Source organism: Teleopsis dalmanni, chromosome 2 (assembly GCF_002237135.1).
Source record: "Teleopsis dalmanni isolate 2A chromosome 2, ASM223713v2, whole genome shotgun sequence".
Taxonomy (NCBI): Eukaryota; Metazoa; Arthropoda; class Insecta; order Diptera; family Diopsidae; genus Teleopsis; species Teleopsis dalmanni.
Genome location: NC_051847.1, coordinates 20,625,414 through 20,697,502, shown reverse-complemented (window position 1 = coordinate 20,697,502; position 72,089 = coordinate 20,625,414). Strand labels below are relative to the sequence as shown.

The window sequence follows — 72,089 nt, the reverse complement described above, 5'->3', positions numbered from 1 at the left end:
TTTCCCTAGAGACCGTTAAGAGGCCACTTATCTATATCTTCTGCGACCAACTAATAACAAATAGAAGTTACTCACAACATGTAAAACATAACGGTCTTCCGCACAATAAGACCAAGTCTGAGGAACTCATTAACAGAAAGCGTTTTCTTAATTGTATTCTAATTGATGTTCTTTCAGTTCACTGATGTGGACAATACCATACAGAAAAACGAGCTTACGAGATTTTGGACGAAGAAGAGACTATCGTACACTTTCTCTTGGACTACCTAGCTTCGGCGAATAAAGAGATCCAACCAATTTTTAGGGAACTACTTTCTTAACAGTCTGTGAGATTGATTATGACTAAACACCAAATATCTGGTAAACTACATAAACTCAAATGGATGGATCTGGTTTATCTACAAGAGTTACTTGTGAGAAATTTGATATTGAAACGGTGATTAAGTACAAATTATATGAGTGAAAAGATTATCTGTTGATTAATCATTGCAAGTAAGCAACCAACCAAATGACAAAACACAAAGAAAGCATTTAAAGAAAATATATATTTAATAACAAAAAATGAATATATAAATATAGTTTATCAAGTAAATAGTCCGGAACTGCATATTTTAATACAAAGTTTTTAGTTAAAACTCGCTTCAGTTTTCAAAAGGCATTTTGGATATTTATTACATATATTTTAAGGATATTGCAAAAAAGTTCAAAATATATTTACTAAATTCTGAAATAAAATATGTCTTATAAGATAAATAATTTAGAATAGACTACCACAACTCAAGTATTATTCTAATACCAGTTGATTTGGTCGATCATTTAACTTTAAATAAATGTGGACCACAAAGTCATTATTTTTTTAATTCATATGTTTAAAAACCAACGTTACATACAATAGAGATAATGTTTTCAGACATCAACACTAATTTAACAAAAGCGGCAAATACTAGACTCTGTAAGGTCCATTTTGTTGAGATGGTACTTAACCCAGTAGTGGGTTATCAAAAACGCTATAAAAATTTAAATATTCTTTATACTCAATGTAAGGAATATTTCTTTGAAATTGCTTTTAAATGGATTGAGGTCATAATCTATCTACGGGCTAAAGCCTATTTCTGGCATTTCTTCCAGTATCTGAGTTCTTCTAGGATGTGCCTTCTGACTAGTGTATAGATTGATTACAGTCCAATTAATTACCGCTAAGCTTCTCGTTTAAGGAATCTTACTTAATTTGTCTTACAATTTAAAGGTAGTACTAAATTAAAAACTACTGCTTATGATTTGTAAACAAGCAAGTTATAATTGCCTTCGTGCTATTCAAGTAGGATGTTCTTGTAATTAAATACTCGTACATATTCCATTCTACAACTTACATCAATTTTTTTTTAATTTCAAATAATTTCCATTGCTGACGGCGAATTATAACTTCGATATGTAAATTCAATTGCCTTAACAAGAAAAATCTGCTGATATTATCTCACTAATATTATCACAGATGATTTAACAAATCCTGTTTAATGTTCAATGTTTAAAGTCAATTTATAAACGTAAAAAAAACATTCTACACAATTTATCACAGCTCGAGTCAATTATACTCAACTGAAATGTGCAATTCTCAATATACATTTCCATTTGTTAAATCATCGATCATAGAGAACCAATGAAGACAAGTACCACCTTTCTATGAAGAAGAACAAATTTTCCTTTCTGGTAAAATTGTGGCTTTTTAATAAAACCACAAACAATAAGCAAAGCATAACTATTCCATAAAAAAGGGAAAAATCGTAAAAATAAATTACCAATAGGCGCGCCAATAAAAATCTCAGATATTAAAAAATAAAATAAACGTTTTGGGGACACACAGCACAAGGATATACATACGATCTTTCAAGTTTTTTTAACACTTGCATCCATTTACCTTCATGCATTCCTTACTGCTATCATACTTGTGTGGCGGATGTATAAAGTATCTATCTATAAGCAATACATGCCAAGTGCTAAAAGTGTTGATATAACCACTTAACCTTCCACTTGTACCGACTAATAAGTTCAAACTGAACTAAGGCTGTTTCCATTCAAATCAGCATAAAAGAAAAAATGAATTAAATACTCGTACAAACCATATGAACACATATATCTTTTAGTTATAGTCTATTCGATTTGTACACGTACATAAATATTATTTTATTTCAGTGCAATCTTTTCGCTTCTTTTCACTTAATTCTTCTCGGCTTTTATATGCAATATTTTATCGAAGAAATCGAATTAAGCTTTAGTGCGTGCGCGTTCAAGCAGTGCAGAAAACTCTATTTCAGACCACTTCACCAGCAATTCAAGCATATGCCATATCTACCGTAGCAACAACTTTAATAACATTTCATGTAAGAACTTTCAGAACTTGTCCACGTATCTTTACAAGAAAAAGCAAATAAACGTACATATACTTATATCCGTAAGTATAAATTTAACAAGATTCTTTTAAGCATGCATATGCTATATAACATATAAATTTATGTGTAACAAACAAATATTAAAATAATTAAAAAGTCATTAAATACCCCAGAGTAGATACTTGTATATTTGATAAGGTACCTAAAGTACAGAATTTGAAATCCCAAAGAAAAATTAGTCTAATTCGTTATATCAATTATTTAGCAATAAGAAATGTGCCTTCAAAATACATAATATATTAAAATCAATGTAAAAGATTTAAAATATGATAAAAAAGTGCTGTATTATAGCACGTTTAACCCATTCATTATCGCAACAAAAACCGTAAAAGGGTCTTATAATTGATACGGGAACATGATTTATTTAATAAATTAATAAATATTAGAAGTGCTTATGTATGTAATAATATTGAAAATTTTTACTACAAAATACAAAAAGTCACATTCAAAATAATTGGAATTATGATTTCAGATTGAGATCCGAAATTATGCACCTCTACTTCCAAAATTAATTAATTTTCAGCATAGGTATTGACTGCCTCTTCGGAGCGCATTAAAACCAATATTAAAGCATTCGACTAACTGCTGTGATAGTAAAACATTATTAATATATTGTTTTATATCATTTACTATTAAAACAGATATATATCTCAAACACCTCTTAAATTCATGTTCTGTAACTCTAATCGTCATCCTTCTCATATCAAAAAGGCTTTACTAACGTTTATATCCCGTAAAAGATATCAAACACTAAATCAAATGTTTTCTGCAAATATGATTATAGAGGAAGGCTTAACTATCTTAAGCTGTTATGTAGCGCAATTTTCTAAATTGTGATGTTGTTTACAAATGATTATTGAGTAAATATCTTTGAAATATATGAGTAGGTATAAACATATACTTTATAGTAGCACAATGAAAGTTACTTATAATTTTCAAGGATGTCTGTAATATACTTGTACTTATCGGCATTATAATTATTATATTCTGCACAAAGTAAAGAATATAATTTAAAATAAAATAAAACTATATGCTATTTATTAATTATATATCACAAATTTTATTTTTAAATATAAAAATTATTTTGAAATAAATACTTAAAAAAGTCTGTTCTGTTGGTGAATTTAATTTACCTTATGTAAAACCTTATCTTATAAATAATTTTTCTACGTACTCATCATCAACATCACCAACCTGCAATTATTGCAACTTGTTTCTGATATCTTGATATGGTGGTCGGTTCAATACCAGTTTTTATTATATTTTCATTCATTAAGATTCAGACTTTTTTTCCTCATATACCTTTATTCACTTAAAAATTTTATATAATATTTTTGCAATTTCTTGTTTTATAATGCTATTAACATATATACTATACGAATTATTTTTCGTACACCTTAAAAGATAATTATTAAACATTTTGCTATGTACTCGTATATAAACTACAATAATACAATAATAGTATGAAATAATAAAATTAATTTATGTAAGTCACAAATTTTTGCTTTAAACTTTAATTTAAGAAATTTTATTTTATATAAAAATATGTGAATTTGCGAATTACATAAAATTTTATATCAAAATCTTTGTATTTTTTCTAATGAACTTTTATTAGAGATAAATCGATGTAGAGTTAGTTATTAAAAATCATTAAAGTTCAGATTTTGTTAATTATATACTTATGGTATATATATACAAAACGATAAAAAAAATTAAAGAAAATGAAAACAGAAATGAATATTTATTTCGTATTCCTAAAGGTACAACTTCCATACTTGCAAATTTGACAAAATTTGGTCTTCCAATAGTTAGAAATTTGTATTTAACTGAAATTACAATCAATTTGGTAAACTAAATTATAAAACGTACTCACGTTTTAAGAATTTAAATTTCATTATAATCGAATTCTGCTAAAATGTGTCAAACTAAACGCTTGATTTCTTTAGAAAGTGGAGCTTGAAATTTTAACTACCTTCAAAGCTATAATCTATACCTATATGGTTACTTAGCCCATCGGAAATAATTAAAAAATGCATAAAAAAATAATAACTATAATGAAAAAATCAACAAAATTATTGTAAACAATTTATTTTTTTTTTTTGTGGATATTAATACTTTTAAGAAAATATTTTTTAATTAAACACACTTAATATTAATTTTTGTAAAAGTAAAAATAAATAAAAACGTTGATCACTTTTTTTTCTTTATATAATATAACTAACACAAATAATCAATTTATATAATGAAAATATTTATCTGATTATTATTGTATTGCATAATTTTTTAATAGTTAATATTTAATTTATTTTTTTATTGCTTATATTTATTAATATATTTTTCATTAAAATTACACAAAATATTTTACTTGTAATTATATCATTTTTATAGAGCATTTTTTGTGAAGAAAAATATACATATTATTTTTAGTTCGTTTTTTTATATTTTAAATTAAAAACATTGTCGTTATAATTAGTGAAAAGCCATTTTAGTTAAAAAACTGTTTCATATATTTGATTATAAAAAATATAATATTTATAATATTTTAATATTAAATATAATAATATGTAATGAGTGGGTTACATATAATAATGTAATATACTATAAAAACTCATAAAAATTGATTCCTCTTTATTTAATATCATTCATATATTATATAAATTTATTTGATACCAAGAAGTAAATAGTTAAATAGTTAATAAATCAATAGTACTAATAAGAACACCATAAATAACAATAAAATAAAATATTTTCAATGGCATTGAACTAACCATTATGTTATGTGGAGTGTGACCTATAAATAAGATATTAATTTATCTTAGCTACTTTTTAAAATTAGACAGAACAAGTAAAAGGGCTAGCTTTAACTTTGTTGAAATGTAAACATCTTTCAAATAGAAATATTAGTATATATTTACGAGCAAAAGTTTCAGTTTTATTAATGAATTTATTATTATTATTTATTTATTATTATTTAATAATGATATAATGAATTAGTTCCTGAAAATGACCACCAAAAATAGTCGAAATATTCAACATATTTTTTAAATTTAAATAAATTTTTGATTATATAGAACAAACATGTTTTATTTTAGAATAAAAATATAATTGACCTATTATCCCACAAATACCTTTAAAATTACATTAGAAATATAAAATATCACATCGAATAGTCCAAGTCTTTAGCTTAGTTAGTCTTTTGCAAGATTTTTGCACACAGTCTCACAGTAACAGTTTTTCGGTATCACATACAAATTTGTATTTACAAACAAAATTCAAAAATAATATATATCATTTCAATACAGAAATCATACTAAAGTTTAAACATTGTAGACTCCAAGTTGAATTAAAAATTTCAAATTATTTTTAAACTCAGGTGTATAATAAAACCAATGCAAATTTATTCATCTAAAAAAAAGTGCTATAGTATAGCAAAAATCCCTTAATCTACTCATTATCACATGAAAGACTATAAAAGGATTTCATCGTTTGTATATTAATATAACTTATTCAAGAAATATAGTTTTAATATAAAATTTTCTTAATTGAAAACAATACTTTTCTAACTGTTAATCTGTATTTTCTACTAAGCAGACACAGATTTACAAAAAGTATTTTTTTGTGTACCAGCGATTCTTACTCTACTTGTGTCGTATTTCCTATATATTTAATAACCTATTAAATAAGAAACATTCTACTTAAGAGCTAATACTCAATATATATAGTATATTTTTCTAGTTTAAAATAAATACACATAATAAGAGCAATTAAATCACGCACTACAAAAAATAGTAACTTTGGTTCTACCAAAACTTCTTGTCTTTTTCTGTCCATTCTTTATGCAGCTACTCGTATTTATTTTTTTTTTCTATTAAGACAGTATTAATAGTTTAAAAGAAAAAAAATATTATTAAAAAAATATTATATATTCGTATGCAAATATTAACCGGGTTTTATTTTTAGCACATATATATTATATATGCGCTTAATTTTTGTAACACAGATATTTCAAATTGTCGTAAGAAATTATTAAAAATATATCCAGATATTATGTGGACGATATCACAAAAAGGCAATCATATACATTATTATAATAATGATATGAAAATATTGTTACGATTTTCTATTAAATAAATATTGCACTAGGCTACCGAGGTCTTAACTCTAAAAACAACTTTTAACTTTTACAGTAACTATATATATTACAGGAATACTCGACATTATGAGTACCACTATTTACAATTCCATACAATTAATTCGTTTCTCGATTACTACTGTGCACATCTACTGTGTCAAAGGGTTACCGAGGTCTTTGTGAATACCACTATAGATTTACACAATTACCATATTATTTAGTTAATCGGTCAGTGCGTTCATATGAGCATTATATGCTCATATTATATACATTGAAGTAAGAATACTTAAATACAACTTTTTAAAGTTATACATGATATGCTTAATAGTTTATTTCACAGCTATACCTAGTTATGTTAGTAGCCCACCAATCTAACCCACTACTAAATATTTAAATTTTTGGAGTTTAGTTATAGCAAATAATTTTTAGTGTCATTTCCGGAAAAGTAAATAAGAAACTATAAGAGTTGTGTGGACATTGGAATAAAAAGATATACGAACATCATTAAATGAATTCATTTCGTCGAGTTGACAAAAATTAACTATACTTAATAGGATCCTTGCTTTTTTTATTAGGAAACTTAAGATAAATTTTTTGAACGACGTGTAGGTACCGTAATAAGGTATAGAAATAATGTAGAATTCAGTTGTTTTGATTTCTATCTTCTATTATGACTAAAAGATTTAGAATTAAGGAATTAGATAGAATTAGAAGATACAACACAGCTAGTTCACTATCATGGTTCACTATCATGTTTAAATTTGTGTGGATTGTATGGGTTTTTATTGATATATATAAAATTTATATATAATATCTGAGCATTTATTAAGTTCAGATAACACAAATTTTAGTTTTAATAATGAACATTAATGACAAATAAACTATAACTATATTTGTTGTGAATATAGGTGCGTGTGGTTATATCATTGCTCTAAAGGCTATTTTATTTTTTTAAAAACTATTGTGTTTAATACGACTGCATATATATGTATACCATAAATGTGTATACATTTATATGTCTCCAAATACCAATTTACTTATTTCTTTTTTGTCTGGTTTTACTTCTGCAAATGCAGTGTCTAGACGGTTTTTAGATATTTTTAACATTAAGATATCGAAATTTAAAACTATTTAGCTGTCGTCGTTCATGAGAATAGTTCAAACTTTTAAAATTCTATCTAAAATATTTTTTAAAAGAAATGGTCTTATATTAACAAATTAACAAATGTTAACAAATTAAATATTAATGAAAAAAATTGACAAAATCTATGTATTTTAACCCAATAATGAATGTGTTATGTATTATTTATGGATTATATTGACAAGAATTTGACGAAATTATGCGATTTGTTATAAAAAAAAATATGCTTTTTAGTTTCAAATAAAGTATTTTTTAAGTAAACTATTTTACGCCTGCAGCAAAAGCAACCGTAAAAATACTGAGACGTTTAAAGTCCAACAATAAATTTGGCTTCCTACCCAATAAAATTGAACATTACCTGCTACCTGCTACCTGCTGCAATTGATCCTGTAAGCTTTATGTAAGCACAAAACTTCAAAACCAATGCAAAAGATAAGCAAGTCTGAAGGAAATCATATATTTTCCTTATTTAGCGTGCATGCGGTATGCGTTTTTCAGCAAAAAGATGAAATAAAAACAACAGATGCAGCATCCAACCAATGCAGTAAATACACTGCAGTTAGTAAAATGCGCTACAAATATCATAGCTACGACTCTTAGTCAAAGTCTTGCTGCTACTGCTGCATTTAGCTGTATTTATATCTGGCTCCATTGATGGTGGTTTTGGTATTCTGACTACTTAAGCTCATATGCACTAATGCCATGAAATGTGCAGCTACTCGCAGCGCCCATATATCTAACAATCGACATAATGTAAAAACCTCTGCGCTGCGGCACAAATGATTGAAAGTTTTTTATTTTATATATTTTATTTTATTTAATTTTATGGCAGTTTCGCTGTTGCTGTTGCTGTCTGTGAATATTGCTCACCAGCTTATGCAGATTGCTGTATCTACAAGTATGCGAGTATGAATGTATAGAGATGGATTTTTATGTCTCCGTCTGTGCTGTAATTAAAAACTCGAATTTCTTGTGGTGTGGCAACTGTAAATAATTTTTTTTCAGTTAATTTTTTTGTTCCATCATATGTGGAAAGCTAAGTGGTGCACAAAAGCACTGAGGAAGCCAGTCAGAGTCGGTGTACAACATTGACTGACTAGTGCAAGTGTTGCTTGTAATGCCTCGATGTTGTGCGGGAGTTTGGGTCTTTGAATATTTCGCTTTACACCATTGTTAAGTAAGAGAGCAATGGATTAGTAATAACACAGTTTGTCGAAAAACACATGTTAAAACTGAATGTGAATGAAATCCATAAAGTAAAGTTTCTTCTTAATCATTTCAATTTTTTTTTTCCGTACAACTCATGACAACCTCGTTTTAATTTAAAAATTTTTTATATTAGACAAGTATAACAAGAAAGCAAAAGTTGTACCATTTTCTAAATAAAATAAAATTAATATTAGTTTATTTTATGAGTATTCGTTTTCAACCAATTCAAGTATAAATATATATTACTTACTTCAAAAAACCAGTTATTACGTTTAAAATAATTCTTTAATCATGTCATAAATTTAAATACTGTTCATACAATCAAACCTTGTCTTCAACAATTAATATGAATAATACTTAAAGATATTTGGCTTAGTGGCTTAGTATAATGAAATCATACCCAAAAATTAAACGAAACATAAAAATTTAAATAGTTCAACCAGTCGAGTTGGTAAGAAAAAAAATTTAATCTACTTAAGTGCATATATCAAGGTTAAAATGGATATTTTTTAAATAAATTTTAACACAAAAAAGATTGTAGCATCTACTAATCATTTAGATAAATGTAGCTAATTCTATGAACTACAAAAAAATGTTAATTAATGGGACTATGCAGAAAGTAAGCTTTAGAAATATTTCTTATATTATTATATGTATAAAATCAGGAATAAAACCAAAAAAATAAACATTTCTGATTTTAAAGGTGTTGAATTGATCGAAAATTAAACACAATTTGAATTTGTTTCTAAGAATTCGAAGGCAGAAAGGTTAGAACAGAAACAGAAAGGTTATTTCCTGGTCTGCTATACGAAGAGTAAAGATGCTACACCTTAAATATAATTTATATATGTGGTACATTAAAGTTTAAGCCAGACTATTATTATTTTAACAGATTAAAGTCAGTTATAAACCTCTAATAACAATTTCTTTTATATTGAGAAACTTTTTAAAACTTGTTTAATAAATACTAAAATTATATAGTGATGTGAATCCTAACTACATGGTATAATGAAACAAACTACAGACTCCACTTGCTTGACTTTCAGATCTCTAAGATGTTTATCTAGTGCAATTATATTAACACTATTTATAAGCATATTCAAAATATTAAAATTATATTATTATTAAACTATTAGCGTAACCGGATATTGGTATAAATAGCGTGCTATAAATTTAATATCGCTCATTATTGCAATAAAACTTAAAACAGAAATTTCAATAAATGAATCTTATATATTTTGTTATAATTAGTAAAAAAAAACAGTAGTAAATAAAAATTAACTTAACTAGTAGACAATAGTAGACAATTTCAATAAATGAATCTCATATAATTTATTATAATTAGTAAAAAAAACAGTATTAAATAAAAAATCAACTTAACTAGTAGACAACAAAGTCAAAACATCACCTATCAATCTCATATTGACATCTCATTGAACTATTAAGTAATCAAAGTTGTTTAACTATATCCTATATATGACTTGTAAACTGAACAGTTATATGATTTTTTTTACTCAATTGTATCAGCGATCTCTATTGCAAATTAACTATTATTCCTATGCTAGAGTAACCAAACAGTAACAAATTGAAGAAAAAATCAATAGTACATCCATCTCTCAGATAGATAATGCTGAAGATCCAACAACTGTCAAAACATTAAAGAAACTTTCAATTAAAGGTCTGAAGCCCCCAATCAATCTAGGGACTACTCATTATTAATGAATTATTACTATTTAATACTATTAACTATTTAAGGTAAAGATGAATAATGGTTGAAGATACACCAAATGTGAAAACCTTTTAATTAAGTGTCTGAAGCTATCGAAATACTATATTTATTCATATCAATATTCATTATTAATTAATTATAACTGTTTAATAATAAGGAAACTCTTTTTTTTTAATTTTTAGAAATTATCTGAAAGCCTCTATCGAACTAAATTTATATTAGCTTATGTTATCATGGTCAAATCCATTAAATATTCTTTAATTTATTTTCTCACATGTTTTATAATAGGTTTATATTGAAAACATATGGAAAACGTGCAAATAAGACGATAAAAATAAAACTAGCTCGGTCACACATTAAGAAAACCCTATGAAGAGGTCTGTCATGCTACACTACAATGGAATCCTCAAGGCAATAGAAGACCCGACAGGCCTCGTACCACCTGGAGAAGAACATTAAATTTAATTTATTTAACAGAAATACCTGGCTATTTTACGTAAATAGTCTATATTCCTATTGGAATACGGCTTTATAATAATTATATAGCTCAGAGTTCATTTTTTTCAAAATAATTTTAAATTTTTCCACAAAACTTTAATTATACAGAAACATAAATAAGTTTATTAAGTTTCACGTATATCAACATCTTAGTAATTTTGCATCTATTGAATGGATTTTTCTGTCATCTTATCCTGTAGTGTGTTACATACTGATTTCTCTGATAACAAATAATAAATTTTATGTTGTCTAAATGTCAATAAATAATTTTATACATTTATATAGAAATATATATAATATTTAATATATGTAATGTATATTGAAAACATATTGTGAACAATTTTTATAGCTCATTTTAAGAAGGCATATCATAAAAGTAAACAGTACGTAGTACTAAAGATAAATACATCGAATTTATATTTGAATTAGAAATATTTCTAAAAATTTGATTTAACTTTCTAACTATAAATTCATTCACATGACCTTTCAAGTATTTATTTTAAAATTTCAAGTGACTTCTTAAAACGTATTTTATATATAAAAACTGTACAGTAACATTTTTATATTTTTATTCAATATATTTTTTTGGAATTTTATTGTGTTTTTACTTCGCATTTAAATATTTTGTATTTAATTAATTAAATTTTTACTTTCACTTATATGATATCGCATTGCTAATTAAAATGTTTCGATACAAACTTTATTCATTTTATTGTGTTTAATAAAATTGTACAAAATTGGGCAACATTTTATTTTATCATATAATGATTCCCTTGGGCAGAAAGGTAATACGATAGCAGGCAACTTTGTATTTTAGAAATTTAATAAATGAATTAATAGTAAAATGCGATGAACAAAGCAAAAAACATTCTTTCACTAAAATAATTTTAGTTATTATATATTATTATGTAAATTTTGTTTTATAACATAAGCAAGTTAATAGCATTTAAAAATCATTTATTTAATATGTATGTATATCTATCTATATATAGGATGTATGGATGGCATGCATAGGTGTTCGACTATCTAAAATGTATACGAGTATAAAAAATTAACATAAATTTTGCACTCACCTCTTAGTATTTATAATTCAAAAAGTATCTGTTGATATTAAATCCGTGTTGTGTTATGTTGTGTTGTGTTGTGTTGATTCTTAAGTTCTTAGAAATTTGCAAATTTGCTAGGTATAGTAAATGTTTGCAATAAATAACAAACCATTAATACAATTACAAAACTTGATGGCAGAAAGTGCAATAATGCCAGTTTTCTTAAATGCAACAATTTAACTAAAACGTTTAGTATGCAAAAGGCATTTTAAAATCAATTGATTTAAGTATTTTGTTGTTTATAGTTTAAACTTTAGTACGTCGTTGCAAATTCAAATCTACACGAATTGAGCCCAACACTTTGGCTGCGACTAAAATTGTTGCTGCAATGGCCAATGTTGCTGCTACTGTTTTGATAGTTTTGCTGTTGCTGCTGTTATTTATGTTGTATATGTTGTATATGTCGTTAACACTCTTTCACATATTTTTTAAAAAAAAATTTTTTTTTATTTTTTATTTATTTATTACAAGTATTTTTATTCTCAATGCACATTTATTTGTTGGAAAATGCAAATTCTATTTTGTTATTCATCATTTATTTAACTTTGTTTCTTTATATTATTTTTTCCAATTAATATGAATTTTATTTTTAATGTACGTAGTTGACAATATATCTGAAATAAAATGAACAATATTTATGCATAAGACGTAATGTTTTAACCGAGCTGACTCTTATGGGTTTTTGTATCTTTCTATGAAAATTATTTTCAAATCCGTCGTACGTACGTAAGCCGAGTTTATATGCCGCAATATTAAATAAAAGTTAAAATTCCAACGCGAACGTGGTATGAAGGCAAAACTAGATTTTTACTATATTATAGATTTTACTATATACATATATAAGTACTATTGTTATCAACTATTGATGTTGGCCGTGTTGCTGCTGCTAATGCGGCTATTGTCAATATTAATGATAAATTTTAAAATTTGCTATGACAATACCGCAAAGATACACATTAAAACTAATACATATTTGTTTATAAAAAATTTCTGCTTATTATAATAAATAAATAAATAAAGCAATAATATAAAAACTCTGTGATTGTAAATACCATATTTACTATAAAATAAAAAAAACTAAAAGTTTTCAATATAAAATTCTTCAATATGTATAAGAAATTTATATCATGTTTTTGTTATGTTAATTAGATAAATATTTTCAAAGTTACTAAGCAAAGTGGAATAATACCGAATTAATTATATGCAACTTCAAAAAGAGAAAAATCGTTAACCGATCAAAGTTAGCGAAATATCCTATAAACGAGAGTTCACCCAAAATACGGCGCTTCTTAAAGTTAAAAACACTAAAATTTAAATACAGTTCTGTGAATGTTCTATTATACACCTGGAATAATACTTTATAAAACAAATAACGCTCATTAAAATGATTGTTAAATAAACAGTCATTATAATAAGCATAAGTAATAAAGTTCTTATATCTAAAAACTCGTACTGCATAGTATTCTGTACTACAAAGCAAAAAACTCCAAACTTTTATCATTTCTTCAACAACATCACAATTTTATTTATTTGATATTTAGATGGGAGTTAAGTACTAAATTTATTAAAAGCTACATCAAAATCTATAATATAGAGAATATAAACATTAACAAACTGCATAGTTTTCTAACCCAACAAATCATGGATCGAGTCACCATTTCAACCAAATTCTTCACAGAAGATCACACAGCTCTTCAACTTTATGAAAAAAGAACTATTGCAATGATATGATATTTTTTAATCCCATGATGTTTAGTAGCATTAGATGATTTCTAATATAATATTTAAACTTATATACATCTTTGAACATCGAAGAAAAGCCAAGATAAGATATAAGGAAACATCTGGTTTGCTATAATTCCACAATTCTCATCGTAATATAGAAAATACCATTATGCAATATTTGAAACAGGGAGAATAATTGCTAACAAGATAAAAAACACTTTAATCAACAAATATGAGATCTGATTAATCTTTGAACTGTCACACGAAGAAATACCGTAACTAACGATGCTATGGTGAACTGGAGAGAAATTAAAGAGAAATGAGTTTAATCGGTATAAGATCGGTATATTTGGTAGAACGGACCTTTAAACATTATCTGACAATATTGAGAATGGTATGTGACAATACTATATATGATTTAGAACGTTATATATAAATATATATATATATAAAAAACTCTAATTCGTATAGGTGAATAAAAAATCTAACGGGGGAATGAAATGTAATTTTGCTTATGTATATTTTGAAACGGAATTGTACATTGACCGATTAAGTTTTTTAATAATAAAGATTACATTGTTTACGACTAGGTTTTGATATCATTATTATAACTTTTTGTTATAAATCTTAACATCATTATGTATCATATATGGGGTCAATTGAATAAAGTTACATCTCATAGCGCATGGTACATGATATGTTTTTGACATTAATAAACAAAAATATTTAAATAAATCTAGTATTTAAATTTAATAGCATCAGTTTTCCATCATTTTTATATCTATTTCTTATGATGTATGCGAAAACCGACAGGCTGCCCTACTTAGCACTATCTAATCGCAGAAAAGTCACTAACCGCGCAGGGCGGTGAGTAGATGTTAGATCAGTCATTGAATAATCACGAAGCTTAAGAGGAATACAGAAATTAGTCAGTGAGATGGGTGGTTCCTACAGAAATCCCCCAGCTATCAAAGAGTAAAAGTGCCCAGTTGCACCAACTCGGAAAAGATTCAACATAATAATAATGGAGAAAATATTGTATTATGGTCATATGCATTTAGGTTAACAAAGCAAATATGCTATGGAAGACATTTTTTATAACAGAGATTTAGTAGGGTAGGGTGGACATAATACATATAATATGACTTATTCTACTCTTGCAAAGTTTTCTTTCTATGGCACTTATGTGATAAGCGCATCATATATTATATTTATAGAAGTATATACTTAGATAAGAAAAGAATGATGTGATTATAGGTATACAGAATGATTATACAGTAGCTTAGCAATATCTGGTGTTTTTTTTTTGATTTGTACAAAATGCAACAGAAAATAAATTGACAACAAAATGTCGCCTGTTATTCTTAGCAAAACTGCACACTTTTGTATTGTTTTCAGTTAAAAAGCACACGTTTTGCATACTTAATTTGTTGATTCTATTGCCAAACAGTAACCACTTCGCCACTTCTAAATTTGTATTGTTTTTGAAAAAACAAGAAAATATAGAAATGACATATAAAACATGATTTGGTCAGAAACTTATATGAGAACTATATAGTAATGTATGTAAATACCTTTTTTATGTATATGCATATATAATTTTTTATTTTAAATAACATGTATTTTGTTGTCTTTTAATGCTAATTGCACAAAAACACTAGAAGTTAAAGTATCTTAGAGTGGTATAAAGATACAAAATTAAACAATAAAACAGCTGCCAAATATAAAAGTTGCACAATTCGAGTATAGTTTTTTGTGCTTTGTTATTTTTTTAGAGTTTTGTATTATTGTAGTAAATACTAAATAAATTTAATAACACTAAATGCATTTTTTTATATTTTGACTTCCTGCTTTTGATTAAAATTGGCTTATTGCAATGTTGGCGTTATTTTACAATTTTTATAAAATAATAATTATAAGTTTTTATTTAAATTCTAAACAAAAGTTTGAACTAAAAGTGAAAATAAAATCGAATGCACAAATTTTAATTCAAGCAGAAAGAAAAACTAAGTTGTCACACAATTTTCTCAATTTTCTAAAATAAAAAAGTATAAATAAATGCATACACACAGATACACACAAGCACATAATACACATGTGCTGCCACACATACACATCAAAAATGTTAAACAATAACAATAAAAAGTATGAGTTAAACAAAACGAGTTCACTACTTTGAAAGTATCTACGACCTTTTGCGATTGTATCACTTAAAAGTAAAACTGAAAATAAATTCATTAATGTTCTATTTCATTAACAGTTTATATTAAATTTTATTCAATTAAACAAATCTATAAATATTTAAATTAAAATTTTTAAATTGAAGTTAAAAAAATTTTGTATATATTTTTTTTTGTTCAGTTTCATTTCAATTTGACGGCAAACTTGAACAAAAGTCTGTGCTTTCATACAAAAATAAATACAAACTTAAGTTTCACTTATGCAGCAAACAAAATATTCATTAGTAACGTCAAGTAGCTTAACTTCAAAAACGAAAAATGAAAAAAAACTTTATTAAATTTGCATTAAACACGGCTGCACGCACGCACTCATATCAAACGCACACCAATACGCACTTTGCTTTTGCACTTGTTTTATTCGTTTCAATATTTTCTTAAAGTAATCTTTTTAAACTTTTTCTGCAACTTTACCATACGCTTCACTGAAACAGAATTTATTTTTAAAAAAGATAGACGCCCATACGCGCTACACACATCCAAGACGTTCGAAACCTCCAAGACAACTGCTTTCTCAGCAATTTATTCGCTATGAGTTTCGAACTATTTTGTAAACGCGATCGAGTCAACGATCATCTGTGCTCTCTTCGAACTGCCGCCGTTCTGCTACTTCCACACTTCCACCAATACTCATGCGTGCAGCCATTCGCTCTCCAATCAGCCATAACTAGCTATTCATACTTGATAGGGTATGTTCAATAATATCTGCACTTACTGTTCAGGTGTACGTGCCACAGGTGTGTTGGCACATACGCACACACTTACTCATTGGTAACACTTTTCCGCAAAAATAACTCTCGACTTATATGTGTTAAGTAAATATGAAGTAAACATTACTTATACGAGACTCGTCGTACAGTTCAAGCTCTCAGATAATTTGTATCTGTGTGGAAACTCTGTATCTGTGTAAACTTCAGAACTGAGTTGTGCTATGCGTCATCTAGACAACTTCTTGCTCTTATGGCAATCTACCAACACTCGCTTCGGCTATTGTCATATGTATGAGTGTATTAATTTATATTCATTTAGATGTAAATTGAAAACACGCTTTCGTCTTCAGATAAGATAAATTTTGCTTTGTTTTCGTTTTTTCTTATTTAATTTAAATTTGTCGCACTTCGTCGCTTTAATAATATATATATATACAGAGAGAGAGAAAGAGAGAGGGAGATCGCAGTAACGCATAGAACTCATAGTTGCAGTGGCCGTATCCGTACTCATGTTCACATTAACTTCGATTGCTTTCAAATGTCTTTTGCATTTCTTATTAATTTCTTGAATTTCAGATATTTTATTGAATAATAGCAAAACAAGTTGCGCTCAGTCTTACTGCATTTACTGCTCTTACAAGCCCGGTAGGAAATTCATTAGATAATGCTGAAGTAGTGGAGTCTTTTCAATTAATGAACTGCTTATAAGATAGTTCTTATCGAAAAAGTGTACAGTTCAAAATTAAGTGCTAATAATGAAATTCATATGTTTAAAACCAATCTTCAAAAAAAATTTAGGTATTAGGTTAAGACCAAAAAGGCCAAGCATAGACCATTAAGGTCCATTGCGATACCAGATCAAAGTCTTATTTTAGCGATTTTGTGCATCACTTAGGATGCCTGTTTCATTAGCGAATTTTACTTAAATTTCAACAGAAATCTCAGGTATGTGCTCCAGTCCGATAAAACTGACAGCCCCCAAGTATTTTTATCGAGTTCTCGTCAGAGCCAGGCAGTTACACAGCAGATGCACCAGAGTTTCCTTTGCATCCGGCTCGTTGCATTTCCTACAAGCATCGCTGGGCATTAGGTTTAGTTTGTGAGCATGTGATACGACCAGACAGTGACCTGTCAATACACCATTTAATGTTCTACAGTTCCTTCGGCTAGACGATATAACATCCTAGCTGGCATTCGCCAATAAACCATTAATAAAAAATAAAAAAAAAGTAATACAACTCTATAATATATTCAGCTTATAATAGATTATCTATTATCTATAATAGATTACAAGAAGCTTACTAGAACATATTTATTAATCTCTTCCCGAAAAGGTTTAAGTATTGCTTGTTAATTTTTAAATATGCTGGCGTATGAATATTCAAATATACTAGACCAACACTGTATATGGTAATATGATAATTATCATTATAATCGAGACTGTATGATAATAATAATAATAATAATAATAATAATAATAATAATAATAATAATTGGTGGTTTCATACCTGTATCATTCGTATGACAGCGAGTTCTCCACCGACTGAGCGCCTCCAGGTCTTAGTCACCAACTACCATGAGAATTTCCAAAAGTACAATATAATTTTAAATGTAAGTATTAAGTTCATATATCGTATACGATATACATATGGTTCTATAATTCAGATATGTTCTAGTCATAATATTATGCGAATACATCGAATATATATTTTGGATACTTATATCAAAATGCCGTGCATTTTCTCATTTTGCACCCACACAGTGTTTCCAATTACACTTTGGCGTTTAATATTCTTCATATTGTTTTAATTTCGGGATTAGTGGACTTCCATTTATTATTTAAACAGCCAAAACTAACTTTTGCCAGATAAACTAACATTAACCCTCTGATAAACCAAATTAAAACAAATCTATTGAAAATTCCTCCAAATAGACTAAATATGTTAATAAATCAGTATTCACTTATTCACTCAGAAAGTGAATTATATTAGAATGATTCGTGTACAGCGAAAGTTATATTAATAGAAGAAGGATAGAAATAATAAATTGTGTAAAGAAGTTTGAACATATTATTTTGGATATATAAACTATTAATCTATTGAAGCAATATCATTTAAGCTGTTTTTACCGCTAATAATGAAATGGCACTGATGTATCTTCTCTAGTATATCGCCATATTGTACCATAAAAACCATATTGCATTATAAAATTAAATTAGCCTTAATAGAGAATATAAATAAATCTTGCAAATGACACGGTAAAATTTAGAAGTCCTTTTATCTATGGAACCACTTCTAAACATGAGATTGCATCTTTTTTACATTAAAAATTCATGGTCAGTGCAAGCAATACGACACACTTTAAAAGGAAATTATTCTGCCACATTGGGTTAATTCATTTATCAATCATAATTAATAATTCCAGGAAATTCGAACTGATCTACTAGTATCAAATTCAGATTCAATAAAGAACAAGCAACAACTGCAGGTCGCTTACACCAACCAAACAATCAGAATTCTTTTTTTTTTAATTTTTTTCCTTTATTTTTGGATGATTTTATTTTTAATTTTAATTTTTATTGTGCTACAGTCGTCTACACCGTCCAGCTAAGGACACCAGCGCCAAGAAGTGTGGAAGGTTAACATATATAATGACAGCGTCAGCAACAGCGACAACAGTTACTTACACTTGGCTGACTCAGATTTGTTGCGCTTATCGCTCATGCACTCACAATGTAAACTATAATCAGTCTGCTGATAATGAAGTTTATAATGACGTTGTTAATTACAATCATTGAGGAGCTCAGCAAGAAGAAAGGAATTGATTGAACCTACACAAATGCAGCAGACGGGTCAACTGATCTTTACTGCATTGTTTAATGCCATTTTGACGCTCCTGCATTCGCATGACTTGTTCGCTGTATTGGCTCTGGTTCTTCAAGAATACGTATATGTCTTCCCTCTTCACTGGCTTTATGCTGCAATGTCAGTTTATAATCTCACTTGACTTGCAACAGGTAGAATTCCTAACCAGCGCAATTCTTTATTTTTGACTTTTTTTCTTGACATATCAGTTTTCATTATAAAATTATTTTGTTTTAGGGTTGTATAAAAAATTTTTATAAAACTACTTAAAATAATAAATATATACATATATGTAATATGAATACAATATAATAATCCTTGCATATTAACTACTTTGCTTTTAAATTTTGTAAAATTCTTCGGTTATATTTTAACACTCAGTGGGGATTAGTAAAATAGCCTCAGGAAATATTGATTTTCTAACAATTATCATCTGTTGCCCAAAGGCAATTAGCCAAATAACCTTTACAGGTAGGAGTGTAAAAAATGACTAAGAAAGAATATCTGTACCTATTACGTAATTGTCATGCAACAATAGTTTTGGAATTCCCGTTGCAACAGCCGAACGTGAGAAAAACTAAACTCATAAAGGACATGTAAAGGGATTTGGTTAAAATACTATTTTTTATTTGTTTTTCATTATGTACACTTTTCTTTTGGTTTTTCCATGAAACGTTAAAAAAATTTACGATTCATGAAAACAATTTCTCAGGAAAGTTCATTAAATAATTTCATTAAGGACTTCCTTCCCCGTGAAAATCAAACACAATAAAAAAGGGGTGAACAGAATGTATTGTGTGAAAGACAATGTTTAAAAAGAGATATTGTGTATATTCCATTAAAGAAGTTTCGTATTATTTTATAAAACAGAAGTGATTACCTTCACCAAACAAAATAAATAAAGTATCGAAATGATTATAATTAAAACTATTGTCTATTCAAATAAACAATATTAAGTTAACAAAGCACCAATAGTCTGTGTAATATCCAAAATTTATAATATAATAACGCCCTCCAGAGATTCACTAAAAATGACATACCAGTTGTCATTGGTTGAATCATGTCACCTTTCGAAATTTCAACACGATATATTATTCCGTATATATATATATATATATATATACATCAGCTATTTTCGTATTTATATTTCTTAGTGATATACGATAGCAGAAAAAAAAAATTAGTTTGATGGATACGTTTCGAGTAGACTCCAACCACAAAAGAATATTCACTAAAGTAGTTAAGAACCATGCCTTAATCAACCCTCCAAAATAATGTGAAGAAGTAGGTCAAACTCTATATAATTCTATTGCTTACTATTGTACTTACTTTCTTTTCAAATTTTTTTGTCAAATTCTTTTGTCAAACCCTTTATTGCTGTCGCAATGTGGGGAAATTTCACAAAAGTTCTACCATAATTGATAGTTCTGAGTTATTCATTTTATTTCACCAATACTTTTTTCCTTTTTTGTCGCTGTGTCTAAAACATTGTCCTGAAATATTAGATTGGGATGCTCAAGAGTTTTTTTTTTGCTTTCAGAAACACTCAATTCAAACATTCTTAACTTATAGCGCTCAACTTTACGTGGAAATTCAGCTTGCCGCGGTTCGCTTCTTATATAAACGTTTCTTCTTATAGCTTTTTTACTTTTCCGCATAATTTATGTCCTTCAATTTTTACAGCAGAAGCTTTGCTAAGTTCTTTATAATTCGCTGACCTATTTACTGTAGTTTACTATATTTTAGAACCTTTCCTTTGGTTCCCATACCAACACTGCATTATCTATATTTATAAAAATTTGATAGGCTCTGCTTTCCCGTTTCCGTTTTGCGTGCCTTTTTATTGGTTGCTTTTCTGTCCATTAACACAATAAAACTGAGTCCGACCATTCACATTCTGTTTGGAACTAGAATGCTTTGGACATCTCCCCATTTATTCTAACTACTCCTTCTTCTTGTTTATATGTCGACATAATCACTCTTACTATCTTCGAACAATTATTGAATGTCAATTTCAGATCTATGATCGCCAGATATATACTTCACTGTCTACATATAAGTTTGTAGCAAATATTTCTTAGAGACATTAGAGTCTGAAAGACACTTGCTCTTATCTGAGTACGTCTTCAATGTTTGTCTTAATTTCACATGTAAAATTCTAGACTCTGATTTAAATATGACTTATAATAGATAGCTCGATAATTTTTACGTAATATGTAAATCATTTTTGATTTATGTTTAGTATGTACTATGTATAATATTCCTTCCCAATCAGATGGTTGTTTTGCTTGCAATCATTGTCAATATACTCTGTCCTCCCGCTATAGTACATTAAGGTAAAAGGTTGTGTTATCAAAAAGATAGCCCGTACTTCATTATTCTTATTATGTCTCTGTTTTCGGTTATAATTTCTTTTTCTCTGTTTTTTAATGCTAAAGAAAGTCCTGCGTCTTCAGATTCGTATAGTTAAAATTAATTTTCATAATATTTATAGACTAATATTATTAATATTAATGTTTTTTTTTCGTCTTATTTAATAATTCTAAATATTTTTAACATAAAATTCACATTAAACATAATTGAAGCTATTATTTATAATTCGAAAAACTAACATTTAAATATCTTATACATATCTTTTTATTTTTAACTATTTACTTATGTAATAATAAACTGTCATTAAATTTCAATATTTATATTGAAAGGAATGTTCATGGTTTCTTGACGGGTATTAAGTACTTTCTCTCAACCAAATGAAGCATATTGAACTTTTTGACTCTTTGAAGAAATGTTCACATTTTGCCATTTCTTAAAATAGCACCTAAAGTATCTTTAAAATTAATATTCTTGTATAAAAATATATACATAAAATGATGACCTCACTGCTAAGATAAGATCTTTTAATCTAAAAATTGCTAAGTGACATGGCGTCAAGATATAATACCTCTCCAAATAAAGACATTAAACAGTATGTGCTGTAAAATGTTTATAAAATTCTAAGCCTAAGATGCACAACATTCTTCTCATATCAAAGAGCACATAAATGTTGAATAAAAAACGCTACGTAAAACAAATTACTTTAGACACACCTTTGTACTATGACAATAAACATTATTTAGATATTATAAAAAACCAAAAAAAATTATAGGTGTGAATGCAAGTCACAGCTATATTAGAAAAATACACTTCTACAGCAAGAACTGAGCAACACTCATGAAATTAGCACATCCCATAAGCAAACAGGCATGCGTAGACAGTAAAATTAAAGAATTCTGTGTTTATAGTACGAGTTCATGCTAAAAGGATATATTTTCTTAGGTTTTAAGTAAATATTAGGGAAAGGTCATAATGCAGACATCCTGTAGGCAAGGGCTTGGATTTCGGTTTTATATGCTATAAACAAAACCTATGTACATCAACATGTTTACTCTATTAAATATGTACAATAGATAAACTCTAAGAGAAAATTTCTTTCGTTTTGGTGTAGAAATCTTCATACCTGTCTTCATAGCTTTTCTTTTAAAGCAATTCAAATCTTCACAGCAAAGTAAATATTATTTTTCGACATACGTATATTGCTACTGCTACTGAAACAAATCAGAAGCCGAAATTAAAATATTTATTTTATAGTGCCACGGAACTTCTGGAAATAAAGTGTACATATAAGAGCAATAAGATATATCTCATATATCAAAAATATCAATACAACTTATATATATCAATAAGATATATTTTATATGTATAAGAATAGGGATCTCAATAAGTAATAGTATGATATTATAGTTCACATTTAATGATAGTGATTTTCCAAACTGTTACAGAAGTGATGTAAAATGCCCAACCGATAATTACAACAGAAGTTTATTTTCCTAGTAAAAAAATTGAAATTACGTATATAAATATTAATAGACAAAAAAAAGCTAGTTAAGAACAATTAAAAAATAATTGTTTTGTTATTATTTTTAAGTGAAAGGTTTAGAACAGTAGTAAAATGTAACAACAAAATTGTTATTTATTTTTAATTATTTGAAGTTTTAGCTTACCATACTGCTGTTTCGAGCATTACTAAATACCCATAATCAGTGGTCTTAAAATTATTTCTTATATTTAATTATTCGTAAATAATTTTTTGAGATTGCAAGTAAGGGTTAAACTCGATCCCTGCCAAATTTGTAGCTCAGAGTCAGTGTTCATTAACCAACTGACCCAAAGCCGTTTTTGACTTATATCTTAGAGATTTTTTAATTTTCAAAACAAATTCTTAAAAAAGTGAATTAACAAATTCACTTGCTGTGTTATATTAGAAGAAAATCATAATCTATTGTTAAGTATTAATTAAACGACGTAAACCCTGCTAAAAGTTAGTAGGTAAATGTTAGTAGTAAAAGTTAGTAGTTAGTAAATTTGTTTGGAGGTCGAACTATAATTAGATATACTTTATACATATAGTCCATTTTCTTATGTTATACTTTGCTATAGTAGAAAATGAGAGGAACCAAAAAAAATTATATTGCTGACACAAATTCGGTTACTCCTTTTATTTACGAATCAGTAATTATGTGTATAAATGTAATTACAAAAAGAGTGAAATTATTGAATCTCTAAAGCTTTGAGTTTAAACAGTTTTGAGTATGTAAGAAGTGATGTATTGTTTCTTTGGCGCTTTCCGTATGTAACATTATCACAACCACAAAAACTCAGCTGAGAAGAAACTGTTCTATTCTTTTTTGCTACAATTTTTCATGAAATTGAAAATATATATAAAAAAGAAATGAACAGAACCACATATAATTTTAAAAATAGAACTAAAAACAGGATTTCTTTAGTATGAAATAGTATTAAGAAATTTATAATGACAGACTACAATAAGTCTAATAAAGCTCAAAGTATTGCAGAAAATATGAAAAATAGTGCTCAGAATAACCATCGAAGTTTTAATAAAAAACAATTACGTTACCTATTAGTTTCATAACAATCAGGAGCTATTGACTTCTTACTAAACTATTATCTTTTATTTAAGACCCATTATAATTACCCACGGAAACCCATAAAATCTTAAGCAGGCATTGTAAAAAAATTAAGATATCCACAAAATCTGGAAGATTGCCTCTTGATTGCCTCTTTTTCACCATTACCATAATGATATCCCTCTTACTTTCCGAAACAAATATTTATATAGAATTAAGCAAACATATTGAAGTTGAGCCTTTCCGAGTTAATGCATCTGGGCACTTTTACTCTTTGATGGCTGGGGGTTTCTGCAAAGTCCCACACATCTCACTTGTTAATTTGTGTATTCCTCATAAACTTAATGATTATTCAATGACTGATCTAAGATCTACGTACCGCCCAGTGCGGTTAATATTTACTCTGAGATTAGATAGTGCTAAGTATGGTAGCCTGTCGGTTTTCGCATATAGCTTCAGGGCTCTGTCCCTTATGTATTTTTTGACCGGATCTATTCTAAGATCTCTTAGCATGTCAATCGTATGGATGTACCATGACACTTTGAAGAGTCTTCGGAGAGCATAACTTTGAACAAGTTGTGGCTTCTGTATAGTAGAGTCGGCAGCTTTGCTATACGCGTCACACTCATTAAGCAAATAATTATATAAATTTAATTTATATTTAATTAATTAACTGATAATTTACTACAATTCAGTGAACATTAAAATAGCTACAATACGATTTTCATACTTGCAATGAAGACTATATGTGGTTAATATATGTTTGTGTTTACTTCTAACAATAATTGAAATAATTTATTAATATAAGAAATACTTAATGAACAAAATAAATAATTTTTATAAAAAAACTATACGAAATGTATATTTTCTCAAGCAAATCCTTGAACTCGGTTGGGTTTTTGATTGATGTACTCTAAAGCAGATTCAGAAAACTATTTGATAGTGAGACGATAACTGTTCCAAATGGGCGATTATAATATAATTTTTTTAATATGTATTTTTAAATGTTTTTTTCTTTTGATGAGTAAATAATAAATTTTTTTAAATTTCAATGTTTAACGCTCATCACAAATCAAAGAAGCATAAAATAAATATTGGCCAATTCGTACTTATGCATTTTGACATGTTTATACGTAGAGGCATGAAGCACACAAGCAATTAATTCTACAAACAAATATTATACAACATACAAATAATAACAATAAAACTGATATAACATCAGAAGTAAATAAAGAAAAATCTATCTGAAAGATTTTATTTTCGTAGAGGAGGAGCAAACGACCTTGTATTTAATCAACGCTGTACTTCTGTTATTTGTAGTAAATATTTAACTTGGATGCGTAAATTCACAACTCGTTTTATGTACAAGAATTATTGTACCTAATTCGATGTGGGAGCTCGGTGAGCAGACAACAGTAGACAAGCTTGTAGTATCTTTAATTATTTTATTTAAACACATTTTTAATCTTGCAATGAAATTTTTATTTTATTTATTAATGGACTGAGTAAAGGCGTATTCGCCTATGGCTGCACTACACACATGACATATTTGTCATATGTACTCAAGGTTCTTAATTATTGTACAATACATATTAATTATATCTCTCATTGTTATTTTAATGTTATATTTGAAAATTCTACCTTATAAAAATACTTGAATACTCTTACATATCCGTACATTTCAACGTTATTTCGGCATAACGCCATTGATACTGCCAAATTCAATAAAATCGAATGAATCATTTTCTTTGTGATTTTTACAAAGAATTTCCGGTACAGGTTTTATTTAAAAATATTTCATTCAAGAAATCAAACATATTTCTTAACAGAAGTGGTATCTTGAGTTTTATTTTTAGGAATTTCTTACATAAGGACAGTTACTTTATTTTTACCATAATACTTAAACAGACAAAAACAAATTGTTTAAATAAAATTATAATTTTATTATATTTTAATTTTGGACACGTATATATGCTTACGTATATAAAAAACTTTTAACTCAACAGTAAATAATTATCTTTGCCGTAACGATAATTATATCTCAAGATATTCGGACAATTTTAATCCTAAAATGTGTAATTATGTTCTTGAACTAAAAGCGTCACTGAAATAATATAAAAAGAGTTACATTAACCAATATCAGGAAGTCTTTAAATAAGCAATAAGCATTATTTGTATCTAAATATACGTAAAAAGTTTCATTCCTAAAATATCTTAACTTTCTCTCGATTGCTTAATAACAATTTTATTTTAAAAACGACGTAAAAGACTAACTACATTAATTTGGAAAGAAACTAAATTTCTACAACATATATAAATATAATCTATTTTAGATTTATCTATAAACTTGTACTACTGATTCTGATTCTTGCACATGGATACTCCCTTACTAACTGTGGATGATTCACTAGCTCAGAATACAACCAAGCATTCTGGTTCATACACAGTAAATTATACCTTACTAAATTTTCATTTAACTAATCATATATATACATATAATCAATTGTAGATTTATCTATAAACTTGTACTACTGATTCTGATTCTTGCACCTGGATACTCCCTTACTAACTAAGTATGATTCACTAGCTCGGAGTACAACAAAACATTTTAGTTCATAAACAGTAGATAATACCCAATTAAACTCTAGGAACTTGCTGGAATGGAAATAAACAATATTGGACGAGACAAATTTATTGTCTTAAGACAGAGACACTATAATTTTAGCAAAATTATTTCGCGACTAATTACCTGACTCACTTAATCTAATCTAATAATAAAATTATTGGAAAAAAAATAACTATTGATCTATAAAATAAACTCAATGAATACAATACTTTTATTCGTTTTTTACTTAAAATTGCATTTAATTCAATAATTATTTATATTTATTAATGATTATTTATTCATGGTTGTTCAGAAACTTTTGGTTCTTTAAGATCCAAAAGACGGTAAGCAAAACCATAGCTGTAGAATTGCATAATGAAATCGCTGACTATCTAGACTAGCTTTAATTCTGATAATAAAGCGTGGATATATGGCTACAACATCGAAACGAAGTCCCAACTGTCTTAATGGAAGTTTCTTACACTTAGAAAAACATACTCTAACCACATTCTAGTTATATTGACCTGTTTGTTTTATTAGAAAAATTTTAGCTCATGTGGGAATATTTTTTCCTAAGATTTAGTTAAAATCTCATTAAATTAATCAAATTATTTTTCTGAGTGTAAAAAGGCAAGACCGAAAAAAATGCATTAAATCGAATCAAATATGAAAAGCTTTTTAACTGTTTTCTTTGACTGAAGTAAAATATAGTAGTTCATTACAAATTGTTACCAACTAGCCTTGTAATTAATATTACTTCAAAAAAAATATTTGTTTTATAGCAATTACAAATATTTAATAATACATCATGTACCTCATAGAACCTCATAGTTTCTATTTTTAATTTTGTTTTTAAAATCAAAAAAAAATTTTTCTAGCAATTACAAATATTCTATATTCTTATTATATTAGGAGTACTTCATATTTATACTTCAAGAATTACATTTTCTAACTCTTTATTAACTGCAATTTTTCACAGCTTTCTGAAAACTTCTTACATCTTATACCTATACCATAATAAATCTAAATATAGTACTAAGAAACAATTTATTTTCAGAATAGAGTTTGAAAAATTAGTCTCATCTATCCAAACGCTTTAGAAGAAAACTTATAATTTATTAAGAAAAGTTTTACTTAAAGTTCTTGTATGAATATGATATAAGTATATTTTCATAGGAAATTTTCTTTCCTATACTCAACTTCCCTTAAGACCGCCTATTTCGTTATTAATCTTATGTTAATAGTCTCGGCGTTTCTTATTGTTAAGATTTTTAATTATACGTACGGCAGCAAAGTAACGTTTATCACCACAAATTGTGGGAAGAGTTGAAATGTTAAATGCCGCTAAAGTAACTTCCACCAATAGTCACAGTAATGTAGATGCGCTACATTGCGTCCAACAATTACAGGTCTTCGGCTAAGCCAAGACTATGTAAAAAATTCGTGCACAGCAATTTGTCATGAGAATTGCGCATCGAGCCATGAAGGTTAGGGTCACTATTGACCCTAGACAAACAATAAGAAACCGAAAATTAAAAGAAAAAAAGAAAGACAATGCAGTAAAATGTGAGTAGTAAAGCCACATCAGCTTGAGGTGATCTTGAAAGGAAAGTAAAACCTTGAGGAAGTCACTGTATAATTAAAACAAATGAACAAATGCGTGAACGCAGCTCAGCCAAATTATTTTAGATGTGAAGGAAATAGTAAAACGTTTCGCTTTCTGGTCAAATACTCCAGGCTATAGTATTTACATATTTCATAAGTTCATAAGTTAGGAAAATTTATTACGATCCACAAGATTATTGACCCTCACAATTTCTTATATAACAAATTTCCACATCGTTAGACAAAGAATTTCTATTCACTCTATTTTTTTTTTCGTTTTTACTCAACAAAACGCCTTTGGGAAACTTTTGTAGTAAACTCTTTTCAGCACCAAAACCGCTTAAGTTGAGTCAGTGCCCAAAATCCCAAAATCTTATTCGAGAGTTCAATTTTTATTTTATTAAAAATTTACTGTTTAATTTTTTATTAGTTTGAGTTGGCGTAATTAATTTATATTACAATAGTAAATAATATCGCACTCATCTTTAGCCTCATCGACAGTTGTGGGGTTTTTATTCTAACAACAGGTTCCTCAAAATGTAAAAGGTTCTTAAAATTCCATGCGGCTTTAAGAGATTAGACCACTTTTTTATGTTAACTTGTCTTTTATATCGAAACAAAATATTTCCTTTTTCATTCTTTTTATTTATGTAATAAAATTAAAGTTGCATATTAAACAGGGAATTAATTTCTTTCGAAAGCCATCCCGACTCAAATCAAGATACAGTCTTAAGCTGAGCTTCTAATGTACTTGTCTCTTCCAATCTCAATAATCAGTTTATGTTCAAATGAGTTGAGGTACGAATAAAGTAAATAAAAATGTAAAAAGATACTTTAAATATGCAACATAAATTGAAAAGATACAACCAATTCCAGATTTCAACACAGCAACCAAAATACGGGGGAAGAAAGAAAATTTATTCGAAATGAAACTGAATAAGTAGCAAATCGTAAGTTTAAAGACCTTTCGGGTTAGCCTTTATGGTTGCACAATGATTTTAATTTGAACAATGTGAAATGCTTTAATCTTTTCTTCTACTTTTTTCTTAAAGAATTTAGCTGATTTTGTAACAATTTTTTTTTTGGTGTGGGATCTAAGCCGACTTTAAATGATCAAAACGACATTAAATTTAAATGTTCTATTGGTTGTCTTTCTTTCATTAGATAATATTTATTATAGTTGAATTTTGTATAATTTTCATTACCAAACAAAACAATGGCACCCCCTCCTAAATTCAGACATCATTATATTAAAATATCTATATAAAAAATTTTGTCCAAGTATCTTAATTATTATACAAGAGTGCAAACAATCTATAATGGTAGTATCAGTAGTAGCTTTGGATGGTATATAAAAATCACATAAATGAATTTTTAACTCAAGAAAATTGAAGTGAAATTAAGCAGATGTTTGTTCTTTTATCATTTATTATATATACAAAGGTTGCAAACCATATGTTTATTACTGGTTATAGTAAGTACTTTAAAGCAATATTAATATTATTCGTAATTAGTGGTATAAGTACAGATAGCACTATTATTTTACTAAGAGCTTCAAAATATAATTTCACTGATATCGTATTAATTCAAGTAAGAGTCACGAATAGTTCCAGTAGTAATAACATATATCTACTAAGTACAATATTTTTTTTGCGAAAAGTTAAGTTCTATTTGATTTTCCATTCGTACAAAGAAAGTTTCTTGTTATCCTTAATATTTTTATTTGTACAATTGTTAGATATAACTAAAAGTACAAAAACAAAAACATTAAAATAAGTCAACCTTAAGTTGAGTTGTATATTGTAGTTAGTACATTGAAGCAATATTAGTATTATTACTAATAAGTGTTATAAGTACAGACTTAATATTTTTTTAATGACTTCAGCATACTGCTTTACTGATATCTTATTCATTTTTATGAATGTTACAAATCGTTCTAGAAGTCATAATATATACCTGCAATATTTTTTTTTACCCAGTGGGTAGAAACTATCGAAACCCACAGTGTTAGACTTGAACCCACTAAAACCATCTCTTAAGAATGAATGGAGAAAGTTTTCACAGCAATATTGAAACTTCATTTCTGTAATCAAGGGTGAGAGATGAGAACAATTGAATCTTCAGTATATTGAATCTTATTGATTCTTATGAATGTCACAAATAGTTCTAAAAGTCATAATATATACATGCAATATTTTGTTTTCGAGTAGGTGGAAAGTATCAGTGTTAGACTTGAACCCACTAAAACCATCTCTTAAGAATGAATGGAGAAGGTTTTCACAGCAATGTGGGAACTTAATTCCAGTAAACAAGGGGGAAGTATGAGAACAAGTGGCTTAATATCTAGCAGGCTAGGTTTAACTAAGCCAGAAAGCATGGGCTTGAAGAAGGTAGACTGGCAAGTCATGAAGAAGGTAGGGTTATGTGGATAAGGCTAGCGGTAGACTCTGTGACCAGTGTCACTATAGCCATGGTTAAATAGAGGGATGTTGGAGGGATCAGAGTTCCGCTCATCGAAATAATGTGAGAGATAATGAGGAGGTTTATAGTACATATGTGTAATTTTCAATATGTTTTGTTATGAAAATTTAATTTCTGTTTAGTTTTCTTTCTGTACAAACTAGATTTCTTGTTATTCCTTAAATTTTTAATTGCACAATAGTTAGATATAACTAAAAGTGCTCAATTATATTAACATAAACGAACAAACATGTAGAGTATTGGAATTTATCAACCTTAAGTTGAGTCATATTTTATATAAATTAAAAAAAATATACTCCAGTGAAGCTACTAATTTTAGTTACCGTTAAAGTAATTTTAAAACAACATTTTTATATAATTTCGTTAAAAATCAAAAAAAAATAATATACGAGTATTATTAAAAAATTTGCACACTCCCAAAAACTGAACAAAACAATAACTATTTTATTTTTGTTGGTGCGAAATTTCCAAAGATACGCGATGTTGACATATGTTGACCTTTGTATGTTAATTTGCATAAAACATTTTAATTTGTGTTTCATTATTATTATTACGCTATTTTACAAAATTTTGACAATTTTGTAAATATGAAAAAGTGCGTGAACATCACATCAACAAGAGTGGCAAGTTCAAGTTTAGAAAAATACCTACAAAAATTATAAACAAAAATAATAATAAACAAATAATTTAAGTAATTATTTTAAGTTGCGGCAATTTTAGTTCCTTAACCTCAGTTGATCTGAGTTTCAACTATATTTGTACAATAATTTATATATATTATAATGCGATTGTAATAAGTGCCCATAATATGACGAGTTAAACAAAGTTGTTTAATATACAATCATTTGAAAATTACTTAAACTAACATTAGGTGTAATTTCATTTAATCTAACAAAAGGTTAATAATCTAAGGGTAAGCGATCAATTTATATCAGAGAAATTTATAAATACTATGTATAGTCAACAGACAAGCTATAAGTTTACTATTCCATATTAAAATGTTATTAATGTTTAAAACAGCCTTAACGTAATATATCATAACAATGTCGGGTACAACATTGTTTTAAAAGCTCACACAGATTAAGAAATGTAGAGATTTAGAGAAAATAGATTTAGAATCTATTCTAGATTTGATATGTTCTAGATTTAGAATAGTGTTTTAAAAGTCAACACCGAGTGAACAGATTTAGAATGTCTGAATACTGAAACTCAATAACTCAAACAGTTAGTGAAATTCTATGAAAGTCAGAGCATCCGTACCGACTACATAGATTCTTTATCGTCAAAGCTAATCTATTAATAATCTAAGCGTTGCAAGAATTGAAGCTGCGCCTGATCAACTAAATATATTAAAAGCTTTCTGAAACTTATTCTATTGTTCTAAATATTGGTTATTATTGGTTATTGGTTTAAGTTTAGAAAAGTCTTAGTTGTACTCAAATGGAAAAAAATAGTCAACAACATCTGAGATTCAGGTATTTACTTACTTACTTACTGTGGTCCTCTTCTTCTTGTGGAGCAGAAGGGTTCCTATGAGATTCAGGTACTGTGCTTAAAATATCAGATTTCGCCTTAAAATCCAACTCCTGAAAGAAGTTGACTTATCGATCTGTACAAATAGAAGGGTATTACTTTACTGAACACCAATAATAATACTGTCTATTTTCTATTGACTAGGCACAAAATCAAATTCCTGAAGATCTGTACAAATTAGAGGGGTATTACTCTGACCACCTTTAAAAGTGTGATATTGTTTATTGACTAGGTATGAAATTGGAGGAGGAGGTTTTGTATTACTTTATTGAACGCTATTGCAAATGTGATATCATCTATTGTACTCAACCACGCAGATCCTTCTATGGACTCAGCTCAAGATCAAACTCTTAAAAAAAGTTGACAAAATCAAGTCTTTCAAATCAAAACCTAAATAAAGCAAATCAAAATTAAAAATATTTTGCAAAAATGATAAATAATTTGAAACTAATTTCAAAGCGAAGTGAAACTATAAACGAATTCACAAGACCTCAAAAAAATTCATATTAAAAAAAGATTTAATTGAGTTTTAATTTAATTTTTATGGGTGCTCATAATATATTTTCATATTTAATTGCTTTTTCTTAAATGTTTGGCATATTTTTTCTTTTTCAAAAAATTACAATTTTAAATTAAAAATTTACAAAATTTACAAAATTTTTAATTGAGTGCTTCATAAAAATTGCGTAGCTTTGGTTTACATACTCGTCCACAATAAAGTGCGGTTTTGATGCAACATTCCATAAATGCCACAAATGCTCTTTCTGGCTTTTGAAGTTTTGTATCTCTGCTAAATGCTTTTTATCACAGACAACATTTAACCGATGTACTGGGTGCCAAATTTGGACATTTCAATGTTTGATGCTTTGCTTTGCTTATCCATTTGACCCAAAATTACTTAAAATTTTTTCATTATTTTTGACTGCTTTTTTTTTTTTTGTTGAAGTTGTAAAATAATGACAAAATTAATACAACGAAATAAGTTTGAAAACATCGAAAACAATAAAACACAAATGGCATATTCAAAATTTGTTTACATACTTTTTAAATTGGTTTTATTATAGACAAATTATCAATAATTGATTGACGTTCATTATGATAACATCAAATTCACTTCAATGTAGTCAGTCATTCATAAATGAATTGTTGGGATTTAAATAAGAAAATGATTCATATTATTGGAAATGATATTTTAATGCGCATAGACAGAAAGTAATTAAGAAATCATTAGGCAGTCAAACCTCTAAGCAGACAAAATTACCAAAATTTCCAGTATTTTATGGTGTCAAAGTATCATAAATCTTAATACGGGTAACGTCTTATATCGATCGGTTTCAGCCTTAATTTGATGTACTTCAATTCAGATATAAATAAACAGGATAATGGAAAAAGAAATGTTAGTGTAATTAAAAATATAAATAATCAAAACAGTATCATATAATCAGTACTTTTATTTAATTCAAAAAATATACAATATAATATAATCAGTATTTTCATCAATTTATAAATAATCAGGATACTTTAAAAAATCTTATTGCAATTCGAAATTTAAACAATCAGGATAATATGATATAATCAGCACTTGTTTTTAATTATAAGTAAACAGAAAACCACATATCAAATGCAGAACTTTTGCTCCAAACAAATCAGAAAGCTGCTGTAACCAAAATAAAAATACGAAAATGGAATTGGATATACCATTCTATCCGACGACCAAATAAATACATTCCACGACAAGCTTTGACATGGAATCTACAAGGCAGCAGACACCGGCTTTAACTTGGAGAAGAACAATTGAAATAGAAATGACAGAAGTGCACTACACATGGAACGATATATGCAGAGAAGCACCTAACAGAGTGCGTTTTAAAAATATCGTTGCGGCCGTACGCCCCACTAGGGGAAACGGATACTAAGAACAAGAATCAGAAATATATCAATAAATTTAATTAAAAATATAAATAATCAGAAGTATTCATAAGTAATGCATCTGCAATTAAAAATCCATTCAAATAATTTTAATAAATGCTTCTATTCTGACATTAAAAAGGAGTTCATTAAAGGCTGCTATAATTTTATATTAACATATCTCTGTACGCTCTGCACTTTAACAGCAACAGTTAACAGAGAAATAACAGAATTTAATATAAGAACTCTTGTTAGTGTTAAAGGAGTTGGATATTGATCATATTTAAAGCATTCAATCATAAACACGTATATTTTCATTAATTAAAAATTTTATCAATAAAATAAATAAATAAAGTACAATTTATAAATGCAATAATTTGTATAGAAACAGTCACTTTTTACAGTAAGTAATAATTATTTTTGATATATAATCATAAAACAAATGAACAAATGATTTGTAATCATCTAAATTGTACTACATATATAGTGCAATAATGCGTTATATGTATGTTATAAATTTATAAATACTTATAACAAATATTCTTTAATACTGATAAGACAAAAACATATCATTAAGATATGCCGCTAAATATTTTAGTGAACTAATTAAAATTTTGTTCAGATACACTATCTAATACTTTGAACATATTACCTACGACAATATACATTATAAAAAATTTCAAATGATAATGTCATTAATAATTACGCAAGAAATATATAATAGTTAATACAATGTATTATTAAATTATTTTATATAATTCAAGTACACATTTATATATTAAAAAATGGGTCAACTTTTGTAACAATTTCGACATCAAATTTTTGATGTTAATTATTAATTTATCGCTTGAGCGATAAAATTATAGAAATTTAAAATAATAAGTAATACAATATATGTAATATCATAAATATATGAAATATAGTTTCTTAAGAAATACATACATTATTTATAAGAGTTTTTTGATGTACTTAAAAACTATCTATTGATGTATCTTTTTATACTAACATGTAGATTTATTTTCTTCAAAAAATTTAAAATAAATTTAATTAGTAAATATAACAATATATCTTTAGTTATTTATTTATAAAGTGGTTTTCGAAAAGTAGTGAACTACAACAACAAAAATTCATTTTTATATTAATTCAATTAATTGAATTTTTGGCTGACCATACAACTGTTTCAAGTATTACCAAACACCCATCATCAGTGGTCTTTGAAAGAATTCTTGTTTTTAATTATTCGTAAATAATATTTTTGAAACTACAAGTACCAGGAATCGAACTCGTGCCCTGCCAAATTTAAAGCTTAGAGTAAGCGCACCTTAACCAACTGACCTAAAGCCGTACTTCATTTTTATGTTCGCACATTTTTCTTGAATTTTGTTAATTTACACTGAAAGTTTTATTATTTTATTATCATTTATTTATTGTAATATTGTTATATATTTTAACTATATAATATATTGTTTGTATTATAAAATTATATTTATAGTATAGTTTGTTAGTTGATTCAAAAGTGGTAACTTAATTGATAAACCAATTAGCGCTTCTGTTCAGCTTGAATGCCATGTTCATATTATCCACTAGATTTGCAGCTCGATAAAATCCAGAACCTCTGCAAGTCATTACTGCTAGCTTCTTCTGGTTCGTTAAGATAATTGCAAAACGGTTTACCTAAAGTAACTATTAATAAACAGCTATGTACTTAGAAAATAATAAATAATGTCATTTTCTTTTGGATAATTGCAACTGTGGTGGCAGTTAATATTATGAAAGGTAATGTAAGTGAATATTCTTACTATTATTTTATACAGCAAAGCACACAAAAGTTGTTCTTGTTCATATTATATGTAAAAATTTGTATGAGTGTTATAAAAGAATAGATTTAGAATGAGTAAGTACTTGTATATAAAAAAATTCAAAAAAAAGTCGAATGAACTCAAAAATGTATAATACATAAAAAAAAAAATTAAATGACTGATTCGCTAAATGGACTATTGAAAAAATCTAATCTTATAAAAACTTATTTCTCTAAATTAAATTGTAACTCACGATCAATTCAAAAATTCTGCAGTTTTATTCTTCATCACAATTAACTTCTAAGAAATACACTTAACTAAGTATAGTAAATGAATGTTAGATAAATGAGAAATTATTTATTTTTATGAAGTTGGGATATATATTTCCTTGTGAATGATCAAAACTTAATAGAATGATTCGCTTCAAATTGGTGTGATCAAAACTAAGATCTTAACTAAGATCTTTCATGTCTGATCAAATAAGCAATAATAATTAAATAAAATTAATTTCCTTGTATTAAGAAAACAACATTAAAATAAATTGTTTAAAATAGATTGTAGAATAATATTTATTAAATTTACTGGAATGTTAAATACAAACTAATTAAAATACTGCGTTTTATGGAATTCAAACAAAATTAATATTTTGAAGTGCGTGTGCCACAGCGATAACCTTGAATTGTCGTATATATGGAATCCTAATTTATAAATTCCTCACGTCTAAAAATTAAAAATATTGTATGTTGTACTTTAAAGCCATATATAATAAATAAGAATGATGCTAATAAAGCTTAAAAATGCGGAATCCATTAATTTTAATTTATTTGAAACACATTTTTATTATTTCTAAGTTCACTAAAGACTTTGAATTTATTATAAAATAAAAAGGGATTGAAGTATGTAGAATAATAAGTAATAATTTTACTGTGAACTGCCCAAATAAATTCCTCGAATAATAAAAGTTCCAAAATACGAATTAAGAAGATATTTACACCCAACAGACGAGAGTCAATTCTTACAAATATGAAAACGATTAAGAATAAGATACAATTTTATGGCGAAGCTCCATATACTTCTGAGTGCTGATGATGCCAGCTGTGAAGACAATTGTTACTTTGTTAAAACTTCAAAATGTATCTTGAATTTTCGTTATGAGTAAAGAAGATACATTTTAATGAAAATAAAAATAAAAACCAATCCTATTGTTTGCATATTAAAACTTGTGAATCTGTGACGAAGTTTAAATAATCGTTAAAATTTTTAAGATTTTATGCAGTTGCCAAAAATACAATTAAAATCATAAAAAAAGACAAATGTTCAACATCGCAGATCATTTTTAGAACACGTTGGGAATTAATTGCGCAAATAAAACAAACGAAATGAGAAACAGTAGCTTACCGTCACTAATAAAACTCTGACAAACTTGGTTTTGTTGGTTTTGTTACTTGGCAGATGAAGCTCGCTAATTCCACCGACGAAACCGAAAAAAAACAAAATCTGTGACAAACACTGAGTTAAATGGAAACAATGACACACGCTACAAAAATTCTACGGATTTGAAATGAATGTTGACGATACATTATCATCTCAATTGTCTAGAATCAAATACTACATAGTAACATAGACAAATCGACACTTGAGTAGGTAATTAAAATTCACCTACTCAAGTGAAATGAATAAATAAAACAATCCATTAATAAATTAATATATAAAATTTTTTTTCTAAATATTTTCCATATATGTGTACATTTCAAAATTTATAGTAGAAGGGGACATTCCCTACCAACTTATAAAAGCATTTTAAATCGTTTAGCACACGATGAACGGCGGTAGGGCAATAGCCTATCTCAGTAAGTTCTTTTTGCATAAATATACAAATATATATCTTAAATGAACCTCAATTCAATATCCTTAATTTAGTATCATGTACAAGCTTAAAAGTAATTAATATCAAAATGCTTCCAACGTTAACAGCAGTTGTTTACCCTTTCTACTTCATTCAGGGTAATGCTCTCCTTATCAGTATCTTTTTTTTACACAAAAAAATGATCATTTCAACGTCTATTTTAATACAGTTTAAGTCGTCAAAATATTTTATGGTTTTCCATTATTCCAAAGGCTTTCCACTATTCCGAAGTAACAATAACCATATTGTGATTCTGATCTAGCACAGAACCATAAAATCTCATAGTAAATATAGTAGAGTTATACTTCCAAAGAGGAAGAAAGCGTAAAGCTGGTGATGGCAATTTGTAACCTTTGTTTAATATCTGTGATTGCCTACTCGAGTCGACTCGATTCAGTTCCATTGTTGAAACTGTTGACATTTTTCTAAAACTACTTAAATAGTTTTCTACTTAAAGAACTAACCAGAGCATAATCAGATGAAAACACGGATTTGAACATGTCTTCTAATAAAATAATAAAATATTTGAAATAGTTCCGATTTAAAACAATGCTATCTGATCTCTTTATATATACAGAACAATGTACACATTGTATATAGAACAATGTGTACTTATAGTGAAAATAAATTTCAAACTCAGTCAATTTAGTCAGTTAGAGGTATAATATGATATATTTTTCAATAAAGGATTTCACTTTTATCTTAATAAGCTTACATGCTTTCAGTTTTACTAATGCTTGATAGTATTTTCACTGCTATTATTTATTGCAATCCTTACCTGAAATTACGAGACTTGGAAAAAATAGCTTGAACATAAACAGTGTCTTCGTTAAAATGATCAAGTTGAGGAAGCACTTACTACATTTGATGTATAAGACTGAAGAAGGCACACACGCAAAAGAGGCGCCTCAGACTGCCTCAGACCAAAACCTTTTAGCGGTATGACCGATGAAATAAGCAAGTAATACGTATTTTGAACCAATAAAACACGGAATGTATATGGCTTTTCAGGACTGTACAAGAAAGTTGGAGATGATATACAAAATGAGTGATATAAAAATGTTTGAACAACAGGAAGATGCAAAAGGAATTGGTAGAATTAGTGTTGATATAGAAAATTGAATAGCATCTAGATGGAGGCATCTTGATATGTTAATTGAGCGGAGCTATAAGCCGTAAGAAAACTAATTGGTTACTTAATTACTAATAAGGGTACTTAAACAGTTAGACAACATCATATCTGTTGAGAATAAAGTTGCAATGGGATTATATTCATAAGTTAAATGCTGCATCGGTGTATAACATAGTTAGCTTTTAATAGGAAATAGACTATTCTAACTACAAAAAAACTGTATTGAAACTATTCTCAAAATTTCAAAATTTGTAATTTAATTTGTTAATGAACTTTTACAGCAAATTAACAAAACTCCAGAAAAACGTGCTAATATACAAGTCAAGTGCGGCTTTGGGTCAGTTGACTCTGAGCTTCAAATTTGGCAGGGTACGAGTTCAACCCTTGGTACTTGCAGTTTCATAGAATTATTTACGAATAATTAAATACAAAAAATAATTCCAAGACTACTGAGGATGTGTGTTTGGCAATACTCCAAACAGCTGTATGGTCAACCAAAAATTCAATCAATTAAAATAATAATAAGAATTTTTGTTGTTTTGTTGTCCACTACTTTTCGAAACCTCTCTTTAAGAATTTATTTAATAAAATATACAAGAAATTAGTAAAATAAAAATGTTGTGATGTGGTTTGTGATGTGATTTTATGTTTGCAACCTACATTTTAGATAGGCTAATAAACAAATACGATACATACTTTATTCCATAAAAATTAAAACACACCTCAAAATAATTATAAAAATAATTGATTTACTACGCAAATATTTAATTTTAATTAATGAAAATATATCGAATGTAAATGCTTTTAATGCATGCTTAGATGCATTTGATTAAATTCTCAATAAAAATGCGACTCACCTGCATCTTTCAATATTAATTGAAGTGTACATCTAACATCGCACAACACCAACTCAGCACAATTACACAATTATAAACCTAAACAATTTTTTATTTAAATTCCAAAGTTAATTACATATAAGAAATTCGCCTATTTTATGGAATTAATAGATGTAAATATACCTTTAAAAGGGTCTAACTACCGTACCTTGAATATATTACACTGAACTAGATATTCAAAGTAATCAATCAAATATGAATAAAAAAATATTTAAATTTATATTTATTATTCACAATTACTTGTTTTAATTAAAAGTCATATAACTTTTTATTCATTGCACATAACATTTGTATTTCAAAAGATTGTATCTTAACACATGGTAAGTGCTAAATGCGCATTGCTTTTCTTTGGAAATTTAATCAAAACCTTACGATACAATTTCGTAATAATTATTATACATCATATATCATAGACATATATTATATATATATATATATAAATATAAATTTATCAATGAATGCAAAACAATGCATAACTGGGCACAACCGAACGTAATTACCTTTACATATTGGTCAAGAATAACCTGTGTATCTATATGAAAGAATTATCTAATAAAAATACATTAATGAAAGAATAATAATAAAATATAAAAACGAAATTTAATTAAAATTAGTATAAAGAATATGTATAATAAATATATGTATATATTAAAAATGACTATAGTATACTACGACATAAGAGTTCTTAAATAATATTTCTACCGGACGTGTCTTGAGAGGTTATTCTTCTAAAGACTCCTAAAACTATTTATGAACTTAGTGATATCTCTTGTAGAAGCCAACCTCTCTTAATCTCTCTTTTTAAAAAAAAAAGCAGCTAGTCAACAAAAATAAGTCCAGTAAATAATCCAATAATTAATTAAGATATATATTTATTAAGAACTAGAAACTTCAGCAACGTGATAAGATAACCTGATATTTCCCTCTCCATTTTACAAAATCTTTGGGGTTAAATCTACTTTAATCCCGCAATTCACCGAATCTTTAGGGTTCAACCTTTTTTTAATTCCTTTTTTGAAAAGGGTTAGCCAACAAAAGCATATCCAGTTAAAAAATCCAAAAATGATTAATCTAGATTTCGAAATCTAATATTTATGGTGATTCTGATGGGCTGTTCGTTGGAAATGTTATAATTTATTCCCCTACTTAGTAGGCACTTTGGCATGGTATAAGGGCTTAGCTACAAGCTAACTTGCTCATATCCATATAACACGATATATTATTAACGAACAGAACACATTGTGACCTGAAAATAATGTGAGAATGACCGCTGGCTTAACAGAATAGGCAGACAGACCAACTTTGCAGATAACTAACAAATCGATTTCTTATTGTAGGAAAGGAAATATCAAGTAAGATATATTACTTTCGCTGAACGGGGTAGACTTAAGGACTCTTAAGGAAGTTGGTTCTCTCCGATTCCGATACCTAAATTTTTGTGAAATCGAAACCTCAATGCACATTCTTTGACAATGCAGACAGACACGAGTGGAATTGTCATGCTTTCATATAAATTATAGAACATAAACTAGAAGCTGTACTAAAATTTTTTTAAATCCTAAATGTAGGATTAATATAGATCTATTCAGAGCACAGTACTTTTAGGCCTTTACTACTAATAATAACAATACCCTCATGAGTTTTAAAATAATTTGTTTGTATTTAATATGTACCGACCTAACAGTGAAATGTAGCTAACATTTTATTTTTTCAATTATAATACCTTATAAATAATTTAATGTTCTATTATAAAAAATACATTTCGAATTTCGAAAACAAATGTATTCAACTGAAATTCATTCAATCATATAGCTGTTTTAGACATCTTTAAATATATAAAATTGGTCTTTAGAAACATCTATTGGTTTAATTCTTTCTATAAAATATTTGGACTGCGAGTTTCAGGAGTTGAATCCTAAACCGTGGACTTAATCTTAATTATTTAAATATTCATTCAACATTAAATTTAAATAAAGCAAAATAAATGTACATACAAATTTTATATCTATTACTTAAAAAGTAAGAATACCTTCTGCTCAAAAAGTACCCGAGCAGAAGGTATATCCAAAAATCTTGCTAAAGTCTACACAGTGTAAACGCTTGATAATTGACTTAAACTTTAACTCTGTGAATCACATAAATTAAAAATAACTAGGCAGTTCTTAATGTTTTTTTTTTACAATTATTCGTAGTTCTCGTAGTTAAATTAAAATGCGAACTATTTCCAGATTTTTATTTATTTATTTAACAAAAAAATTTAGATGTCTGACAGTAAATTATCTATTTAGTTTATTGCACAATAATATTGCATAAGAGAAACAGTAAAAATTTTATTTAATATGTTTTAGTTTCTAAGTATAAATCTTTAAGTTCAGAGATATATATTTTTATATAAATCTAATAGAATCAATATACAAATATAAAAATACACAAAAATTAAAACTCAAAATAGTTAAACAAAATTCAAATATAATAAAAATTATATTCGAACAGTACAATAATTAATTTAATACTATATATAAGTGTAAAAATATTATGTAGAAATATATAACATTGACAAGTTAATAAAAAAACTTTAAATAAAAAATTCATAATTCAAATATTGAATGGACAAAGTGTGCAAAAAAAGGACACAAAAATAATTAAAAACAATAATTATTTCTAATATAGGTTTTTTAAAATTGTTTATAAAATCACTTAAATTAATTTAATTGTATATCATTTTTTTTCATATATAAACTTTTCAATATTAAAATATATTTTGAGCAAAGTGCAAAAACTGTAACATTTGTTTTTAATTTTGTTTACATATTTTTTATTTTGATTTCATTTTTTCTATAACACAATTGGAACGTTTCAAAAATTTCTCGTAGTTTTATATAGTATATATTAAATTATATTAAAATTATATATCTTAACTAATCCATAACATTATTATTCAATCATATATAAAGTGTATATAAAGTGTTAATTTAAAAAAAAATTATTTATTTTAGATATTGTGACGCGTTTGCTTTATGTGTGAATTAAATTAAAATTAATCACAAAAGTAGTGTCAAGTTTTGATTATAAATTTAGGTGACATCTGATTTTACTTTCTGATGAAATACGACAAACAGTCATTATATAGCTGTGTAGCTATATATTTTTGTATATATTACTAATTTTACTTCTTATAATTCCATAACATTATTGTTTTACATTCATTAAAGGATTGTAGTCATATGAAAACATTATTTTAGAAAAACATGCAACATTGAATGTTTTATTCAAATTAATAAATTAAATTTAAAGCAAACGTTGCACACAGCATAGCTTCTTTGTGTATTGTAAACATTTACGGTGTAAAATAATCCTGTTTTACTGTTTCACGCATTTTAGCAAAAAGTGTAGAATTCTTAACATTTGATGTGTCCACAGCTTCGCTACCATCCAATTTAACAATAGTTACCTTCTTTCTCAAGGAAGGTGCTTGAGATTTTGCACCCGACATAAAATATGTTCTAATAGGTGGTTTGACTCTCGGCTCATCAGGTCGAACACTTAATTTTTCATTTGATTTTGCCTGACCACCGGTCTCATTCTTAACCACATCATTGGCATTTGGGGTCGGATGAAAATTCGGACCAGCATATTTGCTTGGACGCAATTTCTCAGGGATCATTTGTGATTTGAGTTCAAATTCCGTTGTGTTAACCACTTCACAATCGATTTGCATAAGGACTACGTCACCATTAAGTGATGGATCACCTGCTGGTAACATAAGTGACATTTTAGGTCGAGCACTTTTATTGTAAGCCGATGCTGGTAGCAAAATATGATCCATGTTAAATGAGAGTACATAAAATGTATCATCTTTACGATTAATACCCTTAAAAAGACGTAAATACTCTTCACTTATTTTATGTTTGTATAAATCCAATGAGTTCTTATTATTCCTATTGCCATTACCGTTAACATTGCCATTGTCATCATCATAATCATTGCGTTTACCTTTTTCATAAATATTGTCATCAAATCGATTTCCGTTTTTATTTGCAATTTCCATATTCAATTTGCTTTGCTTATTATTGTATTCCGAATCTTCCACTATATACTTGCGTTTCTGTTTTCCATTAAGTAATGTTTTCTGTAGCGGTAGATCAATCGTTTCAAAATAATCCGGTGTCAGCTTGAATCCTATGTGATTATCCAGGTCGTTATCGATCGATTTGTGTAAACTAAGATTAAGAAAATCATTTCCATCTATCCATTTATGCAAGTTACTAGCCAAACGCAAATTTTCAGTATGATTAAAACTATCCCCCATGCCGTCACTTCTCGAACCTAAAGGCGGTTCATGAGCAGTACTATTAAAAGTGATTCCCGCACGTGTACGGTTTACTGGGCGAATGAAGTGCAACGGTGGTGGTGGCATATCTAATTCAGCATCACGTTTTACGCGATGTACTGCTGTCTCGTTGAGCTCCTTTTCTGGCTCAACCCAGAGCAGACGTCTGCCGATGGCTACGGGTTCTTCTGCCTCAACGGAATTCTCAATTCCGTGCTTATTAAGATAATTTTGAAAGTTTCCCACATTCATGGTGACCATAAAAGCCATCGCAAACAACACTGCCACATTCTTTTTAATATTAGCCGCTGACATCCGCTGCTTGATTCCTTTCAGTGATGGTTTCGAAGCAATCTTTACATTCTGTTGATCGGCTCCAGTGCAATTATTGATGTTTAATGAATGAAGTATAAATTCGCTAATGTTACTATTTTTACACTGGCATGTCTGCGCAAAAGCTACCAATTGTGAACGAAGTGATGAATTTTCCTGCAATCACGAAAAATTTTCATTAATAAAAAATTAATACTGTTTTAAGCTATAAATAATTTTTAATAACATGTAAATATTTTTAAAAAACTGCATATATTTTTATTATTCTTATGGAATATAACTTATTCAAGATTTATATCTAAAAGTAGTTCCAGTAATCAACAGATCTATATCCTAAACTCACACATCGATCCCAATGACCAAGCGCCACACAGCACTCACAACGGGACTACAACAATAAGTCTAGAACTCACTTAACATCACCGACGTAAATCCGTTCATAAATCTCCAAGCAATTTTACTGTTTTAAAGAACGGAAACCGAGCCGACTTTCTAAAGCAAGGTTTGATATTGGTATTATTGTGATAACACATAAAGATCTAAATTGCAAATAACATTCATAGATTAGGATATAATCTAATAAAGGAAGTTTAAACAGCGAGGCGAGTGTTTGGGAACAAGAGAAGTATATGATATAAATAGAAATCAACCTTTGTTAAGGCGAAGAAAGTAGGATTCTTAATTGTTGTAGTCAAACATTAATTAGACTCAAACTGGTGGTGTATGGGCATAAAGGCTAAATTGCCATATCCACAAAAACGAGAGAAATAAGAAGCAAAGGCTTCGAAAGCAAAGAACCCAACACATTAAGAGGTATATCTTAATACCCCCGATTAAAATTTACATAAAAGATAAAGTGCTATTTAGAAAAATAAATATCTTAGAAAGTAATACTTCAACATGCTTAAGAAGTTGTTACATGACCACTACAGTTAGTAGATACGAGGGTATCAACCACATAATGTCCGTATTTAATTTACAGATATTATTAATAACATATTAATAGAATACGTCATTCAAAAAATAATAATAATAAGCTGAGTTATATATTATATTCTCTTTATTGTTTTTATTATACAGTTAAACTCAAATAGCAAAGTATATAAAAATAGAAAGCAAGTGTTTAGCTCATTTTTTTACTAAACATCTGTGTTTATCGAGCTTATAAAAGCAAAAATTCTGGTGAATCAATTGCTAATGAAACATATGTGTTGTAAATAATAAAATTTTATTAAAAATTTTAATAAAAATTTATATTATGTCTACGAAGCTAAGCTGTCCAGGCAAGTAACACCGGAATAGAGACCAGGTTTCCCCGTAGAATCGCCAAATGGCAAGAAGTATTCATCTACAATCAGGGTAGCATCAATTATAACAAAAGATTATTTATAACACAAATAATTTATTCAAGACCTATATAAACATGGACATACGACATGGATAGATTAACGTTCATATTTCTCCATTTCTTATCATCACTTATAATGACATACATAAATGACACGGATAGATTACGACTCATAGTTCTGTAGATCTTATCATCACTGAGATAAAATTTGTAAGAAACGTTTATACACGACGTAAACAATTTCTGTAAAACCTATAAGAACATGAATAAAAGGGATGGATGGATTATTATAACTCCGCTTCTAATTATAACTTCCCAATTCTCTTTCTGCCCCGTTCATATTATTCCCTCACTCAATCTAATTCAACTACATTCAATATACAACTTTGATCTACAACAGGTTTTCTCAACCGCCAGTCCGCAAGATAAACAATATTAATTTTTTTTGGGAAGGTGTTGCTACCGATTCTGGCAGAACACATTGAATATTTTTGCAGTCCCCCTTATGTTTTAAGCTGGGAAGTAATTACTTTACACATTTCTTGCCTTGTCGATTGAAATCCCCTTTGGATTTGTGCTCATACTTGTTGGGCTTCCTAAAAACGATTGCGCTTAAAAGTATGCTATAAAAAACGATTTCAACCAATTATGTTGTTGAAAATATGTTTACTGGAAACAGTCACGACGGACGGTAAAGTATCTTTAAGTAAACAACAACAAATTAGTTCGCACTTGGAATACGTAACCGTATTCCGAACCGTTCAGAGCTGCTAATTTGGCTAAAAGAAATTGTAAGCAAACGTTGAACTTTACGTTCCACTTTTAACGCATTTTCGTTACCTAAATTCGTTGCTTACTCAGAAGAAATGCGTCGCAATTTCTTTAAATAAAAATAAGCATTTAATATAATAACATTTTAGCAGATAAACAAGCTGAGGTAGGAATAAATAAACATAAAACAAAACTTATTTCGCAAGAATGAATTGTTTTCGAGCATTGCCGGATTATGTGATTTTTTGCGTTTAATTCTGGCGCATGAAGTGCATGTGCTCGGGCATATCTCAGAAAACAAAAACCGCTTATCTGTGCATATAGTGTATTCTACAGCGTTCCTATTGATAAGAATTATTATATTGTATAAATATTAATATTTACACAGATATATTTATAGCACGAAAAAAAACATAAAAAATAAATTGAAAACGAAATGCAGCTTTTTATGAATAATCTAGAGAAAACAAAAGCGAAAAAAGTGATACTTAAATAGTTCACTTCACACTCACTCACCCCCTTCAATGAATAATTTTCCTTCTCTAAATTGTTGATGCGGGTTTCCAACGATGTGACGTACTCCTTCTTCTTTTTACGCGACAGTGAAGCCGATTCACGATTCTTAATCATGCGCTGTTGCTTCTTAAGCATTTTTTCATCCATGATGCCTTTATAGACGCTGAGATCGGGCGCAGTGCTTGCCGTAACCGGCACTTTAGCAACTGCACTTGTTGTACTTATGGGGGGGTTATTAGTTTTATGGTTTGGCTGTTTAATGACCATAGGTCCATTGGCTTTCACAATTTTCGGCATAAAAATTGGCTTTGAGTTTTGTGTATTCGATATACTCGCAGGTTGCACGATTTTGTTTGCTGTTATTACTTTGCCATTTGCAGTTTTCATAATTATTTTAGGCATCTGACCAGTGATTCCACCAGAGATTTTTGCACCTTTACCATTTGAATTCATCTTCTGCATTAAAGCCTTAAAATCATTCGAAGAAAGGAATACCGTTTTAGGTTTAAAATTTGTATTGGTACTTGAATTTGTATTTCCTGCTGCTGCTGCTGTTGTTGTTGTTTGTGGTGGGGTATCTTTAAATACTTTGCCTTTTGTGGCATTTCCTGCAACAATTTTAATAGGTTGCGCCGCAGTTTTGGGAGCTATCTTAGCCTCATTTTTAACAGTTGCTTGTGCAACGCTTTTTACCGATGTGGGTGCTTTAATATTCGTTACTGGGATCCCAGCTGCTATTTGAACGGTCTTAACTGGTATAATAACCGGCTGCACTTGTTGTAAGGGCTGTAACTGTATTGTTGGGGTGGAGTTATGCATTGGCAATATAGGCATAGACATAGGTAATATATTGGCGCCGGTAGTAATGGATTCTATATTTTGTATTGGAAATTTATTATCAACAAGAATTTTTGGTACCTCCCGCATAGCTGTACCCACATCGTACATTTCTTCATCATAGTCTGCCTCTTCTGTCTTTGTAACGCAATCGTAATTACTATCTAAAGTGTAATTTGCATGCAGAACTGTAGAAGGTACAAAGAGCTTATTTGGAACTTCATCACTGGAATTTTCAGTTTTTATGAAATCCATATTTGTAAGATCATATTTTACTTCAGATGATGCATCACTTTGTACACCGCTTGTTGAGCTGCCACTAGAACTTGTGCAGCTACCAGTTGGGGATGGTGTACTTCGCATAGGTGTAAAATTTTCATTTTTAAAATTTTTCTCATCAAATAAATTGTAAATATCATTAGTGTTATAGGAATCGCCTTCCAATGATGAGGTGGATAAAGTACGCTGTGATGCATCATGTGGTGGCGTTGAGACATTTGTAGTTGCAGGTGAAAATTCAGAAAAATCAAAACTAAACTCTTTCCATGCTGCTTTTTGCATTTCAGTGTCTTGAGGAGGTGCTTTAAAATCAAAATTATTAAAATCAATCGAGGAATCTAAATGCGAGTCTGTAGAACGTAATATTTCCTCCAGATCATCCAAGTCATACTCCCCGGGAGTGGGCATATACGATGCAATTTCATCTGTAATATAAGTAAATATATATCTTTTTTTAGTAAAAAATATAATAATTATAAAAAATTGTAAAAATTTTGTTAAGTAACATACGGAAAAAATTGAATTAATTAGATCATTTAATTTTTTTATAATTTAATAATTTTACTTAATCGAATTTTTTTTGTATTGCCTTATAGGAAATAAAATGTGGCAACAAAGTGTTAAGTTATTATGATTTATGATTTGGTTTAATTTTTTTATTTTTACACATCTAAATTTCGGAATTTCACTTTATAAATAGTTGAAAATGTGAATCACCTACTGTTTTCACAATCACTTCCAACTTTGGAAGCAAAACTGCTAGAGTAGCAAAAAAGTTTGCATTAAGTTCGCAAAAAAAAATATGTTTCAGTAAAATTTTGCTTAAAATAAATAATTTTTTGAAATAAAGTTTATATTTTTAATTTTCCGGTATCTGGATTGGAACACCGTACATTTATATATTAACTATACTGTAAATGCAACTCTGTTGTTCTATTTAAAAATGCAGTGACTTAACTGTATCTTTACGATATATAAGTTGTAATAGTTAGAATTCATGAATATTATTTTAAATTCATAATTAAGAATGTTTTAACGGCTAATTGATTAAATCTAATTGATAATTGAACGAATCTACAGATTCGTGTATCCAGAGTATTTATCCGAGCCCAACTTCCTCAATAAATTATAATGTGATATATTTTCAGTCGATATAAGATATCCATCTACGTATTTTTTTCACTTATTCATGAGTTTCTCAATAAATTATCAAATACTAATGCTGCATCCGATATGAGATATCGAACTAGAGCTTCATACGTTTATGTATCTATAAATAAATTAGTTAAAGTATTTATGTATAAATTATCAAATACTACTGCTGCATCCGATATGAGATATCCTACAAGAGCTTCATACGTTTATGTATCTCTATCGGACAAGTTCTCAACCATGTATTTTGTACTCTATATAATTAAGTTTATTAAATATTTTGTTAAGCTGATTATACCTAATTCACATATAGACCTGATTGATCTATAGCAATTTGAAATATTTCTAGTAATAAAATTTTAAGTTTTGATTCGATTGTTCTAAACTTTTGTCTTCCTTAAAAATCAAAAACTTATTCCAGAAACAGTTTTATAAAAAGAACTGATAATAACCAAGTATTGCAAAAAAAAACTGGCTCATTATGGATCCAAAAGATAGACATATTGTAACAATGAGCAAGTAACTTAAATTATAATTGGATTTTAATATAATAATACTATTTGATTGTTATTCATATACTAAATATATAAATCTTATGTTGTGTTTGTAATCTAGATAGAAGACTTTTTTCTTTGACCGTTTTTATAGGAGATAAAAAGCGGTACCTTGTCATATTTACAGAAAAATATGTAATATGTAATTAATGTAACATAATATTATTTCATTAGCTATTTAATTGATTCAATATATTAGGAATAGGTCATGTGATCTCGTATTTTCGTATATTGTAACTTCGATAAGATATGTAGTTCTGTTTTGTCTGTTAAAAAGTTCTATTTACGCAGAATTAAATTAAATTTATCTGTTACAAAGATAATACAGTAGTAGCTAAACTAATTGTAGACCCGACAATTTTTATAACTCTTCACTAATATAATATAATATAATATTGTTAACCATTTATTTTTCGCTGATTGAATATTCAAGTGGTTTCCTGAAATCCTACTCATCCCCAATTCACTCTTACTCCTAAACGATTCCCTTCTCTCTTTCACACTACCATATGCTAAACCATGTATACATTTTTGTGATTTCTTCTTGATAGATGTTATCTGCTTGATAGATCTTTGCGGGTACAACAACAACAACAACAAGTTGTTATCAAAAAGCACCTATTATTATAAATATTATAATGCTAGCCCTTTAATTTCCGGTAATGGAATAACTCAAATAGATAATGAAAAAAAAAATTGTTAACTGATCGAAGAAAAGTGATGACCTCTTATTTATCTATACATGCAGAAAACTCAACACGAGACCATCATTAATTTTGAGACCATCATCATTTTTCATTGAGCACATTTAAGAAATACTGCTAGCCATGGACGTGTAAATATGTAAAAGCAAAACTTCGTAAAAGATAACTTATTCTTGCTTTATATTGAAATATTTATAACAAATTTTGTATAATTCAATTTTTCAAAAATAAAAAATAAAATTTTATTATTTTTAACACACAAAAAACTAAACAACATATCTTATCTGAGTTACAAGATACGAAATTACGAAATCACAGAACCTACTCCCTCCCATATTGAGAATATATTGAGGCAATTATCTTCAATTCATAAATTATCGTTCTTAGACAATACGAAACCGTACGCCTTCGAAATATCTTATCATCACAGTCTCAATATCATTTCTCAAAATATAACAAAATATATAATAAAAATAAAAAAAATAATAATTTTTGAAACAACACACAAACAAAATCCATACACTTAAACAAAATGTTAATTAGAAAAAAAATGTGCTCCGACTTCGATCTTGTAAGTTTACAAATAGAAAGGAGATTACCATGACGAAAGAATGGAAGACTTTTCGACTTTTCAAAAGAAAGCTAAACGGGATGTTGTTGGATTACACAAAAAATGAGCAGCGCAGCACTTTTGTGTAGTGGAATGACTGGTTTGGCAAACCTGTTCCACTTGGTTGAATGCTTTCTTAAGCAATTGGAATGCACAAGAAAAGGGAATAAAACGTGCTCAGAAAACTTAAGTATGAATGGTGGTTATGTTGAAAACAATTAACAATTAACGGTAAAAACATTAAAATACGCAATACGAAGTAATTAAACACAAGTATGGAAAATCCAGAACACACAAAGAAAAGGAATTAAGGAAAAAAAAAAAAAAAAGCAGAGAACTCATTTATATTATTTGTTTTGTATTGTGTAGGTGGGCAGGCATATGGCAACAAATACGTCAAGAGAAGTTTTGTAGTATTTTTCATTTTTTCATTTTTTTTGTTTTTTTTTAGAAGTTATGTTTTTTTTCACAAAACAACACAATACACAAAATAAGCATTTTACTAATTATATATTTACGTTGCCGTTGAAATTGAAATATATTGTGAATTTAGCGTGTCCCAGATAAATGCACTTTATGGATGTATAGCTGCAAAAATAAAAGTGAAGGGCGTTTAAAACCGTTTGCCATCATAGGTTTACTCATAACTGAGTACATATAGTCACACACATACACACACACGCACACTCAATGAAATACTTTTTAACTGATACAGCGATATGCACACATTCACCACTCACCGTAAAAGTTATCAACGTCCATCTTAACAATTATATTTTACAATTATTTCGCACCAATCGCCATTAAATATATTAAACATTTCATTATTTTATAGGAAAATGTACACAATCCAAAATTGTACGGCTTTTTTCAGCCGGAATTCACTTCGTCTGCGAACTCAACGTTATTCACAACCGATACAGAAGCAAGTCAAGTGTTGACTGAAGGTAATTGTCAAAACAGTGTTACAGAGCAGCGCATTTAAATAGTAGTATTCGTAAAAGTACACTGTTATCTGTTGATATATAAAATCAACAAACAAGTTACATCTTATGCCTATTTCTTATTCGAAATTTATAGCTCAACATGCACTATGAATTTCAGAGTAATATTAATAAATAGACAAAATACATGTCTACAGTGTTTTATTATTATTAATCTTTTAAAATATCTAGTTTCATAAATAAATAAAAGCAAAGAAAAACAAGTTACATCTTATGCCTATTTCTTATTCGAAATTTATAGCTCAACATGCACTATGAATTTCAGAGTAATATTAATAAATAGACAAAATACATGTCTACAGTGTTTTATTATTATTAATCTTTTAAAATATCTAGTTTCATAAATAAATAAAAGCAGAGAAAAATTACAATTTGCCTGAAATTAATAAAACAAAAATGAAAACTGTACTGAAAGTTAAACTTGGCTAAAAAAGTTACTATATATTATACTTATTTACTTATATTATAGATTTCAAACTGAATATCAATAATAATTGGAAAGATACAATCGCATTATAGCATGAACTCAACATATGCGGTAACTCTCTCTACACAGAGAAGATTTAAGACCATCACTCCCATCAGCTCAACCGAATGAAACCAAACATTATATTAATATAAATGTTTATTCATTATTAATACATGATTGTTAAATTAGTAAAACGTTGCTTTTTTAATTCTTTAAACTACCTCTCAAAGTGGGTTTTTTAGAAATGGATTTGTAGTCACACTTCATATTTGACAAAGTATAAATGTTTACATGTAAAGCGAAGTTATAGTACGTTATTATATATATATGACATCATAATATGTATTGCACAATATGATTTAATTTATGTTGAACGCAAAGTGATTACTGTTATAGTTGAGCCTTAATATTAGTTATGTTAAAGGACGTGCCCTTTAACGAACATCTTCATATATTCATACTTACAATGTTGTATAGAACATCAAAACTTTTTATATTGCTTTTATTCACTTATATATTTAATACAGATTCAACAATACCATTTGCATTAAGTCAACAACTTCTTTATATACATCCAAATGTATTAAAAGTTTAACACCTATTCACTAGACTCTAATATAAAAACATATGACCAAAAACAAACATTTTTTGGTGTGACCAACTTAAAATAAGTTTGGTGTGACCATCTTATCGCCACAATGTATTTAAAAATCCGCAATTAATATATTGACGAGAATACAATTTTACAATATCAATGCACAGCTGATTTTACACTTATTGTGTTCAATTAAATAATTCAGTACTTCTAATTGGTTTGTGTAATTTCATTTGTTTATGTTGAAACTAATTGAATTGCTTATCGGCGAAAGTAAGAATAAAACACAGTCCAAACAGCACAATATATAAACAAATAAATTTATTAATTTCTAATTAATGTATAATATACTGGCAAATTAAATGTAATTCATTGGAAAGTTTATTAGTTTAATAAACCTCGTTCATTTCGTATTTGGTAATTATTGTATAAAAATTCTGTTAAGTTTTATTTTCGGTCTTACTAAATAGTTAAAGATGGTATCAGTAGAAATACTAATCTTTAAAGGTTTAAATTTACTTCGCATAAATAACAATTTGCTTATTTAATGTTTTAAATTTGAAAAAATTATATTACCACTAAGATTATTTCTGATAACCGCTTTATTTTAGGCCATGTGCGAGTTCGAGTAAATTAAGATTAAGTAAATTGAAATTTCCTTGGGATTTTTTGCTCTGCACTTATGTTAATATTTATTTATTTATTTTCTACATTTATTTATTATTTTTGGTTAAAAGTTTTCAAATTTCTTTATTTATTTATTAAACATCTTATAAAATTGCACAGTGGAAATTGCACAATATCTATATCAATTAAATTATTTAGGACGTGTGCGAGTTAGGCTAAGTTGCGTTCTAAATGAGGGAATTTCTAAGTTGTGCCGATAATGTAGTGATGTGTCAAAACGTGTTGATAAATGGCTAAATGTATGCAGTGCAAAAAATCCCAAAAAACCATTTGGTTTAATATCAACTTAACCCAACTCGCACATGTCCTTAATACGGCACATTACCATATTGAATTCAAAGTCATGAAAATTATTGAATATTTTGGCATTCAATTTAATTAATAAATGACACCAAAATTTACAATTTTAAAAATATTTATAGCATCAATTATTACCTTGACTAGATCAGGAATTGATATTGCATAAGCATAGAATATTACTAAAATTCAAGTGCATGTGCCATATATTAAATTATCTATAATAAAACTGCTATAATTATAATTTAGTGGTGTGGCAACGCCTGCATTGTACTTGACAGTTCACTCAATGTAAAGTTGTCACTGCTGTTAATATTTTATACATTGTTTATAATAAAATTAGTAAAAGTTTTTAAATGGCTACTTATTGCAATCAACATTGGTTACTTTCTCATATACGAAATTCTTTTATATCCACTGATGATACTGGAGTAAGTGAAATGAAGATTACTTTACTGTAGACAATACCAATATATCGTGTTCAATGTTTGTTTACATTTGCCTTTATTTTATTTATTTTTCAGATGTGTGAAACGGTAATGGTAAGCGATGACTTACCTAAACATTATTTAAGTAAATTTCAAACGGGTAATCAGCAACTTGGTTATCAAAATCAGCACCGCAAATCTAGTGGCAATACCAGTGCTAATAAAGCACAAATGCAACGTTCTTTAGACCTTCCACCACAAGAAGCAGATTTTGTGTGTTACCCTGGTCTAGACTTAAGCGATGATGAAGATATGGATCTTTCGTCACAATCGTATGATATACAAATGTATCCGGAAGTGGGTGCACATAGATTTCGTTCCAACACTGCTCAAAAATTGGAGAAAATGGATATAGCACGACGAAAAGCAGCACGTACCAAGTGTGTAAACTATGACGATGAGGTTATTCCTCCAGATGATAGTGATTATTTTGTACGAAAAACACTTTCTCCTGCAAAAGTTATACAACCTAAAGAATCTATAGCTGTGGAAATTACTGAAGATGCGACAATGGAAGAAACTTGTGACTCTGGTATAAAAAGCAAATTAGCTTTTCAACTTGCTAATAGTCCAAAGCAGTCTCAAAATAAATTTATGGAATATGCGAAGTTTGACGGTACATCACAAACGGGCATACAAACAAAACGTATCAATGTTTACTTAAGTATGCTGCCTGAGCGTGAACGTAATTATCCAATAAAAATATGTGTACTCGCAACTGCTAAAATAATAGAGGTAAAAGAATATAAAACGAATACTTATTTGATGGTCTTATATATATTTATAATTTTTTTCACAGGTCATTGGTCTAGTTTGTTATAAGGCTACAATGCAATATCCTGATATACCATTGAAATCTATAAGGCATTATGCTTTATATATGACAGAAGATAATGATGATATGGAAGATTTTCCACCGCTTGATAACCGTGAGCCTTGCTCAAAATTTGGTTTCTCTCATCTCACACTAGCTGAACGACGACCATTGGCGCCTGTAACGCGCATTGATTATCATAATAATTTAGCAACAAAATCAATGACTTCCGAAGAAGATAAAGCACGTCTAGCGGCAGCTGCTGTTTACTCTCTACAAAATATTGAATTGCATGGTGGGAATGTCGAAGATAAGGATAAAAAGAAAGATACTGATAGTGATGAGCACAGTGATCATGATGAACTAATTGGACATAATAATGCTCTGGAAGCGCCAATGTATCGAACGTATCGTTTGCAAATAATTGAGAAGTCTTTCTTCAAGACCGAAGTTACATTAGGTATTTCAGGAGAACGTATTGAAATAGACCAACACAAAATCGCTAAATTTTGGACAAAACAAAAAGCTGTAACTTATCCAATAGAATCAATTGCATTTTGTGAAATTGTTGAACGTCGTTCGAGTAAAACAATTTTACGTATATGGCTTCGATCTTCTTCATCGTCTGGCAGTAGTGGTGATAGCAAAACGATGTCTCTTCAGTTAGGTGGCAGTGGTACAAGCGGTGGTGGTTCACATTCACCAAATAGTCCTGCGCATTATCCACAACATGCGTCACCATTTGCTTTCTTTCAAAATACAACCGCTTCAAGTCAACATCATCAAATGCGTTTTAAACATTATGATTTTGAGACAGATTTTCGAACTGCTGAACACATACTTAATAAATTGAATTGCATATTGGAAGTGCGTTCAAGTGAAGTACGGCGGGAGTTTTTACAAATGCGTGAACGAAAGTTGGAAAAGAGTCTAGCAAAGAAAAATTTAAAAATGTAGTATCCACAATATTATTTTGATTGCTTCAGAGTAATCAGCGTCTATAATCACGGCAATCCAGCTTCAATATGTCGTTATAAACGCAATGCTAAATTCTAATTAAGTGTATTTGCCGAATTACCAATACGTGTAACGTAGGACTGAAAGAACATTTCGTTAGACGAAGAATCGTTATTTCTTTAGTTTGTGAAAAAAAAAAATTGTAAAAAAGTAATGCCCCGGGTGAGGCTCGAACTCACGACCTTAAGATTATGAGACTTACGCGCTGCCTACTGCGCCACCGAGGCTATAAGAACTCCGTGTCTATTGTGTAAAAAGTTCTTAAAGTAGAACAAAATCATAAAATAAAAATGTCCTTAAAATTCTTTATTATAGAATTTATAAGACTTAAAAATTTTAAAATTATTTATAATTTTTTGTTTTTTATAAAACAAAAATGTTTACATTTAAGATATTAATAATCTATCAATAAATTTACTCGCACATTTCGTCTGAAATGTGTTTAAATTAATTTATATTATTTTATTTATTCATTTCGATTAAATTACTGTTAAGATCCATTAATGTAATATAGAAAATATTTTTATATTTATTAAGAATATTTAATATTTATAGGTCATAGTCCTTTATACTTTTAATATCTAATATTAAACATTTAATCAAGTGTATTTTTAGGTTGACTATGATTCTATTTCGGATACCACCAAATATCCGTCATTAGTGGTTTTTTGAAATATCTATAGGTGTGTTTGTCCGTGTATAACTTTTTGGACTGATAGTTTCTAAAGTTAAATCCTGTCAGCTTTAAAAAATTTAAATATTTCCGCATTATTTACATTTTTTTATTTGAATATAACGCAGGACTTAGTATTATTGTCATAAAATATAAATTTCATTTTTATTAAATATATCTATCATGACTTATTGTAATGATAGATTTCTTGCCAGGATATAATATTAAATATCTTTGGTAAGTTTGAGAAATATTTAAGCAAAAAACTTACTGATATAGTGACATATCTACTGTATTAAAATGCTTAATATGTCTGGACTTTTGTGGTATATCCTTTTTTTCTATATATTCTCTATTTTTCTTTATGCAAATGCATGTTTGCAGATTGAATGTAGTTATTCTCACAGTAAAATTCATTCTTTCTTATAGAAGATATACAATTTTTGAAATTATAGCATTTTTCCTACACCAGAGGTGTGTTCTAGACACCACAAAAAAATTTTTTTTTAATTTCATTCCATTTCCAAAACCCAAATAGGTTTAGACCATATATAAATGAATATATATACATACATATATTAGATTTATTTAAATAAGAGGTATTATTCCTATTTCATATTATTTAATTACATTTTCCTTAGAATACTTTAACTTGAAAAGTAAAAAAGTTATGCCCCGGGTGAGGCTCGAACTCACGACCTTAAGATTATGAGACTTACGCGCTGCCTACTGCGCCACCGAGGCTATGAGTCATCTATGTTTATTTCTTTATATAAATGTAAAATATTCTAAATGCGTTTAAAATTCTAAAAAAGTTCTATTCTATATTCTCACACAAAACAATTTTATCCATAGATTTTAATAATTTTATAATATTCTTAATAAATACAAAAAATTTTATTTTGATACAAAATAATGATATAGAATAATCTTACATTGGTAAGTCAAGTAACAGTTAATATCTGACCACATTTATAGAAATTATATGAAATTAATATAAAATATTTTATTTGATACCACATTATCTCTTATTTAAAATCCTTTACCTTATTATTTATCTCAATAGTTCTGTCCATACCATCCTAGTTCTGCCATTGGGGATGCAACAAACTTAATATACTGTTGTACTTTAAAGAAGGTATATTATTCATCGCCGATAATAACTACGCATAGAAATGCGAATCACTAAATAAAAGCACTAAATAACTTTTAACTTTAAGACCCTCTTGTCTATAAAAATATATATAATTATATATATTTTATCATAACGATTATGATAATTGCAATGATTATAATAATTAAAACGATTATGTTTTCATAATGTTATTTTCATAAATAGTACAAGTAAACTAAGTCTGAGCAATAGATCTAAAAATATTTAAAACACAAACCGATAGTTCAGGGTTATAATTACTTAGTATATTAACATAAAAAACTAAACGATAGTTCAAAGTCATACTTATTTAGAATATAAATATATTGTAAAAATTTAATAGATAAAAAACTTCCACTCGGAAGGAAGAAAGCTAAGACTTGTAATAGGAAATAACAAGTGTTTCGTCGTCAATAATATTGTCGTGGAGTAAGGTCAGGTTCAGTAATTGCTTAAGTACTTTGTAAGAAAGCATCACCGACAGTTAAAAATAGAATAAATTGCAATTCTATATAAAAATAGAATTTCCGAAGGAAAGTAGCTACTTGCACGCTACGTAAATATGGAATGCAATTTTGTTTTCATAGAATAGCTTTTTAACTCTTATGATAAATAGCTATGTGAAATAATATATTAAAATAAATTTTCGATATGTTAGATTTATTAAAAAATTTAATAAAAATATTTAAATAATTATTTGAAAGCAATTAAAAAATCTTTTTTGACTATTTTAAAAATTTTTAAAGTATTTTAATTCTCATATTAATTTATTATAAATTTTTTAACAGATGATTTTAATTAAAACTATTTTAAAACTATTAATTTAAAATATTATTATTATCATATTATTTTTTGCACACGATTTTGAGTAGTCTATGTAGCCTATATTATAAATACAGTTACAGTATTTTTTCTGTTTTTTTTTTTGTTTTAAATCGAGATATATATTTCTATTGATTAATGCTTATTTACAATTTAAAATCTTCATTTTTAATAGCACATAATGTATTTTAAATAATTTAGTGTTTTGATTTTCTTTTTAAACTGAATTTAGTTACATTTATAATCCATTTATTGCTATTAATATATATAATCCTATATATATATATAATGATAATGAATGATAATGTCATCTTAATTGATTGAGAAATAATTACTTAATCGAATAAACGAAAGCCATCCTATGTTGAGGAACGCATTTTTAATACTTTACTAATTACTAAATACTAATTACTTGAAAGTGATGCATGATAGAAGAAAAATTTCTTTGCCAAAAATGTTTGTAATATAATAAAAAGTATCACTAAATGAAAAATTAGTCAATTTTAAGATAAATTAAGTTTTGCGTACAAATTAGCAAAAATAATAAATCTTAAATTAATTCCTTGAACCAAAAAAGCAGTCTCCACATTTATGTTGAAAAAGACAAACCATATTGATTAATTTAGTATTAGTTTTGTATTTTAAATTGTGTAATTTTCTTCTATAATAAAGGCGACATCGCAACCTTTTTCTATATATCATAGAAGTCAAATTCATAACTCACATAGTTTAAGATAAAATACAATTAATACCGATTGTAGCGCTATGCAATAGGGAATGCAATAGTAAGCATTTCCCACATATGCTGAAAATGTACAAATTGTATAGTTTTTATTATTCTTCTATATATCATCGAATTTAAATTCATAACTCACAGCGTTTAAGATAAAATACAATCCATTAATACCGATTGTAGCGCAATGCAATAGGCTTACGTGCATGAAATGCACTTTGCACCAAACAGAAGTAATAATTTAAATGAATAACTGATCGTTTAACAGAAATGCTTTCATGTTCTATGCAAAAGTGATAAAAACAATGCATAAGTAAAATTAATAAATATGAAATATATTTTAGAAAATATGTACTTGAAATTTCAAGAACATTTATAAATAGAAATTGATTGAAACAGAAGAAAATATGTGTTTTGCACTGCAATCAGTTAATTTAAACTTAAATGATTGAATTTAGCATCCATACACTAAGTGGAAATTACATCGAATTTGATATAATAAAATGACACTCCAGCGACAACATCTTCCAATACCCGATGACACTGAACGTTGCCACACGTTCTTGAATTTATTGCTAATTTACTTCCTGTCTCAGCGACTGTCTGAATGCACGTAAGCGCATTTGTATGCTTGTGTGCCCGCCCAGTACGTTTTTATTGCCGCACTTGTTTGCGATGCTCTCTGAGCGAAGCCATAAATTGTTTCCGTTTAATGAGCGATTAACGATTTTTAATCGCTGTTATTAATGTAACTGTACAAAACCATGATTAAAATTACTCTTAAGTTGCATTTTAATATATTAATTAGTTGTAAAACTACAAAATATAAATAATTTGAGGTAATACTTTTAAAATTTTAATTAAAATGTCTTTAAAATCTTTTTATGTATTTTTTTTATATTACATACAATATACAGTGACATATAGTCATATACCTATGTTAATATTGTTTTTCCATAGAAATAATGATAATTATCATATAAGAATTACCATATTATAAGTGAGAAAAAATAATATTTTAAATAAAACTCGAAAATCTATACTTTAATAACTGGTAAAAAAAAGGGATTTCATGAAATAATTTGAAAATTGGACACGATTTCAAATTCACAGATGCGTCTATTTGGGAACTGTCGTCTATCAATACAGCTAAATTTCCGAGATTTTTTTTCCATATAAATAATCATAATTATCATATAAGGCTTATCTTATAATGTGTGAGAAAAAATAATATTTTAAGTAAAACTTGAAAACCAATACTTTAATAACTGTTAAAGAAGAATGTCAGATGAGTCTATTTTCCAATTAATATCAATATAGGTTATTTACCGAGATATTTTCGTTTATATGATAAATATTATTATTGCATATACTAGCTTCGCCAGGCAGCATATGTAGTTTCTACTAGATTAATCATTTCACAGCATCACAATGAGCTATAGATGTCTCCAAATCGAAGTGCTGGTAGTTGTATCAGCATGCTTGCTCTCTCAATTTAACCTATAAGCTATACGATACATTAATATAGCTTAACTTTCGAGATATTGTCGTTTATATAATCAAAATAAAATTTAAAATTAAATTTATAATATTTTTATATATAATATAATATGGTCAATAACTGTCTTCGAGTGGTGGTGTTTGTATTATATCAGCACATGCCCTTTCAACCACATACAGTGTATTCAATCCAAACAGATTACATATCCAAATTGCATACCATCTAAGAAATCTAACGCGACCAACAAAGGAAGATAGATGAGTTCATGCTGAGGTTAAGCGTTAACTTATCAGGGTTAAAGCTTTCTTGTGTTTCGAATTTATTGGAGAATCTATGTGATATCATAGATCAATAAATAATTTGTCTATTTATAGTTATTTATTAGTCTATAGTGATATCTAAACGTGATATCTACCAACCAACTGAGCGAATTCATTCCGTTCATTAAATATTATCACAGTATTAGAGTGATCCTTCGAATTTTTAAAATCTATTAATTTTTATTGTCACAACTTAATTAATTACAATTATCACCTAATCAAAATTAATATTTTGTGTTTAAAAAATAATTAATTACATATTTAGAAATAATAAATAAAACTAATAAATTCCGAGTAAAACGAAATTAGTTTACTTTCAATTTTAAGATTCATGCAAGTTGTTATTAATTTATTTTGATAATTTTCATGGTCAGCAAGTATCTTACACTTTTGGATGCATAAATGCAATGGATGCATAAATATATATATATGCATATATATATATATATTTCCAATTTCGATTTATTTTAGAATAATTATCTCACGCTACAGCGGCACTTTCGACGAGAAACAAGCGAGATTTCTGGTTGCATCTGAAAATGATTCGGTGCACAAAGCAAATGTGCAAGTGCAAATGCATATGTCAATATGTACACTCACTTGTGTGACTGTGTGTGTTTATTCTAAGGCCAAGGTTAAGCGTCTTAATGTCTGAGCAAAACATTTGAGGCCATTGATACCACATATAGGAAAAATGAACACATTCGTAAAATAAATTGGAAACAACACAACAACATCGACAACAACAATATGGGCAATATTGTTGACAATATTATATGTGAAAATAACAATAAAATCACAATCAAAAGCAAAACAAAAATAAAACAACAACAACAATAACTGATTAATAATAGTTAAAATAAAAAGAAGACAAGTTCAATTGACTAAAATAGTAAATTATTTGTGTAAAAACAAAACAAGAAAAAAAAAAACAAACAATGAAAATTCATCAGATATAATTTATAGTTAAACTAACACGACTTGTTGCTTTGTTTATTTAATTTTGGATTTTATTTTAACATTGAAAATGTTTCATGAGATGTTTTATGAGAGCATTTTTATTTTTGTTTTCTCTTTCACTGTTGGGAATCAGTATTTTCTGCTACTTCACAGCCGTTTTGTTGTTGTTTGTATAGTTGTTGCTTGTTGTTGCAAATAAGTTTTTTTTTGGTTTTTTCACAGTAGGTGAAAAGCATCAAAAGCCACAGTTTAAGACTTGAACCCACTAAAACCACCTCTTATGAATGGAGAATGAATGGAGACAATTCCCACAGCAATGTGGAAATTGCATTCCAGTAATCAAGAGAGAAAGAGAGAAAAAGAGAAATGAGAGCAAGAGAGTTAGTACCTAGCAGGCTAGGTTTATATAAAAAACATGGTCATAAAGGAGGTTGACTGGGAATTGATGGACGGGTGGGGTAAGTGAGAAAAAACAGCGCAAACGCGGGGGTAAGGTTAGCGGTAGATTCTGTGACCTAAATCACGAGAGCGTCGGTTTTAGAGAGGAATGATGGAGGGATCTATCAGTCGCTGGATTAGAGTGCCACTCATCGAAATAAAAAAAGAAATAGAGAAGGAATCAATAGTACAAAACTTGGACGAAGTCTACGAGGAGGGTATTGGGAGTGGAGATATCAGGAGAGGGGTTGTGTAGCCGGGTGAAGTACTTTCGAGCGTTTTGGAGAAGGTACTTGTCGTTGGGAGTGATTTTGACTGAGTCATAAAAGACAGTCATAGCGAAGTGCTTGCTGTCAGGCTTGCTCTTGTAATTGGTGCAATCGCAAAGGAACTGCATTCGAAAAGACAGATTCTTTCTAACTGGACGTCGTTTTTGGTCACTAGTGGTCACTACCCATATACCCATATACCTATGTGGTAATACTAATTCAATTATGTCAAATACGTGCTTTTCAGGCTTATTTTTTCATTTTATTTATTTAAAATAAATAAAATAAAATAAATAAAAAATTTTACTTTTTTAATTAATAATAATTATTTTTAAAAAAATTATTCATTTAAAATTAATAAGTATTATTTTTGAATGTAAATGTAATATAATTTTAAAAATTTAATTTTTTTTAAACATTCTATTTTTTTAAAATTTATTATTATTATTTAAAAAAAATATTTATTTCTAAAATATATTTATATTTTATATAATATAATTATAGATAATTAATTTAGGCAGTTGTATAATTCATCACTCTTATAAAAAGTTACATTGATTTGAGAATAAGTGGAATATCTAGTGAGAAACGCTAGTAATGCTTTATTACTATAAAATAGGTGAAAATGCTGCAAAAATATGCCGATATATTATTGAGGTGTACGCTAAGAACTCTGAGAGTGAATGCCGGGAACGAGCTGGAAGTAGTTTGTTCGATTCCATTCCAGAAACTGCGATGTCACAGATGCACCACGCTGTGGTTGGACAGTCACAAAAAAAGTAGATGAAATTTTGTAAATAGTGGGGTTAGCAGAGACACTATCAACCACATGGCGGTTTGGAATTATTTAAGAACAGTAAGCTATACAAAGACGCTCTAGGTTTGGGTACCACATGAATTAACACAAAAAAGTATCATTGGCCGAATAGCCATTAATAAAACGTTGGTAACACTACATAAAACTACAACATTTTAGAAGCAAACCATTATGTGCGAAGATAAATGTATTAAATACCAGAATAGTTAATGTGAGCTATCATGGTAAAAGACCGATGACTCTTCACAAAAGCCTGGATTCAATGTTAGGAAACAAGGTTACATAGAGTATTAGGTGTGATTAGAAAGGAGTTGTTTATTAGGAGCTGCTTCAACTTGGTGCAACGATAAATTCGATTATTTATTACTCACAATTCGACCGTTTGAATGAGACAATCAAGGAAAAGCTACCAGAATTGGCCAAAAGAGAGCTTTGTGCCATCATGACAATGCGATCTTTGATAACTAGCAACAAATTTATGGAGCTTCGTTGAAAAATTTTAATGTATGGTAGATACATTAGATATATACAATAAAGAGAAACTTAATTGAAAAATTTCGTCATCAACACTACTTAGTTTTCATATAAGTTTTTATTTCATATAAGTTTAAATTATATAGGTAAATTTTTTTCTCTTATTTAGAAAGATTTTTAAAATAATAAGTAAATAATCTGAGCGTACTTTTTTTGTTAGAACTTCTTTAACAACCTGCGTCTCTGTTTATACTGAAAGGGCAACTTCTTCTTGTAAGATTTATTTCGTAGAAGAAGAAATTCATTTTTTCAAATGTTTTTCTGAATTATTTAATATTGTACACTTTAAGTGCATAAATGCATTTTTATCTTTAACCCATTTAGTAAAAAAACAACAACTTGACGCAATTTTTTTTTATCTGAAATGATTCAACTTTTTTACCTTTCCCAAACGGTTGCAAGAGTCAAGAATTTTCATTAGTAATTTGTTAATGAACTACATTCTGTTATAGTAATTATAATGTTATTAATGAACCACCTACTTTTATATATTTAAATTATGCTAATAATGAAATAATAACATGCGAAGTGCACGAAATTGCCATTATGTTAATCATACGCACTGTGGCGTAAAATGCCTTTGGTGCTAGTTTGTTAAATTATTCATAAATAAATTATTAATAACCGAATAACTCAATTCACAAGATATATGCATTACTATTTATTATTTTAATTGACTAGAAATTTTCATGCAATATATTGATATATTATAATATGATATTGTTATACATACGCACTATGTGTAACTATTTGATTTAAAAAAAAACATTAGTTGATTATTTTTGTTCTTGAAAATATTCGCAATTTATTTTTAAAAACTAACACAAAAATATATCGCCAAGTACAGCAAAAAACAACAATTTCAAATTAGTATTTTTCAAGGATATATGCTGAATCTATATTTGCCAGATATTTTGCAATACTTGTGTGTTTTCAATTGAAAGTTGATAAAAGTTTTAATTAAATTAATTTATAATGAGCATTGACATTGGCATTGAAAAAAAAATTAGAATTGTTGACAAACAACGTAGAATAAAAGTACTTAACTTTATCTACAATATTTGGAATTTCTATATATCAAATATTGCATATATGTCAGTTATATATATATATATATTAATAAACCCACATGCAATGATTTTTAATATTAATTTCAGAAATGGTTCGTTAGTATTACTAATTAATAATAGAGAAACCTCCAAACATCAGAATATTGTAATGAGACTTATCCTCAAACCTTTGTGGGTACCTACAATCAGAAATAAAGATATACACAAAGACATGACAGTTGTATAAAAAGAGAAAGATAGAAAGAAAGTAAAGGCAGAGTGGTGAAATTGTTCGATTCTGTGGAAACGTCCACTAATTTAAATTTGCACTCTCTCAAATCAAATGCAATATATATTCCGTATAGAAGATATATATTCAATGTATAAATCAATTAAATAATCTGAATAACTTATTATAAGAATTCAACTAAGCTTTTTTTTAAAATGAATCACTAATTGGTCACAGACTTTGTCTAATTTAGACAAAAAACGCGCTAGTCAGCTACTTCAACTAAGACGGAATTTGCTAAGCACTGTGGTATCTATACTAACGGGCTACTGCATAATAGGGAAACATGCTAATAGACTAAATCAACCCTATAACGACTTTTGTCACGGCGTTGGCTTTGAGGACGAGGAGAAGATTCATCTCATCTCATGTGTTAGTGCCCTTCCTTAGTTAGAATGAGATCAAAAATCTTTAGGGTCACTTTTCTTACCGATCTACTTAGCAGCTGTACAATACTTAGCTTAATCAAAGTTTAAGCTGTTTACCTATAGCTAATGGAGGAATGGTTGCCTTTTTCGGCGTAGGTCGTATACTGACCTTTTAGTCTATGTAGAAACAACGCTATTCCTGCAGTACCACAACATGTCATCATTTGAGCTCAAGTGAGCTTTCTTGGATACAGGAGCACCACTATCTACTACTTTCCAAATTTTTTCATATATTACCGAAAGCGTCATTAGAAATTCCATACATGCAACCAAAAGAACATGCTATGCCCCAATCTTTAATTTTAATATTATTTTTTTTTCCTTTTTTTATTTAATTATAATATTGAAATATTTCAATATAAACCAGCATCTAAAATACTTAAAAATACAAAATAAAGCTTCCTAAAAGTTTGCGTCCTAAGATATAATAATCAACTTATTTATAATTTTTCAAACAAAAATCATTTAATTTTTATGTCTGAGAAACATTGAAACACCGAATACTTTTTGCCCAATCCAAAATAAGTTTATATGCAGATACAGAGAGAACACCGAGAGAAGTACTACTAAGGTTTAAGACAACTGACTCTGATGAATATCAGTCGTCATTCTTTAGGAAAATAAATATTAATTTTTTTAAAAGATCGTCTTAGATTCATATATTATTATGAATTACCAATGCATATATTTTTCTAGTCTAATATTACATATTACTTTTTCATATTTATACAATATTTAAAATTAGTTCTTAAAAATGATATTTTTTACAAAAATTTAAGCAGGTTTAAGGTGCTTGTCACAGTTAGTTAGTTCGTTGAGTACAATACCTAAACTATGAATACTAACAAGATTTTACACAATCCAAGATAAGTCTGGTCATAACAAATAGTTATCGTATTAGTTTACAGACAGAGATATTAATTTTAATTTTAATTTTAGCATGTAGCATATTGCCAAACACTGAAATTAGAAATAAATAAAAAAAAAAAAATTAGAATAACATATAACATAAAATACAAATTAAAACATACGAAATAAGGCAATTTTTAAACTATTTAAAAGCCCCTTTTGACCACGCATACCTGAACACCGGTGGAGTGGAGCCTGTGCGACTTGCTTCGATCCGGCGCTGTTGACATGGATTTGCACCTTTAAAGCAATAACTTTTCTTAACTGTCATTTAATCTGAATTCATTCAAATTGGCAACACATGCAAGTACAAACGCCCAATTACTCTGACCGTACCTCAATTTATCAATGCGTTTTAGCCGCGTTTTTACGCTACAATTGCCGCATATTTTTCAACTTTTTGTTTAGTTTTTATTTTTTTATTTTTTTAATTTTATTTTACTTTATTCATTTTCAGATGTTATGTGAAAAGTGAGTGGAAAATTTGTTTAAAACGACATGCACAGGCAATTGTGTAGATTTTTATGAAAGGCCTACCTGCGTCTACGTAACATACGTTACATACGTTGAGTCTGTATTTATTAGAGACTCAAGCTCAATCACCGATAAACTAAGGCTTATGAAAATGCATCAACGTATGTGTTAGATTCAAGGTAGCCATATGCAGATTTCGATCAAAGACACATTGATAATGGCTTAATGTGAACACCAACACACACACTTATGTGCGTTGAATGTCACGCATGAAGTTTAGTGTATTGCACTCAAAAATGCAACTATTAACAGAATTGTGGGTCTTTTGATCGAATGAATGCATTTTCCGATAACTTTTTTATTTGTTTATTTTTATACTTTTTGATATAATATTAGATTGCAATTAATTTATAATATAGCTTAATAACTTTTAAGCATTTTTAAAAATGTTTAAGAATTTTTCTTGTTCTTGGTGCGATAGGAGTAAAACTGAAGGTGGTGCTGTTCACTACTGAAGGTGTTAGTGTTTGAAGATCATGAACAACGCATGCGTGCGAATGTTTAACTAACTTTTTCAAGGTGACATATTGCAAATTCCTAAACGGATGTAGAAAATTCTAAGATTCATTTAAAAAAATTCTTATTTATAAAATATTTTTAAATAAAAAAATACAATAGTGTATTTTTCTTTTTAACTTCTGCACGACCAAATTCTAAAACCATAATTAAATTATTATAATAACTTAACATCAAAGCTTAGCAAATGGAAGTAATAACTCCATCTACTTTCGTCTAATATCATAAAGAAGTGAAGAGCTATCTATTCTGCTCTTGGGCTTAAAGCTAAGAGCTTTACAGTAAAAAGCTAATGTTTTTAGCAGCAGTGCCATTCTAAATCAATTGCATTTCTATTTAATAAATATTAATTACAGTATTAAAATTAGGATTAACTGCCAATTTTCCGTCTTGAGATATCTTATTGTCGATTTATCACTTATTATAAAGTAAGAAAGGGATCTGAAAGTGGACATAAAATAGGTACGAAATATGTCGCATATTTAACTATGAATAATGTCTACCTTTTTATACTGATGACTCTAATAAAGGTAATGAAATAAATATAGTACTTATCTGTGAAGGTTTAGATATAACATTACTAGCATTACCTAACAGTTTTAGGTTACTGATCATTGTAGTGTCTTCCAAATGCAAATTATTGTCATTTAATGTGTAACATATTTAATAGCAGTATATTATTCTTAACAATTATTAACAATATTTATTCTATTGGGATTTTTAGGTGTGTTTGAGTTCACCCCAAATAAAATCTATGACGGATATTACATTCCGATATCGTAAATACTTAATAGATAAATGACCCATTCAGAAAAAATGCTCTAGGAATACGTTCGGAATATCTTCAAAACAAAAGCATAATCCTCAGATTAAGCAAACAAATGTAGAAATTATTCTACAAAAGAATTATACAAAATAAAAAATATCGACGATATGCACATCCCTGTCCGCAACTTAGCGTCTCTTCAGTAAGAGAAAATTGAATGGTTTTATTAAAATGCTCCATAAAGGTGTCAATCTAATGGAGGGTTTGCAGATGGATCATTGTCAGTTAAGATACCATGCTAAAAGCGTGAATATTTCCTTCTGGCTCTCGTTGTAGTTGTATAATTAGTTCGTGCCTGATATATGTTCAGTCATTGTCCAGTTGTTGCTGAAATATCTGTTAAAGTTATCTGTTCAATGTAGCTATGTGATTATTTCGCGATAAATGGTTAGTTGAAATATCTATAGAGTAAGTACATACTACTGACAAAATTTAAATATGTGGTGCCTAGTGCTGTACCCATATCAAAATTTATTTATTGGATAACAATTACGAATTTCTGTTATTAAAAATACTTATGAGAAATTCATATATGTTCATTATTCATTATGTGTTGGATATATGATCTTGGTAATTAGAAAGTATAAATAGACTGAAAAATTCTAATTATATTTCTGAAATGTTCGTATTTTATATAATACTTTGAATAAAGAATTAACTATGACAATAGCTATATTGATTATGAAAAAGAAACCCTATGTTGTTATACTAGCCAGACTAATATTTCTCTGGAAATAAAATTATAATTGTATATTCTGCCATTATTTTACAATTATTTAATAAATCTACCTAAAAATTTTTCAATTACTTTGAAGTCCTTCGATTATATTTCGATATTTTTATGACTTGAAAGGTTAATAGAAATATCTAATAAAAAATCTTTAGTAATTTTTTTAATATTAATAAAATATTAATTAGTGTGAATTAAATATTATTTTTACAAAATAACTATAAAAATAAATAAAACTCATGCTTGATGCATTGACTTCAATTTTATTTAAGAGTTAAATACATTCACTTGTAATTACTGACTAAAGATACAAGTTTAACGTAAAAATAAAATACACTTAATCAACCGCAATCTGGGTACAGTGCAACTTAGTATATACTATATATACTCACTCGTACACTTAAGAAAAAGAATATATGGGAGAGAAGTGTATGAATCTGAATTGCTTATGTGCACTTTAAAAATGCGTGTCAAAATAAAAATTATAAAATATAAAAAAGTACAATACAAAACAAAGGTCATCTGATGTCAGTAAACCCAGTCAAATCTTATAACGTCATTTACAAAATTTGGCAACGTACACGGGGGCCACGTAACAAGTACCTTAAATGTATCTACAGTCAGGTAAACAGGTATCTCAACGCGTTGAAGTTTTTTTCTTTGCGATTTATTTGTGGCAAGTGCTGAAAGCAGCTTTTCAATCTTTTTTCTTTTTACTTTATGGAACCGATCCCATTCAGACTCATTACCTGTGTTCACTACGAATTTAAGGTTATACTTTTCATTTTAGAAGGAAGCATGAACCTACTTACAAATTATTAAAATTTTTTGCTTATTTAACAATGTTTACAGGTTGTTTGTACTGAAATCATGATATATATAGTTCAATTAACTAATTTAAAACTCATTAAATAGATCTTTTTTACGATAATATATTTCAATGCAATCTACAAACATAAAAAATATTTTTTATATTTATTGATAAATTAAGAAAAATATATTTAGAAAATACATAATATTCCATTTATAAAGTATAAGATATGATCTCAAATACTTCAGTCAAATCTTTGGACACCCAGAAAATAACGGTTTACTTAAGTTAAACAATGATTGTAGAGTTGGAGGCAGACATGTTGCCGATAGATAAAGAATATCA

The 72,089-nt window shown here is 28.0% G+C and overlaps 2 protein-coding genes and 2 non-coding genes across 4 annotated transcripts; 1 reads left to right on the top strand and 3 right to left on the bottom strand.

Moving 5' to 3' along the window:
* Positions 1–43,616: 43,616 nt before the first annotated feature.
* Positions 43,617–53,014, bottom strand: LOC119678063. The gene is made up of 3 exons (XM_038089711.1): positions 52,802–53,014; positions 47,926–49,466; positions 43,617–45,446 (listed from the first exon to the last, which is right to left on the bottom strand). Exons 1-3 carry the CDS (start codon positions 52,821–52,823, stop codon positions 43,965–43,967), a joined length of 3,045 nt encoding a protein of 1,014 aa, XP_037945639.1. The 5' UTR covers positions 52,824–53,014; the 3' UTR covers positions 43,617–43,964.
* A 2,379-nt stretch (positions 53,015–55,393) lies between these two features.
* On the top strand, positions 55,394–57,722 carry LOC119682775 (stress-activated map kinase-interacting protein 1). Its single transcript, XM_038096284.1, has 3 exons — positions 55,394–55,544; positions 55,638–56,336; positions 56,401–57,722. Exons 1-3 carry the CDS (start codon positions 55,470–55,472, stop codon positions 57,370–57,372), a joined length of 1,746 nt encoding a protein of 581 aa, XP_037952212.1. The 5' UTR covers positions 55,394–55,469; the 3' UTR covers positions 57,373–57,722.
* On the bottom strand, positions 57,587–57,659 carry Trnam-cau. The gene has a single exon. It is a non-coding gene; the product is annotated as a tRNA-Met (tRNA).
* A 1,054-nt stretch (positions 57,723–58,776) lies between the features above and the next one.
* On the bottom strand, positions 58,777–58,849 carry Trnam-cau. The gene has a single exon. It is a non-coding gene; the product is annotated as a tRNA-Met (tRNA).
* Positions 58,850–72,089: the final 13,240 nt, after the last annotated feature.

Excerpts from the sequence above, each read along its gene's own strand:
- LOC119678063 (XM_038089711.1), bottom strand. The coding sequence starts at position 52,823 with ATGGACGTTGATAACTTTTACG. Across the intron at positions 49,467-52,801 it reads GGACGTTGATAACTTTTACG|ATGAAATTGCATCGTATATG; the intron begins GTGAGTGGTGAA and ends CTTATATTACAG. Across the intron at positions 45,447-47,925 it reads AAAATTATTCATTGAAGGGG|GAAAATTCATCACTTCGTTC; the intron begins GTGAGTGAGTGT and ends TCGTGATTGCAG.
- LOC119682775 (XM_038096284.1), top strand. The coding sequence starts at position 55,470 with ATGGCTACTTATTGCAATCAACATTGGTTACTTTCTCATATACGAAAT. Across the intron at positions 55,545-55,637 it reads TATCCACTGATGATACTGGA|ATGTGTGAAACGGTAATGGT; the intron begins GTAAGTGAAATG and ends TTTATTTTTCAG. Across the intron at positions 56,337-56,400 it reads CAACTGCTAAAATAATAGAG|GTCATTGGTCTAGTTTGTTA; the intron begins GTAAAAGAATAT and ends TTTTTTTCACAG.